The 69,957-nt window shown below is 49.2% G+C and overlaps 4 protein-coding genes and 1 long non-coding RNA gene across 32 annotated transcripts; 2 read left to right on the top strand and 3 right to left on the bottom strand.

Moving 5' to 3' along the window:
• Positions 1-11,759: 11,759 nt before the first annotated feature.
• Positions 11,760-31,805, bottom strand: LOC122390053 (U5 small nuclear ribonucleoprotein 40 kDa protein-like). 18 transcript variants are annotated; one of them, XM_043382661.1, is made up of 8 exons: positions 31,795-31,805; positions 15,734-15,873; positions 15,373-15,508; positions 14,800-14,973; positions 14,257-14,465; positions 13,553-13,756; positions 13,148-13,313; positions 11,760-12,181 (listed from the first exon to the last, which is right to left on the bottom strand). In XM_043382661.1, the coding sequence occupies exons 2-8, from the start codon at positions 15,842-15,844 to the stop codon at positions 12,132-12,134; spliced, it is 1,050 nt and encodes a 349-aa protein (XP_043238596.1). In that variant the 5' UTR covers positions 15,845-15,873; positions 31,795-31,805; the 3' UTR covers positions 11,760-12,131. The 18 variants fall into 18 exon arrangements, with proteins under 18 accessions (XP_043238596.1, XP_043238579.1, XP_043238577.1 ...); XM_043382644.1 differs by lacking the exon at positions 31,795-31,805 and adding an exon at positions 25,745-25,765; XM_043382642.1 differs by lacking the exon at positions 31,795-31,805 and adding an exon at positions 25,745-25,762 and having other exon boundaries at positions 15,734-15,876.
• LOC122390054 (THAP domain-containing protein 1-like) lies at positions 18,910-25,724 on the bottom strand. Its single transcript, XM_043382662.1, has 3 exons — positions 25,388-25,724; positions 20,254-20,468; positions 18,910-20,133 (listed from the first exon to the last, which is right to left on the bottom strand). Exons 1-3 carry the CDS (start codon positions 25,560-25,562, stop codon positions 19,552-19,554), a joined length of 972 nt encoding a protein of 323 aa, XP_043238597.1. The 5' UTR covers positions 25,563-25,724; the 3' UTR covers positions 18,910-19,551.
• On the top strand, positions 31,425-40,812 carry LOC122390055 (N(G),N(G)-dimethylarginine dimethylaminohydrolase 1-like). 3 transcript variants are annotated; one of them, XM_043382665.1, is made up of 6 exons: positions 31,425-31,807; positions 34,311-34,602; positions 34,890-34,992; positions 38,883-39,079; positions 39,405-39,533; positions 39,940-40,812. In XM_043382665.1, the coding sequence occupies exons 2-6, from the start codon at positions 34,330-34,332 to the stop codon at positions 40,060-40,062; spliced, it is 825 nt and encodes a 274-aa protein (XP_043238600.1). In that variant the 5' UTR covers positions 31,425-31,807; positions 34,311-34,329; the 3' UTR covers positions 40,063-40,812. The 3 variants fall into 3 exon arrangements, with proteins under 3 accessions (XP_043238600.1, XP_043238599.1, XP_043238598.1); XM_043382664.1 differs by lacking the exon at positions 31,425-31,807 and adding an exon at positions 31,829-32,080; XM_043382663.1 differs by lacking the exon at positions 31,425-31,807 and having other exon boundaries at positions 33,803-34,602.
• Positions 40,813-41,839: 1,027 nt separating this feature from the next.
• Positions 41,840-48,523, bottom strand: LOC122390072 (surfeit locus protein 6 homolog). 9 transcript variants are annotated; one of them, XM_043382700.1, is made up of 5 exons: positions 48,508-48,523; positions 44,773-44,939; positions 43,918-44,059; positions 43,207-43,287; positions 41,840-42,750 (listed from the first exon to the last, which is right to left on the bottom strand). In XM_043382700.1, the coding sequence occupies exons 2-5, from the start codon at positions 44,788-44,790 to the stop codon at positions 42,122-42,124; spliced, it is 870 nt and encodes a 289-aa protein (XP_043238635.1). In that variant the 5' UTR covers positions 44,791-44,939; positions 48,508-48,523; the 3' UTR covers positions 41,840-42,121. The 9 variants fall into 9 exon arrangements, with proteins under 9 accessions (XP_043238635.1, XP_043238628.1, XP_043238630.1 ...); XM_043382693.1 differs by lacking the exon at positions 48,508-48,523 and adding an exon at positions 47,623-47,820; XM_043382695.1 differs by lacking the exon at positions 48,508-48,523 and adding an exon at positions 47,738-47,791.
• Positions 48,524-49,966: 1,443 nt separating this feature from the next.
• On the top strand, positions 49,967-50,869 carry LOC122390070. The gene is made up of 2 exons (XR_006258062.1): positions 49,967-50,253; positions 50,498-50,869. It is a non-coding gene; the product is annotated as an uncharacterized LOC122390070 (long non-coding RNA).
• The last annotated feature ends 19,088 nt before the right edge of the window (positions 50,870-69,957 follow it).

The following is a 69,957-nucleotide window of genomic DNA, read 5'->3' as shown; positions in this document are numbered from 1 at the left end:
CATTTGCATGAATCGGCGCGGACGCGTGCCCTGGAGACCGCCGGCCGACGCCACGGCGTGGTGCACCCGGATTTTTCGACCGTTTTCACCAGTTATGAGACACCGAATTAAAACCCAAGGGGAAATCACGGGTCGTATTTTGCAGATTGAAAATGAATGTTTTATTAACGCTAGATGGCTCATGATTGCAAGTTGTGGAAAATACAGCAGGCATAACGTTTCAGTTGTTGTTTGTTTGCAAGGGATCGATTGTTCCCAGAGCCGTTTTGATAAACATTAAAATATAAATTATAAAATAGGCATGTCTTGTGACTGTACTGCAGACAATGGTAGTCGTTTATTGTGATGTTAACTCATTTGGTGAGCGATTAGCAGATGTCAGCAGCAGACACGAATACTTAGCTGCACTAATATTTAACCCGGCAGGCGGTAGGCCTCCCGGCCACCTTCCGCGCGGTGCAGGGGGGGGGGGTATTTTTTGCCCCACCCCCCACCCCGTATCTCCGAAATTACTGGACAGATCCAAAAAATTCAAACGGCGTTCGATAGCTCTGTCAAATTTGTCAATGGAAACCAAATTTCATTGACCTCGGGGTCACCGATGACGTCACAGGTCAGGTCAAAGATAAAATGTTTCACCGTTCACGGATCTTCTAGGGAAAGCGCTTTAACACCGAGTAAAACGCATTTTGTCGAAAATCAGCGATAGGGCGTCAGTTGTCTAGTACATATGTTGCTATTAGAGGTCACTTGGTCAATGGTCATACCAGGTCAGGTCACAGGTCAGGTCACCAAAGGTCACCAAGGGTCACCACATGAACCCAACTTTACTAAGGTTGTGCGATGCATGTTTCATGGCCAGTTTTTCATTTCCAACTCAATGGTGTTGGTTATAAGACCATCAGGTACGGTTTAGGTCACTTTCTGGTGGAGGTAAGGTCAAGGTCAGGTCAAAAAGGTCAAATTTCAAAGTTGATATTTTTGCATAAAATGGGTATTGATTCGATGCAGCTCGTCACGGGGAGTCTAATGGTGGTATGAGGTTATCGGTGGAGCCAACAAATAACTAAATGCACTTACTTTTATTCATTTGTTGGCTCCACCGATAACCTCATAACACAAATATGTCCCTAAATAATCAGCATCTAATGTTGGTCTCTTTGTTTTGCGCTACGAGGTCTAGAATTGCTAAAAATTGAGTTGGAAATTTTGACGTCATCAATTTTGAACAGTTTTTTTTCCGCTATAACTTGGCCAAAAAAAGAGGTATCGATCTCAAATTTGGTATGTAGATAGAAGGCGGTAGGGACTATCACATATCTTCCGGTTTTTTCGAAATTCAAAAAACTTTTTGGATTTTACGGTTATTATATTCAAAAAATCTATTTTTGATTTTTGGGGGTCAAAACCCAAAAATTTCAAAAATCCGAGATTGCAGTTTTGTAGCCCTTTTGATTCTACACCATTTATGTTAAAAACATTTTTATGTATCTCTAAAGCTGTAGGCCTGACAGCTCTTCTCGCGAAACCTTTTTTTGGGTCGAAAATGGCAGAAATGACGTCACTCTGACGTCATTAGCGTCCAACCTACAGGGTGTGGCAAAAGTTTTGATACCTTACCATTCATTCCCTCCCTCCCGTAAAATTAAAACAACAGTTTCATTTCAGCGGTCAATGTATTCTCCACAAAGCTGGACCAGGTTCTTCAGAGTCTGTGGGCTGATGTTCGCCCACGTCCTCTTCAGCGCCTTCTCGAGCTGTCCAAGGTTGCTGGGAGGTTTTTTCTTGTCCAGCTCCTGCTGCATTATCCCCCAGAGCTCTTCAATTGGATTCAGGTCAGGGCTGTTCCCTGGCCACGTGTCCTTAGCCCAGAAGTTGGAAAGGTGCTCCCGGCACCACTTCTGCGCTCTGGCAGACCGATGAGCTGGAGCGCCATCCTGCATGAAAATGCTGTCCGACCTGCGCTCGACCATGCGGCGCGTGAGGACGGAGCCCGTCGTGGCCGTCCTGTTGATGGCAGGGAGGCAGACTTCCTCGAGGATGTGCTCCACGTAGTACTCGGCATTGACCGACGTCTTCTGCGGGATCACGTGCAGCTGGCTCAGTCCTTCGTAGGACCTCATGCCCCACACCATCAGTTTCGGCGGGAATTTGACGCTGAACGCCTTCGGGACTTCAGCCAGGTTCTCAGCCCACACTCGCTCGTTCTGGCGGTTTGGGTGGTGGAAGAGTTGAAAGTGAGACTCGTCGCTGAAGAGTACCCGTTTCCACTCTTCCACAGTCCAGTTCTTGCGTTCCTTGCAAAACTGAAGCCTCTGTGATCGCTGTTTTTCCGTTAATTTTGGCCTTACGCGGATCTTGTAGGCCTTCAGTCCAAGGGTGTTCCTCCAGTACCGGCGGACAGTCCTCTCGGACACCGGAATCCGGATATTTCTTCCGAGTGAGCTGTTTGGACAGCTTCCTCACCGAGTGGCCAGATTTTCCAGCCGCTTTCTTCATCACGATCTTGGCGACGGTCGAGATGCTGGAAGGGCGCCCTGACCGCAGTCTATCTGCGACGCTCCCTGCCTCCTTAAACTTCTTCCACCAGCGTTTGATGGTGAGAACTGGGACCCCAAAGTGTGAGACAACGTCCCTCTGCGTCTTGCCGGCTTGGAGCATGCCAATGGCGCGGCTGCGAGCCTCCAAACTGTATTGTTTGACCTTCATGGTTCGGCCGTAGCTACTGCAGCGGCCACCGGGTGGATAATGACCCCGGCCGGCGACCCTCTGGGTCGAGGTCAGCTGTTCAGCTAATCCCCGCCTCGGGGAAGGATGCGGGTACGCAAGGGCGCGCTCAGAAATGTCATATTCGGGGGCATGTTGGAAATGCATTGAGTTATTACAAAAAGACGGAAGGTATCAATACTTTTACCGCACCCTATATCATAGCCTTTGGAAAAATTTGTGGTCACAATGTGCAATAGCTATTCACGGGAGGGTACTGAAAGTTTGGTGACGATCGGCGCAGCGGTTCTCGAGATATATCGAAAAAACTAAGGGGGGGGCAAAAAATGCCCCCCCCCCCCCACCGCCTGGAAGGTTAAACGAGGTAACGCCGACAGTAGAAACGAGTATCTATTGTGATTCGTTCATTATATCAATTGTTCTTAGCTAGGAAGTATATGTAATATGTAGGTATATTTAAAAGCCCTGACATAAAGGATAAATTTCTTAACGAATCATTATCATTATTATCATTACACTTATACGGATCAGTAGGTATATACCAAGGACCAGAAAGCTGCAACTATGTTGACCTTTTAAGTCCTGTAGTACAAATATCTGCGATCTGAGCAGCGATGTTAGCAGTTCTCTACATAACATCAGTGGTGCGCGTCTAAGGCGTCTTTAACGTCTGCGGCGCGCCCGCTCACATAGCGCCATTTGAATTGGAGCGACGGTAACGGCCGACTGGGGAGATCCGGCGGCCGGAGCCGCCGCCGCAGATGACGAATCGCTCCACCGCCGGCGCCGCGCCGGAATTCTACAAATGGAATAAAATGATAAAAGAAAACACTAAGCGGCGCATTCATCTGGCGTGGATGAGATGCCGGCACCGGCGGGACCAATAAAATCATCCCCGGGGGCCGCGTGCTTGGATCGCGCATATGAAACATTATAGCTCGATGGAGCCGGCAGCCATCGTCCGTGATCCACTGCGCCACGCTGAGAGGCCAATTATTTGGAAATATGACGCCTGTATTGATGGGCTAGGTAGGGGAGCGAGGCCGCACAAGCCCGGCGCTAATACTCCACTAACGACAATAGCGCACCAGCAAAAACACCACCATTAATCCGACCGAGACGGGGAGAAGACTGTAAAAGGCCACTGGAGATGTGTGTAACGTTGCCAGCAGTTTCATACGAGAGCGAAAACGACATTTGATTGTTGATGGCAGTTAACTGCGTGCAATATACGCAGAGCTTTTTAGCTTGTGGTGGGCCGACAGAGGAGCGACAGAGCGGCGAATGGGAGAGAGAGAGAGAAAGAGAGAGAGAGAGAGAGAGAGAGAGAGAGAGAGAGAGAGAGAGAGAGAGAGAGAGAGGAGGGAGCACTTAACCCTAGAACGCCTAGGGGGGGGGGTTGTATCACACCCCCCCCCTGAGGTTTTTTCGAAGTGCACGCTAAACGGCTTGTCGTAGCGGGCTGAAATTTTTAATACCCTCTGGGGCAGCCTTTGCGCATCTTTTGCCGAAAAAAAATTGATCGGGTCATGTCAGGTCACGGAGTTATGACGTCATAAGAGGTACAGCCTCCGGCCGGATTTTCACAAACTGAGTGCCAACGCCCGAGGTTTCCTGCCGGTGGTACGGACATCGGTTGATGGATCGTGATGAAACTTCCCATGCATGTTGGGGCAAGTATTGGCTATCATATGGTATAAGAAATTTGACCGGGTCAGGTCAGGTCACGGAGCTATGACGTCACAAGAGGAACAGCGTCCGGTACTATTTTTGAAAAGCGCCCGAACCACTATTTTGCTAATTCTTGTCACCTCAATGGGAATATGCAGCAATATTAGCTTCTATAGGGAGCAAATGGACCTCCCAAATCCAAAAATACAATCAGATTTCAAAAATTTAAATTTTGATTTTTCGAATTTCTGCCGCCGACTGTGACCTTGCCGACTTCCGGCGCTCCCAACGCGCCATTTTTAGAGCTAGGGAAACGAAATACATACCAAACGATAGAGAATTGATCAAGGAACACGATAGTGAAGGTTTCAAGTCGATATCTCCCACCGTTTTGCCGCAATCGCCGCCGAAAGTTGAAAAAGTCTATTTTTACGAAAATTTGACCTTTGACCGGTCAAAAGTAGGTCAAATGTTGACCTAGGACCAAAAAATATACCACCAATCGCGAGATCTCGTTGAGAGCAATCCGTTGGTTTTTTCCGCTAAGCTCTACGACCTTCCGTTTCGAAACGCCAGGGGGGGTCGTAACAACCCCCCCCCCCCCTGGTCGTTCGTGTTATGAGAAATGGCCTGGTCGTGCGAGGGTTAAACACTGGGCATTGGACATTAGATAAAAATGTTACTGAAGGAATATTTTAATAAGAAATTATGTTTTTAAAAATGTTTGGACTTGATCGCCGCTTATAATTAGCACGTTGCAAACAATGACTCGGGCTTTTATGGACCAATATAGACGCATAACGACTATCCTGTTAATTGCGTTCGTTTAGCTCATTACGAAAACATTTGACCCGTCTTTTAGGACACAGCACAATTTCACATAAAAATGTTTCGCTCAAATTTTACTATTCCTTTCACAAGCCAGCAATTGTATCACTCGGGCCGAAATCGTGGCGTTTTCAGTGCTGCGGGATTTCGCCGGCGGCTGAAGCGGCCGGATTACGGCGGCGGCCATTTTCACTGCGGCGCTCGTGTGATTTGACCCGGATACAAAGAGGGCCATCAGTCAGCGGTCTCAGGTGGCCGGCCCCGGTGCACTCTGACACCGAGCCGCGCCGGGCCACCCGCCGCCGCCAGAGATTTTAGATCTGTTGCTGCCTTTCGAGATAAGTGTTACGATGTCACCAAACGGCGGCGCACCTGGGACCGGTGTAAAAGCGCAGCTCTAATCACGGAGAGTACCGTGTGCCGAGCGGATGGGGCGACACGGCACCGCACCGCCACCCGCTATTTCTGGGCGCCGACTGGTGTCAGGGATCAGACACCTGACGCAAGCTGTGGCTGGATGCTACTGCCCGTGACCTTTGTCAGCCTCGATCATACGAGTACAATCCATATGCTTGGATCTAAAAATATTGTCAAATAACTGATCAGCTCCGAGAGGCGAGTATAGGTGAAACCATGATTTCTTGCGCAGCTACATTGTGGGAGTTTGTGGGTAGGCACGCACTGAAAAGAAATACAAGAGAACGCAAAAGGTTTCTCTTTTGATCACTTTATACTATTGACCTCGGACCTCCTAATAACTGTTCGCTGAACTTGACGACAGACCGCTCACCCTCTCCCCTCCCCGAGGCGGGACGAGCCGACCCCTGCCGGCGCGGCGGTGCCGCCGATGCCCCGGCGACTGCCGCGGAGCAGTAACGCTAACTAATGACAGGGTGCAGCGGTGATCGCCGCTGTCCCGCTGTGATCATCGTCTGATCTGCCGTGATCGCAGTGCGGCCGGCTCGGCGGCAGCGATTATCCGCCGGGCCGCAATCGGCCGTCGACACGCACCGCTGCGCCGGCCGGGCTGGCGGAGCTGTGCGGCGGCGGACTGGCGGAGCTGCCGGGCTGGCGGATCTGTGTGGTCGGACTGGCGGAGCTGTGTGGGGAGGGCTGGCGGAGCTGTGTGGCCGAACTGGCGGAGCTATGTGACCGGGCTGGCGGAGCCGTGTGGTCGGGCTGGCGGAGCTGTGCAGCCGGGCTGGCGGAGCTGTGTGGTCGGGCTGGCGGAGTTGTGGGGCCGGGCTGACGGGGCCGCTAGCCGGGGCCTGTCGGGTGAATGCTGGCGGGGCTGTGACGTTTTGAACACTCGTCGCCTGTCGGGTCGGGTAGATAATGCCGGGGCTTGTTGGGTGGCGGCCTGTCGAGTGCAGGCTGTTGGGACAATCAGGACTGTCCGGTAAATGTTTGTCGGGACTGTCCGGTTGATGACGTCGAGCCTGTCCGGTGGACACTGTCGGGACAGTCAGGTGGAAGCTGTGTGGGCGGCCGGGTTGTGTAGTCCGTTGTCGTGTAGTCCGTGAAGGTGCGAGTAAGTTACAAATGTCTGCCGGACCCGTTACGCCGTGCCGGTTCTACCTACCCACCTACTCGTACCGTCCGTCCATCCGTGCGTCTGTCCGCGGCTGGTGCGTGCCGCCGTCCCGTTTGGCCGTCCACCCGGCGGGCCCGGCTCCCCCGGGGCCAAATCTGGGGAAGCGCTGGGCGCCAGCTCCGGTGGCGGTGGACGTCGCAGGTCATTAGAGTTCCGGTAATGGGCCGCAGCACCGCCAGAACGGGCCAAGTTTATCCGTTAGCGACCGGTCTCTGTGCCGCGCGCACTGGACACAGGTGAAACGGCGGGCCAGAGCGGACAACTGCCGAAACAACGGCCAGACGGCGGCCGCCCGTCGCCGGTAAACGGCTCAGAGACCGAGCTGGCGGGGCTCTCAGAACGGAGTTGAAGCCGAATGGTTCTACTTGAGGGACGAGACGGCGGGTGCAGTGGGTGGAGCTGGGAGGAGAGGAGGGTGACTTCCTGTCACCTACAGACAGTAGCGATGCAGACTACGAAAGACGGTAAAAACTACGCGCCTATCAGTGCTCTGATTGCTTCTATATGTATTGTTTCGTATAAGCACATAATTCAGGCCATTCATATAACTATAACTTAAGACTACCTAAGTGAATACTATCACTACCTACCGTAGTAGCGATTTTTTTCGCGAGATATTGCCTCCAACCAGCTGTGAACCGCTGCGGCCACCGCCTGGCGCGGCTCCGTCAGCTCGGTGGCGCCGTCGCCTCCCGGCGTCTCAGCGCGCCCCGGATCGATCCCGAGGACCGCCGCTCTCTGAGACGACGCGGCCGCCGCCGCCGCGTCGCCGCCGTCGAGGAGCCATTCGCCGAGTGGGTCGCCAGCCGCGGCGGAGATCGGCCTTATTAAAGTGCCGCTGGACGACGGCAGAGCGACACCAACCGCTCGTGCCGCCTCGAAACAATCATGGCCGCGGCGGCGGACACGGCGGTAAATGGCGCCAAGACGCCACTTTGGGAGCAAGCAGCGCTCGCCGCCGCCGCCTCCGTCGCACCACCGCCGCCGCCGCCCGGAAAAATTGAATTGCAAATCATTGTCGTACGGGACAGACAATTTTCCAGTCTCTGTTTGAAAAATGCCCCCCGGAGAGTCGTGAGATGAAAATTCAATTATCGGTTAGGAAATGGCGCGCGCTCAGTTGGCGGGAAACGTCGAGTACACGGCGGTAGTCTGAGACAAATGGGGGACGGCAGTGGCCGGCTGGGGACCCGGCGCCGGTCGGCAGCGCCGGCCCTGGATTGGGTGTCGGCCGGCCCGCGCACCACTCGGCTCAGTGTGGTCCGACCAAAGGGACCGCGACCGGGGAGGGTCAGAGGTGAACGCTCCTATCCGTTTGATGACGAGGGTGAGCGAAATAAGGGGTGATAATATGGCAGAAAGTATGGATAAATGGCGATATTGGCAGTGCATTTGGTAAAAAGGCTATGAATTTGCTGAACGTACAGAATCATTAGGCAGAAGCAATGTATGGCTTGTCGCATCGGGAATCAGGGCACTTCCGTCCCAACTGGGATATGCTCAGTTAGTCACTGCGGTGCATCAGTCAGTAGTAGACTCAGCCAAACATTTCTCTCTATCCTGTTATCTCATGAACCTGAAATGGTCTGAACTCTTACTAGACCTATTCAGGACCTATTCACACGCATAAAACAAACACAAAAATTCCAGTTGCAAGGTGTAGTGTAGGTATGTACCTAGCTAATTTAGACAATTGAAACACGAAGCATTGCTGTAATTATCTTTGCAGAAGAACAGCTGGTGTTTCGATCTCATATTGAAAAAAAAACTAATTAAAAAACATCAAAAGTAAATTAACCCTCGCCCGCACATGGGGGGGGGGGGTTGCCACCCCCCCCCCCCAGGTAGTCTTTCTGCTCTGCACTCAACATTTTTAGAGCTAGAAGGCTGATTTTTCGTATAGCTGCTCCTCTATCCTTTCTTGATGTCCACTGAAAATTTCAAGTTTCTGTGGTTTTTGGTTTCGGAGATATGACCTTGTTTTTCAGGTCATGTCATGACCCAAATGGCCAATTCTCAACATCTTGCGTTGCCTATGGGTCTTGTGAGCTTTTGACACCTTGATTTCGGCCTTTTTTACCAGTCTTACCTCCCACCTATCATGGAACATGTTGTTTGACGATGTACAGATGTCAAGGTCAAGGTCAAGGTCAACCTAGGTCATCTAATATCATTGCGTTTTAGGCAAGCGGAATTTACTTTTTGTGAATTTTTTTTGACTGCATTTTTGGTAAAAGCTTCTCAGATCATGATTTCATGTAATATGGACACATAAACAATCGGTGCACACATCAGTATACACACAGACACACACAGACATACAAACACATATAATTGACCTTGACCTAACTTGACCTGAAATGACCTCAGCAGCAAAAACCTGGTCGGGTAGTGTGACAAAGAGGTTGTAGCTGGCTTGGCACCAGAAAACGGCATCGTCATCGGTATATGATAAGCAGCGCACTTGATATCCAACGGTGACCCAAAACAGCAATATTTTTTAGTTTGACCTGACCTGGAAGGTCAATGACTGACCTGAGAAGGTAAAACTGGGTATCATTGGATTCGACTCTTCCCAAAGAATCTTTTTGGTCTTTACCGCTAAGCTCTATCTCCAACAGGAACGAAATGGCGCGGGGGGGTTGCCACCCCCCCCCCCCATGTGCGTTCTAGGATGGGAAAATGGCATGTGCGGGCGAGGGTTAAGAAAAAGTAAACAAACTAACACCCAGCAAGAGAGAGCGCCGCAGTGAGAGAAGAGCGCAGCGGCGGCAGGTGTCGCCCGCCCGACTGCCGCTCTGCGTAGTTCCGGCCTCCGCCCCTAGATGTCACTAGTGTACGGCGCCTAATGGTAGGCTGTACCGCATAGCACCAGTCGAGCGGCGTGGGCGCGCCGCAAAACGTTGAATGCTTGTTCTACCCACAAAAGGTTCGTCCGCTTATCGGCAAAGCAAAGTCACTGTGCTAGTGTTCTTCTACTTAAGTCAAAACTGAATATGGTAGGTATTATACAGGTACTTCACAGCCTTCTGTTTTCTATACGGAAAAGGTAGGACTAGGTACTACGCAGTACGCAGTTACATGAGTCTCATGAACGCAATTCAGCTATAAATATGCCGCACAGCAAATAAAGAGTTCTTTATCTTATTCTTATTAATTGACCAATGAAAATTTTCGCAGACTTATGTATGAGCTCCTGACTGAACAAAGACCAGAGACCAGCGACCGCCGATAACCAGGCCCGTATCACCACCTCAGCCGGTCCCGTCGATTGCCCATCTCGTCTCGGCTGATCCCGCTTCGTAGCGATTCCGACCACCCTCTGGCCTTTGCAGCGATACCAGGTGATGGCGATGTAACGTAGTTAGACACGGCGCACCTACCTCTCTGGAGAGATACAGACTCAGCGGGACCTCAACGAGCCACAATAGCAGTCTGAAAACACTTCACAGAAAGTCAACTGCCGAACCGGCCAAACTGGAATGATCGGGGAGAGGCAGCCAATTTGTCAAACCGGTAACGTTAGACGATACTTGACCAGAAGTTAATACATTTGTCTCCAAGTTTACAGCAGTGAAGTACCGGGAGAACATACCGATATGTGGTGAGAGGGGCAGTGAACGGCAGCGGCTGGATGATCCGTCTGATAACGGCGTCAAAAGGCGGCCACTTCACGAGCGCATCGGAACAAAACGGAGATGGGCAGCTTTGTCACACGGGCATTATAATGGGGAGATTAGAGTAGTTTTGGGTAGTAAACGGAATTGAACAGTTTGACGGTGCCATTGGTAGAGGCCAATGGGTGGCAATTCCTATTTCCTTATCAGATAAGGCCAGAAATGCGCCGCGACCTATTATCCAGTCCCATATTCCCGAAGGAATTTTTGTTACGAGCTTCGAGATCACTTTCAAAGATGTCTACTTAAGAAAGTCAAGAAAACAAGGAATATGAAGCAGGAAAACAATATAAAAAACGGAAAAAATGTTTGCAATTTACAAAAAAAAAATGTTGTGAATTGCGAAATGCTCCACTTAAAATACAGGCGGCCATCAATTTACTGTTACATGGGTTACAATAACAAATTAAACAGTCGAATGCCCAAGCATATTTTCATTTATCATCTCCTCAGACACCGAGTCATTTCAGGCCACACAGTCTCCTCCGTCCTGCCCCTCCCGGTCCATCCCCTCCCCGTGCCCGAGTGTCTCGGCGGCCCGTGTCGGCGGCGCGGGCCGGCGCCGGCCCCAGTCCCCTGCCGACATGCGCCCGATAATCTGTCAGCCGCCCCCAGGGACATCTGTCGGCAGCACATCCAACTAGCGCCGGCCGCGCGCCGCCCGGATGTGATTATCAATCCGACCCGGCGCGCCGGCCGCTAACGGCGCCCATGTTTAGTTGATGCCAGTATTTCTCCCGGGAGGCGATTTCAATTACATGGCGGCATCAAGTTTTCAGCGTCCGACGATTGATTCGTCCAATTTGCCGCCGGGGAGCGTCGCCGCGCGGCGCCGCCGAGAGGCTGGGCGCGGCGGCGACCGGCGCCCCCCGCACATTGTCATTCTAATATATTCCGGAAACAAATTGAGTAGAAAGAAAAGCACTCGTGGGGGCCGCGCACGATTGAACCGGCCCGAATAAAGTTAACTTTGAGACGTAAACGGGGGTCGTAAAGTGCGCCGGTGGCGGCGCGGCGGCGGCGTCGGGCAGCGCGCGGCCGGGAGATTTGCTGCCTCTGCGACACGCCGGCGGTGTTGGACGACATCGGACGACCACGGCGGGCGGCGCGCCGCATCTCAACGAGTCGCCGGCGGCGGCCGCGGCGCGCGCGCCATTGATTGGCCGCCGGCCGGCGCGTCAGGTGCCGCCCGGCCACTGAGAGGTCGATCGGCGCGGCGGCCCGGCCGGCCACGGCCCGCGCTCATCAGGACACGCCGCTGATTACCCGCAGCGAGGTGTATTGAAACGGAGCCGACCACGGGGGGACGGGGGGTCAGCAGGGCGGGACGTGAAGCCACCGACACAGAATCACAGGGCGACTCACACGGACACTCAATAAACATTACACAAAACACTTCCTCGAGTCACACCTCTGTTCTCACAGACACGAGTGACCTTCAGCACCGCATGATTCAGGCTCACACTCAGCGTCCCACAGCCCTCCGGCCCCAGCGAGTCGACGGCGCACTGTCCTCCCGCCCTCTCCCCGGCCCACCCAGCTGGTGATGTGCTCAGGAGCGGCGCCGCCGCCCGCCCGCCGCCGGCCGTCCCAGCAGATGATGATGATGAGGATGAGATCAGGGCGGCGTGCGGCTACTCGATCTCCCCCAGGTAGATCTGCTTGTCGCTTGCCGCCGACGCCACTGAAAGAAAGAGGCAGGGGCGCGCTGTGAAAATCTGGCAACTATACGAGTATGTCCATGCTCACAGTTTAGTGCGTAGATTGTCTTAGGTCAGTGGATATTAATGTTTGATAGTTTGAACAAATCACGAGGCACTGTCAATGCCTTATTAATGATATCACATTTAATTCAAACCACACATAGTCATGGAAAACTGCATGGTAAGAGCAAGAGTTAAAGAGCAGTCTAGGAACATGAGTGCTAAATGCTACTACTGCCGCTGTCGCTGGAAATAGGTAGGGAAAAACTGACCAGAGTAATTATAAGACCCCCGTCACACTGCATGCATTTAATAACACTATAACTGCAACCGATTTGCGGTTGGAGGCTTTCGTAGGGGAGCCGCGGCAACAAGGTGGCTAATTCATGTCAACGACAGGGATACTGTCACAGACAAAACGGTCCCATACAGAAACGTTATATTCGAGGCACACGGGACATTTCACAAACTGCTATCAGCATAAATCGGCCTCAAACGCCGCATATTTCATGGGGAAGCCGCAACACTGCTCATTTGTGGCACCTGGTCGATACAATGACACAATGCCTGGTATAGTCCCAAAACGTACGGTCGGTTCGAAGTTTACGGTTGTCATACATATTTAACCAAGTGTTAGGAGAGGCGGTTAACGTGTAAATAATTCTCTTTTGACCTCGAAAACTCTGCAGCGGTTGTGAATCAAGACTTGAAGGCTATCGAAATTGAAAAGAATGAAATTTTTGAATGGCTTGCCAATAAAAGCCAAGTGCCGGTATAGGTGAAGATAATTTCAACATTTTGCTTCGTCCCAAATCATCGAGCGCTGCCACTATCCCGTAATCCGCGCTCTCTTCGCCCTGGTCATGGATAAAGGTACCTACGGACACTGGCCCGGACACTACCCGGGCACCGGCTCGGCTACTACCCGACCCGACCCGGATACTCACGGATGGGCTCGTTGGGGTGGAACCGCGAGTCGTTGACACTACCCGCGTGTCCGGGTAGTTTGTACAATATCCGCCGGCTGGTCGTGTCCCAGATATAGACGTGGCGGTCCGAGCTGCCGGCCGTCACCTTCCTGCCATCTGGCGACCAGTCGCAGCGCAACAGGTTCTGGAAACGACCGGCAGATGTCAGACAAGTGCCCTCACTGGCGAAAGTGACAGTCGTCATCAACGTGAGAGCCACCAAACACTGCTTTCCCCGATTGCTGCATCAATAACACTACACAGTACACATGACAAGTGCAGCAATTTACCAATTCCAGTAATTGCTATTCACGCTTCAATTTCAACAACTCCATGTTTTTACCACACGGACATTCCCTGGTATCCCTCCAAACTGCCTCCCACCTTCTCGAAGTTGTGCTGGTGTCCGGTGAGGATCTTGAGGCAGCGCTCGCTGGGCGCGAACGGGCGCACGTCCCAGATCCTGAGCGAGTTGTCCATGGCGTTGGTGAGCAGGTACGAGCCGTCCGGGGAGAGCGCCATACCGGTCACCGTGTCCGAGTGGCCCTTCATCCGGTACAGCACGGCGTTCTTGCGCAGGTCCCACACCTGAAGACATGGGGGTTCAGAAGTGAGGGGGTGGTCGCTGGTCCCACACCTGAGCGGGAGCAAATGCACAGCAGATGCCCGCAGACACCGGCAGCCGCCGGTAATAACTACGCGAGAGAGCTGTTGGCTGGGTCCAGCCCCTGGCTGGGAGTGAGGGTGGCAGTGATATGAGATGGTCGTTTGTTACCGATACTACTGCCGTGGGACAGCAGGTTCAACACTTCAGTCCCTCACGTACATAATTCCTACCAACAAACTGCCCCAATTCAGTACCGCTTCCTTTAACACGCCGCATGCTCGCACCTCTCACTGTCCCGAACTGGCCCTGTTCTATTCTGCGGACCTGGCCTGGCCCCGCCCTCTCCCGCTGACCTGGACTGAACCAATCTGACCTGGGCTGAACCGATCTGACCCGGACTGAACCGATCTGACCCGGACTGAACCAATCTGACCCGGACTGACCTCGGCCCCGTCCACTCACCCCGCTGACCCGCACTGACCTTGACCTCGTTGTCGAGTCCGCTGGAGAGCACCTGTTCGGCAGTATCGTTGAAGGCCACCGCCGTCACCTGGTAGGTGGTCTGCAGGGTCGAGGTGGGCGTCTTCCTCCGGCCGTCCCAGATCCGTACCGTCGAGTCGTCGCCGCCCGAACAGAGCAGCGTGGGACCGCGCCGCGCCGACGACACGCAGTTGACGAACGTCGAGTGACCTGCGAGACGAGGGAAGGGGCGTTATAGATGAGAAAATTTACATCTAACTAGAAGCTTACGTGCATATGAAAGAGCAGAGTATGTGAAAATCCTGAGCCACTGGTAAAAGTAAAGGTCGGGGTCGTAGGTTACAGATAAAATCACGTCAAATGGCCAACACATGGGATCGCCGAAGAAGTAAAGGTCGGGGTCGTAGGTTACGGATAAAATCACGTCAGATGGCCAACACATGGGATCGCCGAAGATGGCATTCAGGTGTCGTTGCAGTAGTACTCAGTACCCACGCCCGCCGCTACTGGAGCCCCCCCCCCCCTCCCCCGGCGGCCGGCGCACCTCTGAGTTTTCGGACGCGCAGTCCGCTGGTCACGTCCCAGATGGCCAGCGTTTTGTCCGTGCTGGCCGTGTAGAGCCGGTCACCGTCGGTGGAGAAGCACAGCTCCATTACGGCGCCAGTGTGGCCCGTCATCATGGCAAAGTTCTCACACTCGCCGTACGTATTCCACAGCACTGCCCGGGCACAGGCGCTTACAGGTCAGTCACACACGGGACAAAGTGCAAAGAGTGACTCACACAGCTGCACTGCCAGCAAACACATCAGACGGGTTACACACCACTGCCTGTGCACAGGTCAGACTCGAGAAAAGACTCAGACAAAAGAACTATCGTACCGACGATTTTCTTCATAAAGGTCTGCAGTCTGCACCTATTCTAAAGCACAAGAGTAGCCACGTTTCTTAATTATGTCAATGTTTATATTCGGCATTTTCCCCAGACCAGCGCTAAACAGAACACACTGCAAAGTCCCGATCTCCGCCGCCCAATCCAGAAAGTACGGGTGAACGGCAAAAATGAGGGCCGAGTGTTCATATAGTACATCTTTTCAGCAGTGCAAATCTGTGTACTCACGGATTTGTCGGTCGAACCCGGTGGAGGCGAGGAACTGTCCCTCGGGGTGGAAGCGCACACTGAAAATGTCCCCACTGTGACCGGTCAGCAGCATGATGGGCGACAGCAGACTGGACGTCCGCTCCGGCCCCTGTGCCTGCAGACACAGTGGTGCGAGTGAGACGGGGTACCTATGTATACTGATACTGATAGGGATGTGTATACTGTATGCAGCATAGTTTTGAATGCCAGGTAAGAAACTATGGCATAATGAGACAAAGTTAAGTTTGTGTGGAACATCTAAACTATGTTTTGTCATGGTAGTCAGCTAATTCTTGCCATCTCATCTAAATTATCATATGCAATCAGTCTTTATACTTACATAGCCAGCAACTTGTCCAGCATTGCCAGAGACAGCCAGAATGCCAGTCTTTTGTTTCTTGGCTGGCACTAGTTCCATTTCATTGGCTCTCCTCTTCTCTGCCATAGCCATTTTGGACAGTCAAGTAGCTGGGCAGCAAACTACTGAAAAATAAATTCACATTTGTGAGCCTCTGCCACATGACATGGGCTCAAAGTATGCTCAAACCTGCTGGCTGCCAGACTGCAAATCATGGCAACACAGATGTCAAGCTGGCTGCAATCGCTATTGTGACAAATCTGCATCAGCATGGTCCACTGGGCACTGCATACACAACTTTAATGGTTAGGGGCTTATTAGATGAGCCAGCCCAGTCCGCACCTTGTTCCCAATCGTCCAAGGTCTGTCAGTGATAGATATTTATACAGTATACTCATGTTTATGTGCATCTGAGGGGTGTACACGGGCACCGCACACTGCTGCGTGCGGTGTGTGCGGTGCGTCCAGCAGGCGTGGGGGTAGGGGATGGGTAGGCGGTTCTGACGTCACGGCTGCGTGCGGTGGACGGTCCGCTGTGGCCAGTCCCGACCGGCCACAGCGATCGCTGTGTGCGGTGACGGAAGGCTGACATAGGGGCGCAGTGGGCGGAGCTTCGAGGCTGTGTGCGGTCCGACCGCACACAGGGCCCGTGAGCAGCCCTCTGATTTCCACGTTTTCAGGCAAAAGGGTTGGGTTGGGAAGATACTTGGTTTGAATGCAGAGTGCAATCCACCACCTGTATGTCAACAGAAACATGGATTTTACGGTGATCTATATAGGTACCTACTCTGGATTTTACCGGTCTGGCATCATCCCGCATCAACACTTAACTTCAACCAAATCAAAATGCCGTAGTCGTGGTCAAGGACGTGGTCCAGGCGACGTGATGAGAAAAGAAATTGAAACGCTACTATATAATAGCGCCTTGCTATACCATAGTAATCTCGGCTATACCCTCTATAGTCTATACCTACACTGACACAGGCAATAACACAAAGCAAAGATTACACGGATTACACACACAAGCCAATATAGAGGCCTCCACGGTGACGTCACAAACTATTTTTCGTAACTGGCAACGCTGACTGGTAGGCAAAACAAACCGGAGGGCTGTTCACGGGCCCTGTGTGCGGTCGGACCGCACACAGCCTCCAAGCTCCGCCCACTGCGTCCCTACGTCAGCCTTCCGTCACCGCACACAGCGATCGCTGTGGCCGGTCAGGACTGGCCACAGCGGACCGTCCACCGCACGCAGCCGTGACGTCAGAGCCTTCTACCCATCCCCTACCCCCACGCCTGCTGGACGCTCCGCACACACCGCACGCAGCAGTGTGCGGTGCCCGTGAACACCCCTCGGGCGATCGCGGCCATTTGCACTGGCGTCTCGTGGTTTATCGGATTGTGAGAGCTGTTTTCGATAGTTTTTTCTCTAGTTTGTGTTTTTGTTCGTGATGTACGACTCCTCACGATACAAAGCAAAGCTCTGCCTGGGAGAGAAGGTATTTCCTGATCCGTACAAGATCGATGAGGCCTACTGGATCTCGGACAGTTTCGAGAAGCTCCCACTCGTGCTGTTTCCAGATATATTTGCGTATCTGGTCTCCACTTCTGGCACTTTCACGTCCGACAACTTGAAAGCTTTCAAGTCACTAGATGCTTGGAATGTGTTTTTGTCTAGTCATGTTGGCCCACTCAAGCTCTGCTCAGTGGATACCAGTGGTGTTTTCGTGAAGGCAGAGGTACAGGCCAGTCAGACGGCTTCAAAGTCGTATAATGCATGGGTGCTCTGCCACCCCAATGGCAGTGTTATGTCTGCCCACTGCCAATGCATGGCAGGACTTGGAGAAGTGTGCAGCCATGTGGCAGGTGTGCTCTACAAGATCCAAGCAGCCGTACTCCACGGACTGACAGAGAATGCACCAACAAGCAAGGCCTGTCAATGGAATCATCAGACAGCTACGAAGAAGGTGGAGCCCAGCAAGGTCCTTGACATTGCAGCAGACATGGGCATTCCTGCCAAGCGAAGCAGCGTCGAGTTCATCATGTCTGATGCTGCATTTCAGACAGAGCTGCAGGATCTGCCTGCTGGGTGTGCGCTGCAAAGCTCTCTGCCAGTCAGTGGTGATGTTGTGGATGGCAGGACTGAGCTGCCATATCCCATCTACAAGATGTTCTCCATCTTGAAGAAGATAGCTCCTAGTGATGCTGAGCCATCGAGGAAGTACTGTGAGATGCTGGTTAACAAACTGAAGAAGATGTACCCGAGTGATGTGATAGGGAACGTCGAGCGAGCTACTGTGGATCAGGGAGGATCGAAGGAGTGGCTTAACCAGAGGCATGGAAGGGTGACTGCTTCAGTGTTTGGTGAGGTGGTGAGCCATGTCGAGGGGGGACGACAGAGTGCATCATTGGTGCGTAAGATCGTGGAGCCAGCGTCCTGTAAGCTTACAGTGCCTGCTGTAGTCTGGGGACATACACACGAGGCAGATGCTTGTGTTGCTGTAGAAGGGGTTCTGAGCTCTATGCATAGTGAGCTGACAATTCGTAAGTGTGGGCTGTTCGTCAGCCCTGACCACCCCTACCTGGCTGCCTCCCCAGATGGTATCATTGAGTGTGCATGCTGTGGGACATGGGTTCTGGAGGTGAAGTGCCCCTTTAGCCTGAAGGACAAGTCTCCGCAGGAGGCTGGGTTTCTAGATGAGAATGGGCACCTCAAAGCAGAGCACCCGTACATGATGCAGGTGCAGGGACAGATGATGGTCTGTGGGCTAAAGTCATGTGCATTTTGTGTGTATGTGCCGGGGCAGAAGCCCCATGTTCTGGTGATAAAGTACATGGAGAGCATGGGTGACTACCTGGTGAAGGTTCTTGAAACCTTTTATGTGAAAGAGATTGTGCCAGCACTCCTGAAGTGATGTCATAGCTAGCGACTGTGCCGGGTGCCCATTAGTGCACATGTAGGTTGTTCTGTCACTGACACCAGATGGTCGTGTTGATTTTGCTATGCTGGCTGCATTGATCATCATTGTCTGGCTGACAAATATATCTTTTGTGCTAGCTTATCTTTATAACAAGGGTTTGGGTTATGGCGTGATGCTGGTGCTACAGGTGATGCTGATTACGAACTATAACATCTGTTTGTGACCTCACACAAATCATTTGCAAGTCTGTTTTATTCATCAACAATGTCACTGTCATGAAAACAAACTCAATTGAGTTTGTTTTCAATACATGATCGGAGCATGTTACCAGCACTTAGTACCATCTAATCATGCATTCCATGGAGTTTTGGGGCATCTCACGGAACCACACTTGGATGCAGGTTTATGATACCTGCACACACACAAACAACATCATCTACCTGCGTGTACATGGTGACTGGCAATGTAGACTTCAGAATGCGAAACTTCGTTCTCATTCTACCAATGACTCTTTCAACATGGATTCTAGCTCGAGACAAAAGCCTAGACTTCTCTACTTCTGCCCTAGGAAGCTGGGCTTGACCACGAACAAATGCTGGTGTCAAAACTTTGAGATTGTACAGAGCCATTTCTGTAGAAACGGTAAACCCCCGGTCCGCCAACACCACATCGAATGGATCAAGGATGTCAATGAGCTCAGATGACAGTGTGATCTTTTTGTCTGATGATCGACCTCCCCAGACTGGAGACAAGAATGTAATTGCCCCAGCTGGTGACACACCAATTAGAACCTTGCATGTGTTATGGTGTTTGTAGGAACTGAACATTTTCTTTCTGGATGTGAGATGCCTTGGCCTGTCTGTAAAAATTTCAAAGCAGTCAACTACCACTGACCTTTCGAAGTTCGGGATAACGGAAGCAGAGAGGGAGGTTGGCCTGTATGCTTTCCCTTGATGGCCAGATGATGAGCCTCCTGCACATTGCAGCCATTGGACTGAGGGTTCCTTGAACGATCTTTGATACCAAGGACCTGCTTACACCAAAACGCCATGCAAGATCCTGATTGGTTGTCCCAAGCCTGAGCTTCATCAACACCATAAGAACCATGTTGTGCACAGACAACCTGGATATTTTGCTAAGGTCGCACCCCAGACAAAGAACCCTTACAAACCACATGAACATTGCTAGGGATGGGAACCCGGTATAAAATTTAAATTCCTCTTCATTCTCTTTCAAAGTCTCAAATGAGTTATGCTTTTTGCTGTTCAACAGCTGCTCACACTCCTCCTTCAACGATGTGACTTCAGCCTCCAGCTTATGAATTCTATCAAGTAGAGCTGAGACGACTGTCTTGTGGTTTTCTCCCCATGTACCATCAGTATTGCAGCCAACCTCACGGGTGCCAGTTGCTGCTGACATCTCCAGCAGTGCCTCTGCAGCTCTGGCCTCTTCAATGCTGACCTGCAAGATAACAAAAAGTAGGCATTGTTATCAACAACATAGAGATAGTTACCTACTTCTTGGTGCCAGGAAAACTGGTTGAACTGGTAGGTACCTAAGTAGCCAATGTTTGTAGCTCACCTGAGACACTGGTTCTTCGGCTGTACACATTTCATCTTGATCTCCAGATGAAGCCGACAGGTGGAGAGACGCATGCTGTTTCTGAGCTGATCTTTGTTGGGCCCTTTCTGCTCTCTTCACTCCGCCGATCCCAACGTTGCTGGCATGCTGAGATGACGGGAAGTTGAAGACACTTGGTACCCAGTCAGGACTCCCTTTCTCACTGACTGGTGCCCCTGTAATTGAATAAATATATCAAAATTTGTCTAGGTGGTGGATCAACTTTCACTCAGTGTTACAAAGTATCATATTATTTACATATTCGCAATAATGTCAGACCTCCGTTAATCAGGCCAACATACATGTACTCACGTGCTTTACTTTTACATTCAAAATTTAGGAAAATCAGTGTGTGGAACTGAGAAAAGAGTGGGAATAAAATGCGACAAAGAAACATGGATTATTAAGTCATAACATAATGGCGACGAGGATGAGATGAATTTAACGTTATAAAGTAACGTAAACTTAGAGCGCCGATTAACGTAACGTTAACGCTACTAAAAGTAGGTAACGTAACGGAAATTAAAATGGCATTAAGTGTAGATGCCCCTCAGAAATATAGGGAGGGAGAGGACTTTGACATGTGGATAGATTCCTTTGAAATCTATTTATGTGCGCTTGGGATCGAGGAACCAAAACGGAAAAGAGCTTTGATGCTACATCTACTTGGAACCGACATACAGCAGCGGCTGAAAGACATCGACACGGTCTACGAAAATAATTTAGAGGGAACCGATGAGTACGAGCGTACCAAGCAGCAGCTGCGATCGCTGTTAAAGCCACAGGTCCGAACGATTTACGAGAGAAATATCTTTCATAGCATGAACATGACTGATAACGACGAGAACGTCCGAGATTTTGTTGTGCGTCTGAGAAAGCAAGCAGATAAATGCAATTTCTCGAGGGAACAGAGAGACGAAATGATCCGGGATATACTCATAGCAAGATGTCCCCATCAGACTTTGCAAGTTCGTCTGCTCGAAGCCCATAAACTGACTACAGAAGACGCGGTAAAAATATGGGAGTCCTATCTCCAAGTACGGACCCAATGCCAAAAACTTCAAGAGAAGAACGGCAAAGAGAAGGACCCCAGTCCAGAAACTGAGCAGTCTGAGCCACAAAACGAAAACGTCAACAGAGTTCGACAGAAATATCGAGCTCCATCCAAGCCATTCAACGGACAGGGACAGCGAACTACCGCCGGAAGCGGAATTCCTGCCTGCACTCGGTGCGGACGAAGAGGGCATAATTCAAACGCCTGTACCGCAACGAAGGGTCAGACCTGTCACAAGTGCGGCGGCAAAAATCATTTTGCCAGGGCTTGCTGGTCTACTCAGACACGGCAGCCACAGACAACTCTGGAACCTAGAAGACGGGTAAACCACCTACAAGAAGAAAGCGCTGAACAGGGTGAAGATGAGCTGGTTTTCTCCACCAGACCGAAGAAGCCCATCCAAGAAAAGCTGAAACAGGGACTGACTGAAATATTGATCGAAAATACCAAAATCCAAGTTCTGGTCGACACAGGCGCGTCCGTCGATATTATCACCCGAAAAGATTTCAAGAAGCTGAAAGGTGTAAAGGCGACAAAAACAAGCAGACGGCTTCTGCCCTACGGCACCAAAGAAGCACTGAAGCTCGATGGAGAATTCCTGGCACGAAGCCAAGTCGGAGGAAAGGAAGCACTCAGCTGCTGGATCATTGCGGCGCACGGTGATGTGTCCTTGTTAAGCGGAACCACCGCGGAGCTCCTGGGACTTGTGATGCGCACCGATACGGTGAACCAACTGGAAACAGACGGCGGTTCCCGGCTGACACTCAAGAAAGTGCTAGCAGACAACCAGGAAGTGTTCAAAGACGAGCTTGGACAGATGGCCGATCTGACAGCGAAGCTGAAGCTCAAAGATGACGCCGAGCCAGTCTTTAGGAAAGTAAGACCGGTTCCGTACGCCCTTCAAGACGCCGTCGATGAAGAGCTTAAAAAGTGGGAGAAGATGGGCATTGCTGAGCGGATTGAATATTCCGACTGGGCTACGCCGCTAGTCGTTGTTCCAAAACCAGGCGGCGGAGTGAGGCTGTGTGGAGACTATAAACACACTGTCAATAAGCAGCTCGACGTACCACAGCACCCGATGCCCAACCTGGAAGATATGCTACCAAAACTGGCTGGAATGAAGTATTTCAGCAAGCTCGACCTCAGCACCGCATATCTGCAAATGAAGATGGATGAAGAGAGCCAAAAGTTTACGGTGTTGAACACACCGCGAGGACTGTTAAAAATGAAACGGCTCCCCTATGGAATATCCTCGGCTCCTGCTACATTTCAGAGGGCCATGGAGAAAATTTTGGAAAACTCACCAGGAACAATGTGTTTCCTGGATGATGTTCTGGTGGCTGGAGCTACGAAGGAAGAGGCACTCAAGAGGCTGGACCAGACTCTGCAAAGACTGAGAAGCTGGAAGCTGGTCTTGAAGCAGGCCAAATGCAAGTTCCTGCTGTCGTCGGTCCAGTACTTAGGAGTGGAGATCAGCGCTGCGGGAGTCCAAACGGTGAAAGAAAAGATCGACCCGGTGTTACATGCACCGCCACCGCGAGACACAAGCGAATTGAGAAGTTTTCTCGGAGCAGTCACATTCTATGCAAGATTTATACCGGACATGTCGTCAGTGGCTGCGCCGCTATACAAGCTTCTACAGAAGAGAGAAAAGTGGCGATGGACAGCTACAGAAGAGCAGGGATTTAGCGAGCTCAAGAAGAGACTTGCTTCAGCACCAGTACTGGCACATTATGACGGATGCCGGCCCGTAAGGCTCATTACGGACGCTAGCCCGCACGGCGTAGGAGCCGTGTTGATGCAGGTTGGAACAGACGGGACGGAGCGACCGGTCCGTTTCGCCTCCAGAAGCCTCACCAAAGCCGAGAAAGCCTACTCCCAGTTCGATCGAGAAGGACTAGCAGTCATCTTTGGAGTAACCCGCTTCAAGCAGTACCTGTGGGGCAGAAGATTTACTTTAGTCACCGACAACAAGGCACTAAGCTCGATATTCGGGCCCAAATCAGAGGTACCAGCCCTAGCCACAGCGCGAATGCATCGATGGGCGCTGCTGTTAGCGGCATACAGCTACGAAGTTGAGCACCGGAAGGCAGAGGAAATACCCATGGCAGATTTTCTGTCCCGTCTTCCTTACGACAAGCCAACCGGAACCCGAAACGGCCCAGATGAAGCCACTGTATGTTTTCTCGAGCAGATAGAAAACATGCCGCCACTCAGCGCCAGAGACCTGCAGCGTGAAACCAACAGAGATCCAGTCCTGTCAGAAGTTGCAGAGCATTTACACAGGGGATGGCCAAACACTGAGTCGTCCTACAGCAGGGAAGCGCAGCCCTATGCAAACAAAAGAGCGCAGTTGTCCCTCAACAATGGCTGTATCCTGTGGGGCAGCCGAGCCGTGATACCAAGCCGCCTCCGAAAAGCAGTGCTGGCTGAGCTGCATGAGAGTCACCCAGGGGCCACAAAGATGAAAATGCTGGCTCGCAGTTATGTCTGGTGGCCGAATATTGACCGTGACATTGAAGAAATGGTTAAGTCCTGTTCAGGATGTCAGTCCGTACAGAACGAGCACCCAGCAGTGTTTCTCCATCCATGGGAACGCACATCGAGACCTTGGGATCGAGTTCATCTGGATTTTGCAGGGCCATTCAGAGGAAGTTACTTCTTGGTGGTTGTAGACAGCCATTCCAAGTGGCCAGAAGTTATAATGATGAAGGACATCACAACTCAGAGTACGATCACCGAACTGGCAAAGATATTCGCCAGATGGGGAAATCCAGTTCAGTTGGTGACAGATAATGGCACCCAGCTAACCTCAAAAGACTTTGAAGATTTCCTGACAAAACAAGGAGTCAAACACATCAGAGTATCGCCATACCGACCGCAAAGCAATGGATTGGCTGAGCGTCTGGTGCAAACGGTAAAGAACAGCCTGAAGGCTCACCTGAGCGGAGGGGACCAGCGTCCACTTGACCTTCAGCTGGCCTCTTTTCTCCTGCAGTACCGCAATACTCCTCACACCACAACAGGGGTGGCACCAGCAGAGGCCATGACCGGAAGAAAGATGAGGACGAGGCTGGACTTGCTGAAGCCCCGCACTGAAGAAAAGGTCATGAATGCCCAAGCTAGCCAGATGCTACGTCACAGCCAAAGACTACCCGAGTATGAAGCTGGAGATGAAGTTCTGGTCAGGAACTACGCAGGAGGACAAAAATGGAAAAAGGGAAAGGTGATAGGCCGAACCGGTCCAGTGTCTTACCAAGTCACAGTGGAAGGGCTGGTCTGGTCAAGGCATGCGGGACAGCTCCTACTCCTGCCCTCCAAGGACTCGAAGAAGGAGCAAGATTGCGGTGACAAGTCAAAACATCGGAGCATGAGCAAACATCTTGACTTATGTCCACCGCCTCCGCAAGCATCCTCAAGTCTGCCTAATCCTAGAGCAGATGAAATTGCATTGGAGGAACAACAAGGATCCTCAGATCCTCCAGGAATCCCCGAAACACAAGACACTAGAGGCCAGAGCAGCCCTCACCCATCCGCAAAACAGCTGAAGCAGCCAGAAGGTGTACCGCCACAACCGCCACCTGCTACCCAAGCTTCTCCAAAGGCGGTGACCAGGGCAGGGAGGACCTGTCGTCAACCATGGTGGCTCAAGGACTTTGTTATGTCTTAGTACTACTGAGCAGGAAGTGCAGTTCATTTTTTTAAGGGTGCGAGAGTGTTACAAAGTATCATATTATTTACATATTCGCAATAATGTCAGACCTCCGTTAATCAGGCCAACATACATGTACTCACGTGCTTTACTTTTACATTCAAAATTTAGGAAAATCAGTGTGTGGAACTGAGAAAAGAGTGGGAATAAAATGCGACAAAGAAACATGGATTATTAAGTCATAACACTCACAAACCATAGACAATATGTTTGATAGCCTGAGATGCCATGCAAAAATATTGTGGCATTTTGACTCCACAATTATGTATGACGTAGAAATGACATTCATATTAAACATGTACACAGTTTTTTTTTAACTAGGTACTCACCAGTGATAAAATGCTTAGAGCATATCCTTGCCCCAGCGCCGGGCACAAAGTTTTTCCTCCTGGTAGCACGTACCCAAGCATTCAACCGGTCATTATCTTTGGGGAACCGATAAAAAGACACCTTATCTTTTCCAGAGCGAGAAGTGCAACCATAAGCAGCACAAGAAGTCGGCATTTTTCACGATAAAACGTGATTAACCTCCACCATCCTCTCGAATTCCCGCCGCACCCTATAGTGGCGCAACGCCTACCACGGAATGTTTTGCCTACCAGCAGCTGACTGCGCCCGGCGGCATTTTCCGTGACGTCATCCACCGGCCTCCGTGGAGGCCTCTATATAAACCACACAAGCCATACAAGCAGCAAGAAACTCTTCACGTAACGGCTGCGTCAGTTACGCAAACATTATTTGCTGCCAAATTGAAAATCCCCTTCACAAAGGATTTGCTCGACATTTGTGAAAATAAAATTGTTCGAAACTTTACTTATAGGAATGTAGCTAAATATTGCTTCTTAATTTCTTAACATTAACTTTAAATAATTTTCAAGAAAAAATCAACAAAATCCGTGCTATTTCTAGCCAAGATACCAAGTCATGACAAAAATCCTTTTATTATTAACGTTTGTATAATTGCATGCAGATTGATATCAATCTCGTACATGCAGATTCCGGACCCTTTCAAATCGCCTCAAAATCGGCATGTAGACCAAACAGGACACGCTGATCACGAATCCGAAGTCCGTTCCGCGGCACATATGTAACTTTTCCCGTAATTGACGAATTACGGATCTGCATGCAGATTCCGGACCCTTTCAAATCGCCTCAAAATCGGCATGTAGACCAAACAGGGCACGCTGATCACGAATCCGAAGTCCGTTCCGCGGCACATATGAAACTTTTCCCGTAATTGACGAATTACGGATCTGCATGCAGATTCCGGACCCTTTCAAATCGCCTCAAAATCGGCATGTAGACCAAACAGGACACGCTGATCACGAACCTGAAGTCCGTTCCGCGGCACATATGAAACCTTTCCCGTAATTGACAAATTACGGATCTGCATGCAGATTCCGGACCCTTTCAAAACGCCTCAAAATCGGCATGTAGACCAAACAGGACACGCTGATCACGAATCCGAAGTCCGTTCCGTGGCACATATGAAACTTTTCCCGTAATTGACGAATTACGGATCTGCATGCAGATTCCGGACCCTTTCAAATCGCCTCAAAATCGGCATGTAAACCAAACAGGACACGCTGATCACGAATCTGAAGTCCGTTCCGCGGCACATATAAAACCTTTCCCGTAATTGACAAATTACGGATCTGCATGCAGATTCCGGACCCTTTCAAAACGCCTCAAAATCGGCATGTAGACCAAACAGGACACGCTGATCACGAATCCGAAGTCCGTTCCGCGGCACATATGAAACTTTTCCCGTAATTGACGAATTACGGATCTGCATGCAGATTCCGGACCCTTTCAAATCGCCTCAAAATCGGCATGTAGACCAAACAGGACACGCTGATCACGAATCCGAAGTCCGTTCCGCGGCACATATGAAACTTTTCCCGTAATTGACGAATTACGGATCTGCATGCAGATTCCGGACCCTTTCAAATCGCCTCAAAATCGGCATGTAGACCAAACAGGACACGCTGATCACGAACCTGAAGTCCGTTCCGCGGCACATATGAAACCTTTCCCGTAATTGACAAATTACGGATCTGCATGCAGATTCCGGACCCTTTCAAAACGCCTCAAAATCGGCATGTAGACCAAACAGGACACGCTGATCACGAATCCGAAGTCTGTTCCGTGGCACATATGAAACTTTTCCCGTAATTGACGAATTACGGATCTGCATGCAGATTCCGGACCCTTTCAAATCGCCTCAAAATCGGCATGTAGACCAAACAGGACACGCTGATCACGAATCTGAAGTCCGTTCCGCGGCACATATAAAACCTTTCCCGTAATTGACAAATTACGGATCTGCATGCAGATTCCGGACCCTTTCAAAACGCCTCAAAATCGGCATGTAGACCAAACAGGACACGCTGATCACGAATCCGAAGTCCGTTCCGCGGCACATATGAAACTTTTCCCGTAATTGACGAATTACGGATCTGCATGCCGATTCCGGGCCCTTTCAAATCGCCTCAAAATCGGCATGTAGACCAAACAGGACACGCTGATCACGAATCCGAAGTCCGTTCCGCGGCACATATGAAACTTTTCCCGTAATTGGCGAATTACGGATCTGCATGCAGATTCCGGACCCTTTCAAATCGCCTCAAAATCGGCATGTAGACCAAACAGGACACGCTAATCACGAACCTGAAGTCCGTTCCGCGGCACATATGAAACCTTTACCGTAATTGACAAATTACGGATCTGCATGCAGATTCCGGACCCTTTCGAAACGCCTCAAAATCGGCATGTAGACCAAACAGGACACGCTGATCACGAATCCGAAGTCCGTTCCGTGGCACATATGAAACTTTTCCCGTAATTGACGAATTACGGATCTGCATGCAGATTCCGGACCCTTTCAAATCGCCTCAAAATCGGCATGTAGACCAAACAGGACACGCTGATCACGAATCTGAAGTCCGTTCCGCGGCACATATAAAACCTTTCCCGTAATTGACAAATTACGGATCTGCATGCAGATTCCGGACCCTTTCAAAACGCCTCAAAATCGGCATGTAGACCAAACAGGACACGCTGATCACGAATCCGAAGTCCGTTCCGCGGCACATATGAAACTTTTCCCGTAATTGACGAATTACGGATCTGCATGCAGATTCCGGACCCTTTCAAATCGCCTCAAAATCGGCATGTAGACCAAACAGGACACGCTGATCACGAATCCGAAGTCCGTTCCGCGGCACATATGAAACCTTTCCCGTAATTGGCGAATTACGGATCTGCATGCAGATTCCGGACCCTTTCAAATCGCCTCAAAATCGGCATGTAGACCAAACAGGACACGCTGATCACGAATCTGAAGTCCGTTCCGCGGCACATATAAAACCTTTCCCGTATTTGACAAATTACGGATCTGCATGCAGATTCCGGACCCTTTCAAAACGCCTCAAAATCGGCATGTAGACCAAACAGGACACGCTGATCACGAATCCGAAGTCCGTTCCGCGGCACATATGAAACTTTTCCCGTAATTGACGAATTACGGATCTGCATGCAGATTCCGGACCCTTTCAAATCGCCTCAAAATCGGCATGTAGACCAAACAGGACACGCTGATCACGAATCCGAAGTCCGTTCCGCGGCACATATGAAACTTTTCCCGTAATTGGCGAATTACGGATCTGCATGCAGATTCCGGACCCTTTCAAATCGCCTCAAAATCGGCATGTAGACCAAACAGGACACGCTGATCACGAATCTGAAGTCCGTTCCGCGGCACATATAAAACCTTTCCCGTATTTGACAAATTACGGATCTGCATGCAGATTCCGGACCCTTTCAAAACGCCTCAAAATCGGCATGTAGACCAAACAGGACACGCTGATCACGAATCCGAAGTCCGTTCCGCGGCACATATGAAACTTTTCCCGTAATTGACGAATTACGGATCTGCATGCAGATTCCGGACCCTTTCAAATCGCCTCAAAATCGGCATGTAGACCAAACAGGACACGCTGATCACGAATCCGAAGTCCGTTCCGCGGCACATATGAAACTTTTCCCGTAATTGACGAATTACGGATCTGCATGCAGATTCCGGACCCTTTCAAATCGCCTCAAAATCAGCATGTAGACCAAACCGGACACGCTGATCACGAATCTGAAGTCCGTTCCGCGGCACATATGAAACTTTTCCCGTAATTGACAAATTACGGATCTGCATGCAGATTCCGGACCCTTTCAAATCGCCTCGAAATCAGCATGTAGACCAAACAGGACAAGTTGATCACGAATCTGAAGTCCGTTCCGCGGCACATCTGAAACTTTTCCCGTATTTGACAAATTACGGATCTGCATGCAGATTCCGGACTCTTTCAAAACGCCTCAAAATCGGCATGTAGACCAAACAGGACACGCTGATCACGAATCCGAAGTCCGTTCCGCGGCACATATGAAACTTTTCCCGTAATTGACGAATTACGGATCTGCATGCAGATTCCGGACCCTTTCAAATCGCCTCAAAATCAGCATGTAGACCAAACAGGACACGCTGATCACGAATCTGAAGTCCGTTCCGCGGCACATATGAAACTTTTCCCGTAATTGACGAATTACGGATCTGCATGCAGATTCCGGACCCTTTCAAATCGCCTCAAAATCGGCATGTAGACCAAACAGGACACGCTGATCACGAATCCGAAGTCCGTTCCGCGGCACATATGAAACTTTTCCCGTAATTGACGAATTACGGATCTGCATGCAGATTCCGGACCCTTTCAAATTGCCTCAAAATTGGCATGTAGACCAAACAGGACACGCTGATCACGAATCTGAAGTCCGTTCCGCGGCACATATGAAACTTTTCCCGTAATTGACAAATTACGGATCTGCATGCAGATTCCGGACCCTTTCAAATCGCCTCAAAATCGGCATGTAGACCAAACAGGACACGCTGATCACGAATCTGAAATCCGTTCCGCGGCACATATGAAAGTTTTCCCGTAATTGACAAATTACGGATCTGCATGCAGATTCCGGACCCTGTCAAAGCGCCTCAAAATCGGCATGTAGACCAAACAGGACACGCTGATCACAAATCCGAAGTCCGTTCCGCGCACATATGAAACTTTTCCCGTAATTGACGAATTACGGATCTGCATGCAGATTCCGGACCCTTTCAAAACGCCTCAAAATCGGCATGTAGACCAAACAGGGCACGCTGATCACGACTCCGAAGTCCGTCCGTTTCCGATTTTGAGGCGATTTGAAAGGGTCCGGTATCTGCATGCAGATCCGTAATTCGTCAATTACGGGAAAAGTTTCATATGTGCCGCGGAACGGACTTCAGATTCGTGATCAGCGTGTCCTGTTTGGTCTACATGCCGATTTTGAGGCGTTTTGAAAGGGTCCGGAATCTGCATGCAGATCCGTAATTTGTCAATTACGGGAAAAGTTTCAGATGTGCCGCGGAACGGACTTCAGATTCGTGATCAGCGTGTCCTGTTTGGTCTACATGCCGATTTTGAGGCGATTTGAAAGGGTCCGGAATCTGCATGCAGATCCGTAATTTGTCAATTACAGGAAAAGTTTCAGATGTGCCGCGGAACGGACTTCGGATTCGTGATCACCGTGTCCTGTTTGGTCTACATGCCGATTTTGAGGCGATTTGAAAGGGTCCGGAATCTGCATGCAGATCCGTAATTCGTCAATTACGGGAAAAGTTTCATATGTGCCTCGGAACGGACTTCGGATTTGTCATCAGCGTGTCCTGTTTGGTCTACATGCCGATTTTGAGGCGATTTGAAAGGGTCCGGAATCTGCATGCCGATCCGTAATTCGTCAATTACGGGAAAAGTTTCATATGTGCCGCGGAACGGACTTCGGACTCGTGATCAGCGTGTCCTGTTTGGTCTACATGCCGATTTTGAGGCGTTTTGAAAGGGTCCGGAATCTGCATGCAGATCCGTAATTTGTCAATTACGGGAAAAGTTTCAGATGTGCCGCGGAACGGACTTCAGATTCGTGATCAGCGTGTCCTGTTTGGTCTACATGCCGATTTTGAGGCGATTTGAAAGGGTCCGGAATCGGCATGCAGATCCGTAATTCGTCAATTACGGAAAAGTTTCATATGTGCCGCGGAACGGACTTCAGATTCGTGATCAGCGTGTCCTGTTTGGTCTACATGCCGATTTTGAGGCGTTTTGAAAGAGTCCGGAATCTGCATGCAGATCCGTAATTTGTCAATTACGGGAAAAGTTTCAGATGTGCCGCGGAACGGACTTCAGATTCGTGATCAGCGTGTCCTGTTTGGTCTACATGCCGATTTTGAGGCGATTTGAAAGGGTCCGGAATCTGCATGCAGATCCGTAATTCGTCAATTACGGGAAAAGTTTCATATGTGCCGCGGAACGGACTTCAGATTCGTGATCAGCGTGTCCTGTTTGGTCTACATGCCAATTTTGAGGCGATTTGAAAGGGTCCGGAATCTGCATGTACGAGATTGATATCAATCTGCATGCAATTATACGAACGTTTATTATTATTATTATTATTATGCGTCAGTTTAGAAACAGTTGCGCATTGTGCGTCGATCCCCGTTGTGCTCGTTTGTGGATCGGTGGGCGGTGGTTGGCGGACGAATGTGATATTAATATATATTGAACTGGTTTCATATATACCTTTATATTTACGGTCGTTTCTACCTCCTACACCTTCGACGCGTTCAGCCTCTTTAAAGTTCAAACCGCTCAACAAGTATCCTCAAGGTAAGGTACCTACCTACATTGATTGATTATCATTTATCCCTAGTCCAGTTCGCCAACTCAAACTTCAACTTGTGACTGATTTGAGTGAAAATAATGAAAAATAATTGCCGGGTTTAGGCTTGCTATCGATGCTCGCATCGAATTTCAAGCATAGTTGACATGTGCCAAGTGCCAAGTAGGATGAAAAATTAGGTGTGCAGTTCAAGCTCTTGAGCCTGCTGCACGGTGCACCCTTCCATCGTCATCATGGCATGTCAATTATTGTGAAACTTGGTAGGTAGGTAGGTAGGTAGGTACCACATAACTTGAAATTACTTGACGTAATGACATGATGTGGAAAGTGAAAATGATACCTAGGTGTAGGTATTGATGGAAATTTATGGACTTAGGTACGCTACAAGAAGATTGAATTGGTCAACCAATTCAAATTCAATCTACTTGTGGAGTAAGTCTATAGATTTTCATCAATAGTTACCACTTACCATTGAAGTTACTTGCTATCATGTTGATTTTATACATAAGAACCTCATTCATTTTATTTGTATGACATGTTTGAATGCAATTTTCTCATCATCATCATCATCATCATCATCACATTTATTTGCATCACACACACAATGTGAGGTGACAAGGTGAGGTGACAGTTATAACAAGTAGCAGTACATATACATTGGGCCAGGTAGGTACATACATTAATGCCTGCAGAACAATGCTAGGCCACGCAAGGACATTCACAAGAGCCAATCATTGGACATTCTAAAACCATCGATAGTACCTATAATAAGTGAAGAAAAATGTTGGTAGTGCTCAACAACACATTGGTAGTGCTCAGCTGAACATTGGTACTTGGTAGTGCTCGGGCACTCCCAGGCCTATACAAAACGACGCCCCTGCATGTCATGTCACATATCAGTCGGGAGAGGTTTGGTCAATCGTTGTCATTTTTAGCACGTGCTTTTTTTGTCACACGTGCCAAAAATGGTGATGATTCTGCTATTTTTTACTACGATGAAGCCGATTTCACTCCTCAGCGAGGAAGTCACAATTTTGGAAAGATAAACACTGATTCTCAAAAAGAAGTGCTGCCACCTGGTCCAAGAAGAAGCCAGCTTTTATATGCCCGTTGTATGTATGGTAGTTTGTTTTGTGGCCTTGTAGTGAATATGAATGAGAGAGACCCTTCTCAGGCTTTATTCAACACAAACTTGCAAGCATACCTGCAACACAGGACGAACCATCAGCAACACAAACAGACATGGCCCAACACTAACGCCAAACACGACGTAAAACACTTGCAACAAGCAATCATAACAGGCCTGATGCTGGAACTTAAAATTGAAGCATCCGAAAATGATCGATATTGATCGAAAACATTATGTTGGTGAAGAAAAAAAAAGGTTAAGTTGAGAGAGGAGGTCATTTTATCCAGATGCGGTAGTTTACTTCTTGAAATTATTTTTGCTGATTGACGGCCGCGCATCATCCGTCATTACATGGCGGTCGTCATAAACAAAAATAATTTCAAGAAATAAACCACCGCATCTGGATGAAATCGCCTCCTCTTTCAACTTAGCATATTCTTTTTTATCAAAATTATGTTATCGATCGATATTGATCATTTTCGGGTGCTACAAATTGAAGTTCCAATTGAAGCCACAAAAAAGGTAGTTATACTTCATTGTTGGACTACCATACAAACAACGGCCATATTAAAGCTGGTTTATTCTTCTTGCACCAGGTGGCAGCACTTCTTTTCCAAAATTAGTGCTTGTATTTCAAAAATCGTGATTTCCTCTCTGAAGAGTTAAATCGGCTCCATCGTTGCCAAAAATAGCTGATAGTGTTGTCATTTTTGGCACATGGCTGTCAAAAATGACATGTGCTAAAAATGACAACGATTGACCAAACCTCCCCCGACTGATATGTGCACGACCAGCGGCCCACGCCAGTAGCGGCGGAACACCTTCAATTGAGTGTCTTTACTTTTCTGACAATTCCAATTGGGCAGCAGCCACATCTGGGTCACATTCATCACTGAACCATTGATTGTAGTCTCCCCATGGCACCCACCTCAGTTGATTGTTTAGATTCCCAAAGTGACATCACGGTTTACGGCGTTCTGGCTGACGCCCTGTTGGACTTTACCCCCGTATCTGTTATCTGGCTCTGGAATACCATGACTGGTCGCTCACGTGGCCCATTCAGTCCCCGGCACGAGTTCGTGACAGACGCACACTGTTTTCGTAGCCCGGTCTCTGCCGTTATCGATCGCCTATATTTCACCTATCTCGACTCGTCATCGCCTCCATTCTATAAGTATTTTTTTCAGTTCATCATTTCTTCCCTTTCTACTAAAAAAAATCTCGTTCTCGATCCACCCCAGTCACCCAACTATGCTGCTCCGCCATTTGTCCCGTCGTGCTCGCGTGTTCCCGGCGCCTGCTCGCGCCGCGGCGTGCCTCCGTCCGGGTGCCACCTCACCGCGTCCGCTGTGCTCCTCCAGCGCGCGCCACCAGTCCGGCATGGCCACGTTCGGCCGCTACACGCACGCCATCGTGTGCCGCGTGCCCAACGCGTTCAAGGAGGCGGTGGGCCTGTCGGCGCCGGTGAACCTGGACGAGGCGCGCCGCCAGCACGAGGCGTACGTGCGCTCGCTGCGCCAGCTGGACGTCGACGTCATCGAGCTGCCCGCAGACGAGAAGCACCCCGACTGCGTGTTCGTGGAGGATTGTGCGGTCGTCTGCAACGGCATAGCGCTGCTCTGCCGGCCCGGCCACGCCAGCCGCCGCGGCGAGGTAGGCGCGACGCCGCCGAGTGGGATGGGAAAGGGTGGGCCCGTCAGGGAGGGTGGGCCCGCCAGGGACGTGTGATGGGGTCTTTTATGAACGAGGTTTGTGCTGAATGCATAGTATTTTGGTGTGTCATCTAGTTTTCTGTTTCGCAACATAGTTAATTACTTTGCCTCAAACGATCGATCGAACGAACTTCGTATCCGTCCATGTAGTGCTATTAGTTTATGCAGACTGAAACTCTGCGCCCTGCCGGTGACCCACTAAGTGGAGTTTGCTCTAACCGCCGCCAGGTGGATGCGATCCGGGCCGTTATTAAGAAGGAGCTCGAGCTGCCCATAGTGGAGGTGCTCGACCCGAAGGCCACGCTGGACGGAGGGGACGTGCTGTTCACAGGTGAGTGGACCGGGCTGGCTGTGCCGGGCCAGAGTACGGCTGCTCAACCCGGAGCGTGGAACTGTGATCAGACCACACACGGTCGGGGTCACAGACCTGCGCGTTTGGGGAGAACCCCTTTCGCTCTAAACTTATGAAAAAGGAGTGAAATGAGGCTGCTTTTAGTATTGTTCGGTGTCGAATAAATCAATATCTTTTTTTTCTGTTCCATTGCTTTGCGCGTACCGTCTCTATTTTATTTGTATATTAATTTGTTTGAGGTATTCTCCAGAAAAAAGTGGAGGAACGTAAAAAGGCCCCCCAGGGCGCGCGTTGCGCTCATGGGAAAGCAAACCACGGAACCTCATCACAGCCAAACCTCCAACCATTCGGTATTTAGGGCGGTATTGAACAGTGAAGATATCAAAATCACGTTGTTATCAGTCCAGCTTCCAGGGAGGAAATTCCAGAACATATTCAGAATGAGCCGGACCGATCGCGTTCCACGGAAGCCAGCCGGCCATCTCGCCCTAGTCATTTCCGCTATCTGATGTACTCGTCTGTGACCGGGTCTATTCTGGCGCGGGACCGTGATTCCGGCCGGCGCCCGCGGCTCTCGGCGCGGCCGCCCGCCCGTGTGTATATTAGCTCACCGGCTGTGTACAGAGGACTAACGACACGGCGACGACAGCGCGCGCGGCACACACTGGGCGGTGATGTGTTTATCTGCAGACGTGGGCGGCCATCACGGCTGTCCGCCCGCCCGCCCGCTAATGGCTGCGTCAGAGACGCGGTCGCTCATCGCTCTTCATGACGCTGTACTTTCACTGAATATGGCGCCAGGCGGTGGATTGTACTCACCCACCGAGCACGGTCCCTTAATTATCAGTAAACAAATTCTTAGATTAAGTACAAACTTCAATCCTGAACCACTGCAGCTGTTTGGAAGCGTAAAATCAAATTTAAATTAGTTTAAGTTTATAAGTGTCAAAAACAATACGGCAATCGTACCGCTTCACCGGGAAGTTGATAGACATTGTCAACTAGCATTCTGCTGCGCTTTGAATGGGATGATATCCACTGGTATATGGAGTTTGATGAATCCTTCCTCAATCCTCTCGGTCCTCGGATGTTTCCGTGGACTTTGTAATCCCGTTCCGACCACGGACCACGCCGGTCGGTCGGTGTCGTTTACGCCCTATCGAACACTGGACACGCGAGACAGACGGACCCGGCGCCCGGCGGCGCCGCCCTCCCGTCCCGCCTGTGTGGAGCCGTCGCGTGCGACATGCACCGGCCGTCCTCAGGGCGACGGCGAGCCCACCCGGCGCGGCGTGGCGGCGGGGGCGGCTCCGTCCTCCACATACCGTGCCCTCGGACCGTGTTGCAGCGGCCAACTTTGATGGCCGGGAGGGGAACACCAGCTGCGGGTGCCATGCGATGGCTGGAAGGCTAAAAATTAAATAATCAAACAAAAGATGTAGGGATTCCGTAGTGTGAGCCATATCAGAATAAACCACATTATTCGTGGCTGAAACAGACGGTGATCTCTACAAATACTACCATGTCCTCCCGTCGCTGTCCGCCCGGCCGGCTGGCCCTCTGTCCGTCCCCGCTGTGCGGTCGGTCGCGCGCTGTCCTCTCCGCCCGGACAATCGGAGCGGAACAGAGTCTGTTTGTTAGTCGCGCTGCGTGACCCAGTACGGGGAGCGGTCGGAATGCCGCCGCATCACCCCCGCCCCCAGGCTGGCGGCTAATTCAATCACCGGCGCCAGGGGCGGTTTCAGTGGCCTGGGTGGGTGGGGTAGATGACCCGTCATAGGCAGTGTCAGGGGCTGGATAAGTGGGCTGTGTGACCCGTCATAGGCGGCGTCAGGGGCCTGCAGGTGGAGTGTGGATTCTGGTTTGTCCAGGGCGATGTTGGGGTGGTGAGATCGGGGTCATGAAGGCATGGGAAGAAATGGTTTCAGCGAAACGAAGTCCGAAGTTGGTGTATACGTAAATTGGTGTACGAATTAAAGAAAAAGTAGTGTTAATACTGTCAATGCAGTGCATTCCCGAGATAAAATGATTCATTACTTCTCTCCCGATGCGCTGAGATTTTCGTTATAAAATGTCCAAGGTCTACTTGTAATGGTCCAGATGACGACGTAAAAGCCATTTACCGCCGTGGGTGGCTGGGCTCACTCTCCTGAGCTGTACCGTCCCGACCGCAGCGTTTTTACCCCTTGTGATTACCTCGTTGACGTTTTTGTGGATCCCGTCTCTATGAGCTGAGGTCGTCGGTCTCCATTCGGGCCCGCCCCCATTGCCAGGCCAGTGCGGGTGTGCTGCTGCTAACCGTGCACTGCCGATGTTAGAGTTCGAGCCCCTCCGCCGAGTCTCCCATGGTGACGACGGTACGCGGGCGCGGCGGTCGGACCGGGGCGGCGCCTCAGTGGCGGCCGTTCCGAGCCGCCGGCGCCGCCGGCTCGGAACGGCCGACCGAGGGGCGGCGTACGATGGGCGTGCCGCCCCCGCCCCTCCCTCCCCGCCCCACCGGGGGTTTGTGGCCGTGTCACCATGGCGGCGGTGGTGGCCATGTGGTGGCAGTCTCTGGATTCGCACTCTGGCTGTTATAACTGGTACACGTTATGTTAGTCCAGATGGTGTGTGGGCTGGGCGAAACCTTGCGACGCCATGCGTGCGACACATGGCCTCGCTCGCTGGCTGTTCGTTGCGTCCCCCTCCTCCTCACCGCTCTGTTGCCCAAATTAAAGCCAAAAGTAAAGACTTCGGTCCCTTCTTGAATCACCAGCGGCCATCACCTGAGGGATGTATTGAAAATAAAGTTGTTTGCCATTGTCACTGGCCACTCCCTGCGTTCATCTCTCCCTTCCCATAGTCGATACCTACTGATCGGACAGACATAATCCCAGCAGTAACAGCAGACGGCAGGACCATTCGAACACGGCATATTATTATGAAACATTCGTGAATCAGAGCATTGTACCCGAGAGCGACCATTGTCGTGAGCCGGTGACGGTGCCCGATTCAAATTCCACCCCCTGGCGCTCCTGTAGCCCGAGAGCCGGCCAGGTCACAGGAGGGCTGTCCGGGCCCGGAGTATTGATAAAGCACGCCGTGTCACCGTGAGGTTCCGTGTCAGATGTGATATGTCTGCAGGGTGCTGCTCAGACAGCGAGCTCATCGTGCCGCGGTGGAAGAAGGGACCGTGCGCTAAGCTCATCATTCGCCGTCCGAACATAACGTTTTGGTTTGGGAAGGATATGAATTCTGAACTAACACCATTTGATAGGTATCACAGCTTAATTAGATTGAGTGTAGGGATTGGTCGCTATACACGGTCCTCTGTGCACAGTATGTGGGGAGAGCCCGGTCGTTTTTTAGCCGACCGCTGCGCTGTTCTCACGGGTCTATTATCGCGAGTATACAGCGCCGGCAGTGTGGTATGTTTGGAGATGCTGTTTGTTGATGTTTGTGGATCATCTACATACATACTGTGCATACTGGCGAGTGTGGGGTAACGACCTGAGAAAGCTCGCGCTATTGTATTTATCGTAAAGGGCCGTGGGAATGCCGACTGAGTAAATATGTACGCCGTCTGTTGGAATAAACGCCAGTGTCATCAGTAAGCTAGCACTGCAGCGTACTCCGTCAGTGCATTTACACCATGGGTGCTACGAGACACTGGCGATCAGTCCACGACACTGACGACCCTGACGTCACCCATGTACCTTTACGTCTGGCTGCTCTCCGCCAATGCAAGTACGCCTCGCCACTTCTGTGTATAACGGACCCAGCTTACAATGCATTCATCTGTGCGCCCAGTCCGTGCGAATCTAAGGCTCCCTCACCAGTCCGAGTCACCCCTGTCTCGTCTGACACGGCTGCTCTCCCTGTCCCCGCAGGCCGGGAGTTCTTTGTCGGCCTGTCGGGGCGCACCAACGAGGCGGGCGCGGCGGCCGTGGCGGCCGCGTTTCCCGAGTTTTCGTGCACGCCGATCCGCGTGCCGGCGGGCACTCTGCACCTCAAGACGCTGGTCACCATGGCCGGACCAGATATCCTGGCCGTGTCGGAACTGGACGACGCCCAGACCGTGCTCAAGGTACCGGCCGGGCGCCCGGGGCGCTCATCACGGACGGGGATCACCGCCCGGATGTCATGTGTGTTTAACGGTGGATTTTTCGTTCTGTAGGTATGTGTTATGATCTATATTTGTTTTAGATTCATAGGGATTCAGATTAGCCATCGCGTATCGTTTGTATTCTCAAATTAAGCCTATGCTCACTGAGACGTACAAAGATTCATGATGAAGGTGCGCAGCAGTCAGTTTACTGCAGTTGGCCACTACTACTGAACTCGACAGCAGAGTATCAGTTGCGCCCCTAGTGTTGGATCCGTGAACTACCAGTTGCCGATGTGTCCGGCAGAGGATCGAGCGCGAGGCGACGTTCCGCTACCAGACGCTGACCGTGCGGGAGCCGGCCGCCGCCAACTGCGTGCTCGTCAACGGCACTCTCATCCATCGGGCACGCTCCGAGTGCCCCGAGAGCTGCGACGTGAGTGGCCGCCACCGGCAGACACGGGTTCGAATCTCATCAGGGGAGACCAGGTTTAGGGGGATTTGCTTGAGCGGAGCGTCTATTTCGGATAGGAGGGATAGGAAGAGGCCTCTTAGGGCTGGCCAAGATGAGCTTTCAGTGATTGTTGAACAAGGGTATGTTAAGTTATGGAGAAGGCATTGGGATGAGACGGATGGGCACTGGCGTTGGTGTGCTGCCGTGGCTCAGCCCGCCCCAATTTCGAGAGGCATGCCACCGGGCCGCTCCTACGGTCTATGCTGGGGTTAGAACAGGTTACCCTCGCGTTAGTGACTTCTATTCAATTCTGACTACCCGTGACCGGCCAACTAATAGTGTGAGTGAAAGCGGTCTTGTGATGTTTAATGCTCGTCATATCCTGCAGGTATTTGAGGACCGGCTCAGCACCAACCTGCACCCGGTGTGTATCAGTGAGCTGGCCAAGGCCGACGCGGGCCTCACCTGCTGCTCGATACTCGTCCGCAAGTCCAAGCGGCCGCAGCTGTGAGCCGCCGCCGGGGCTGCCACCTGCCGGCCGGCGCGCAAGCTGCAGTCCCCGTGCGCCCCGCGCGGCGGCGACCGCGGCCGGAGGGACAGTTTCTCAGCCTGTCGGCGGCAGCTCTGTGAGCAGGGCGGCGCCGATCGTACATCAGGACAGGTGTCCGCCGCTTCGGTACACTCTGAAGTCTGCCTGTATTTAGCATTTAGCTTGCTCGCGAGTGGCCTGCTTTATTTTCATCGGAGAGGACGGCGAAGTTTCGATCTAGTCAAGGTCGTGTGATAATTCTGCAGCAGTATCGGTGTCGGACCAACTCAGTTTGCTCTGCCAGTGTGGTGAACCGTTCCGTTTCAGTGATCTTTCCCGTGCTGCTATCGGGACCCGAACTGAAGGTCGTTGTCCCTGTCTGTGCGTGGGCAGCTTCCGCCCGTGGCGGCTCGCGATGACCACCGCCCGCTAAGCTCTCTATCGCGCGTATGCACGCTGGCGTGAACCGCGCCATACTGCCCCGGCACTGCCGTGTGATCGTGTTCAGGCGCGTTTGTGAGCAGCTGTCCGTGCTGAAAGCCCGAGCGGTCGGCGCGTCGAATCTCATTCCAGCGCAAACTGTGCGCTTGTGTCTGTGTGCGCTTCGATCGCATGTTCTGTTTTTGTATTGCCACAATTTAATATGTTCGATACGCAGCTTGACCAAGTCTTATGAATATAGCTTCACATACAATGTATTTGGTTAAATACAGGCTTCGTTGTATTTTATAATTTATCTTTTTCGAACTGCCATGTCGTGGCCTATACTCTAGGTAGTAGGTGTTCTATTTTGGCGGTCTCTAACCTGGGTTGCGGTTTGTTTCAGTTGTAAGCCAGCATCGTGCTTAAAGGGACTATCCCACCTTGAACATGGGGTTTGAGTTGAGATAGCCAAGTTTGCGGCGAGGTTCAGAAACCACTATCTATCTAGGTTGCAACCCCCGCGGCCTCTTGGTGTTGAAGAAATTCGTTCCCTTCATTTGATATCTATCTTCAACATGGAGCGACCGTTAGTGTGACGTCACCTCGTTTAGTCATTCTGATTTAAATGGGTTTGTTCGTTCAAAAATCGCTTAAAACTTGGTCTGAACTTTGTTGTGGTGCCTACAGAATAAAAAGAATCAGCTTTATGACAGTAATGTGGCCTGGGGAAGGAGGTAATTTTGAGCTGTGACGTCACATATTTGAAAGTTTGTGTTTGGAATATGGGAAGCCTAAGATGTTTAATGAAAAATAAATGCCAGAACCGTGTTCCTGGTCATCCAATCTATAAAGTCGGGCACAATTTAACTGGTTTTAACAACATTTTAGAAGGTGGGATAGTCCCTTTAAGTAATAAGGGCATTCGGCAATGTTTCCCCCAGAATTCGGTAATTGGTCGGCCAACTCAGCTCAACGCCAAAGAAATGATTTGTGGACTGTGTGAGTTTTCCGATAAACTCAGGATATTGAGCTGGGATCTGCCAGCGATTGCTATTCATGCGGAACTCCTGCGAGCAGACACGAGGAGTCCAATAACGTGCTCTAAGGCGCGTGTAGTGGCCAAACGTTTGGACTGCAGCTGTCTGAGTTCGGTATCAGCCCGATCGCGCTCACTAGCTGGTTTCCCATGACCTGCAAAGTGAACAGGATAGTGGGCAGAGGATGTTCAACTGCCGTCCGCTAAAAAAGGGAGCGATCTGTATGCGTGAAACCGTCTGACGTAGTACATAAACCTGTGCAGACCGCAGAGAGCAGACCCATGCGCCAAATACCGACAGTCGCATGTCCCCTGCTTTATTCCCTTTGAACACGCACCTCCTGAAAAGGAAGCAAATAAACAACCACTCACACCTGCAGTCGCCAGTGCATTCAGATGAATCAATGCAATGTGAGGAGCGCACTTGAGTGAGGTGAATCCTTTTCAGCTACGTCGAATCGCTCATGTACGATGGATCGCGCTCCTGTACAACATTCACATGTTGAGACGAAGTTTCACAAAAAGGAATAATACAAAATACGAGACAGTCACCGCGCGCGCAAATCACAGTTCACGTTCCCATTAGAAACCAGGAAGAATCCTTCCCTTCTTCTTAAGTTTGTTTACTATCTTCTTTTTCTTCTGATCTCTCCTTTCCTGGATGTTACCCAGCCTCTTGTTTTGCCGCTCTTCCTTCTTCTTTTTCTCATTCTGAACCCTTTCATCCCATTTCTTCTTGCTCTGTTTCTTCTTCTGCTGTTGTCTACGCATGGTCTTCTTAATGAGCTTCGGATCGTCCCGAATTTTCTCTCCTGTGGCTTTTTTCATCGCCGTTTCCCAAGCTTCTTTTTCCGCTTCTCCCGAGCCCTTCTGTTTCTTCTGCTGTTTCTCACGGGCTTTGTGCAACTCTGCCTTCAGACTTGCCTTTTTAGCCTTGGGCTTCTCTGGCGATTCAGCTGAAGCGAAATCGAATTTACTAAAGACAAGTTTGCCTTCGGCGGTGAAAACTGGCTTCGATTTTACGCTTTCGGCAGGAAGTACACCTTGTGACCGACGTTCAATCATTTTTTGTTTCTTGGCTGTCTTCACGGCGTTGATTTTGGAGTTTATCGCTCCACCTTTGCCCTGCTGTTTCTGTTTTTGCTTCTTTTTCTCCATCTTGTTTAACCGCTTGCGGATATTTTTCTGGGCCCTCAAACTTCCACTTCTCGCTGGAAACACAGCGGATCATTATAAGCCATCCCCAGTTATTCCACAATGACGTATTTGATAGTGGGTTAAAGTAGGATCACTATCCTTGTTTGTTTATTGGGGCTTAAGGGCGCGCCGACTACAAGGTCATTTTGCGCCCAAGGGATCACTATCCATAAAAAATACCGACAGCTAATTATAATGAATACAAATACCTAACAATTGATTTGGGCACCGGGACTGTCAAGTCGTCGGCGCCCATATTGTTCTATAGCAATCGAATATCAGATAACAAACGAATATATTAATCGACTGTCCACGTTTTCACGCGTCATTCATTTAGTCGACTAAGTTTTGGATATCAAGAACCCTTAATGCCAAAGTTCCTCAATCCCTACGACTTAAAAAAAAAAAAACTGAAAAAGTGTAACAATCGTGCCAAAAAAGAGTTTGGTAGGAGCAAGGACAGCACTTACCGCGCAATGTTTGTAGCTTGGCGTGCAGCTTCTCTCGTAACACCGCCTGTCGCTCCTCTCGAGTGTTCGGCAGATCGTTTTCTGAGACAAACGATTGGGGGTTAGTTGCGCCAGTGTGCCAGTTGGGGGAACCAGGGCTGTACAAATCCACCACCACCCTAGCAGCGACCTGAACTCTCGCCGTCTGTTGCCGCCCTTAGAGCCAAGCTGACGGAATTGGGGAAGCTCGGGCACACCCAGTTCAGCAAAAATTGATACCTATGCAAACAAGCATGAAATCCTTACCATCTCAGATCTGAATATCTGATCTGAGTTGACCACCCGATCATCGGTCAGAAACCTCGCTACCAACGAAAGAAAATATACCTTTGATAAAAATCTCACAAAATTAACAGGAGATGGGTAATCAAGCAAGAAAAAGTTTCCAGCTGTGCACTTGAGATGTGTATCTACTATGAGCATAAATAAATTTGAAAATTAATTTATCTCACAGTTCTGGAAGATGAGTTGATCTTAATGCTAGTTTGTTATGCAGGTCACACAAGGAAAGCATACTCAAATGAAGGCAATAGATCATATAAAGATTCGCAGACTCCATTTAATGATCATATTGAACAGCTTGAGTATCCAGCACCAAATCATGCATCATATATGAGACAAAATGCTATTGACTTGGCAATTTGAAGCATCAAATGGGACACTGCTCCTCACCAGCTTCAGACTCCTCAGAGTCGTCGCCGCCATAGCCCTGCTTCAGTTCAGCAGGCAAGTAGGAGAGCACGCGACATATGAAATCGTGATCATCTTGCACCAACTCCATCTCTTCACTCCTGCTAATGCTTTCCTCAGTGGCCTGAAAACAAGCACATACCTGTTATCTAATATTCAATGTGGCAATATCCTTGCAGAAAAACATAACAGTGACACCATGTTATATTAGTGCCACCAGTGTCAAATGTTCAATATGTAAGCAGGTATCTGGTAGGGATTATGCAAATAGCTATTTACCAAAGATGATTTTCATAAGCTAAATATTATATAGTCATATACCACTACTTCACCAGTTACCACTTCCCTTTTTCTTTCCTAAGAAGTTCAATAGGTACCTATCACACAGGACAAATGCATTTAGCATGGTCATGGTAGGAAGGCAATATCAACAATTTTTTCTAAACCCTACAACTGTTCTCTCATGAATTTCCAACAAGTTGGATAGAAGCTTTCAAAAATGGTAGGTTAGGTACAGTCCCTCAACATTTCTCAAGTTTGTCTGTCTTGTCAGATCAAGCAATGCCAGAACAAGCCTAACGACACACATATTTGATAGGATCTGATTGGGCATGTTTTAAGAGGGATATTTTGTGCTTCCTGGAAATTTATGAGAGAACAGAGGTGGGGTTTAGAAAAAAAATGCTCTGATTTGTAGGTAGGTAACATATAGTGTTCGCTAATTCAGGCAACTACATGCTCATGTTGATAAAGATACTGTATTCAAGAAATGTCAGTTGGTTGTGAATCATAATTAACAGAACTATTTGACATGTAGATATGTCGGTGCATAGGTACCTTTGCTTTTTTCTTCATGACCACTGACACAATGCAGGTCAAGCTTGAAGTACAGATGTGGTGCACTGCCTGCTTTGACTTCACTTGAAAGTCAAACCGAAACTAGGTATGTACCTATGTTCTTATTTCTTGGCTTAGCACGCTTCTTCTTGACATATATTGAGAACCTGTAAGACAATATTCAAGTACAGCCCTCTGCAAACTGCGTGGTAGGTATTCTTTCTTCGACAAAACCGAGAATAGCGCGGATACTATGCTATCGGTAGCTCGGAAATCATATACAGCAAGATGCGCGAGACTCCGCACCTTAGATTGGCATTACCATCGCATTCATTTTCCACCCAGTTTGGCAACAAAACCCAAAAGTTTATATTTGCCCCCAAAACAAACTTTTGCATTTTGTTGCCACACAAGGCATATACTTTGTTTAGTGATATACCCAATCGAAGGAGTAGAGCATGGCGCCTCTATTTTCAGTGAGTTCCGACCGACTGACAACGTAGTCTTTGAGTTATTACTGGTTTTGTCGAAAAAAGAATACCTACCACGCAGTCTGCTGAGGACTGTACATGTAAGCTCATTAACAAAATCGCATACACAAGAAAATGTGACTTAAAGGGACCCTCCCACCTTCAAAAAAGTTAATGAACTGGCATGAAAGTGATGTCGCTCGGTTCAGAAAGAGTGAAAACGAATATCTACCAAATTTCATCGAAAAATATTCACCGGTTTTCAAGATATTAGACTTTTACTTTTGTTTACTGTTTGGGATCTCCGCTGTTCCTGGCGACTTTATTTGAAAGTGCGGCATTTGTTGCGCGCAAAGCAGCATATACCACCGCGTGCTACCAAACGTTTTAGTAAAAGATTAAAAAATTGTTAGATCTCCGCTGACGTCACAAATTCTAAGGGGGCATTCCAATGCACTAGCCCCTTAGAATCCGAAAACTGCAAGTTTGAAATTCCATATCTCAGTAGGTGGAACTATGGTCATGAGTACCCAAATATAGGAACGTTCCCATTTTTGGGAACGGAGTTCCCAAATATGGGAACGGGCGTTCCCATTTATGGGAACGGAAGGTAATTTTTCGGCCGTTCGCCCACTAAAACTCACGTCAAGTGCATCACGTCTCAAAAAAGCGCACGCTAATTAACCCCGCGTTCGATGTCTCTCGGACGGCGAAGATTCTACGCCGTCCGGCCAATCACGTTTCATAACCGCAGCCGAGCCCCCGCTGACCTTGGACGTTATTGGCCGGACGGCAAAGAATCTTTGCCGTCCGGGAGACATCGAACGCCGCCTTAAGTACCTTCTAAGTCTCTATAAAATTATCTTCAATCTGACCGTTGCACAAGGAAATTGACCGTCGAATGATATTTTTAATGATTTTTTGAAATGACGGAATGGTGAAAACATGGGTTAAACTACATTTAACTTGCAATTTTAAGGAGAATGAAGCGTTTTTTACATTTTGAGGTCAAGTATAATAATTTTCGCCTGGTTATGAAGTTTCATACTAGCGACACCAGATGCTGACATATGCAAGCGAACACGCGGACAGTCCGGGGGTAATATTGGTGACATTTGGTGTCGGGGCGCACGACCGCATGGAACGTCAGTGATTTTACCGAACTACTGTTGTAAACTCAGTTTCAGTGGTTTAAAATTATTCAGCTGTATTTTATCGTCCCAGAAAGACATCTTTTATTTGGATGCTAGCTGTTTAGAGTTGTTTTATAAGGAGCGTCATGAGCGTGGTTTTTGTCTTCCGTGTTTCTAAGCGTGATCGTTTTGGGGGAATTTCTCTTATATAGGTCGCTCTGTGTGGCTTATTTATAATTTTTATGCTGATTTCGATCATTCCTCGTGCCCATCCTACCAGGCCTTTTGCCACTTACACTCATCAAGAAAGGAAAAAACTAGATTTTCATTGGGACTAGGTGTTTTGAGGGTGTAGCATATTCAGCGTTCCCATTTTTGGATACTTCCTTGTGCTCGTCAACTATCGGTGATAAACAGACAGGTGCTTGACATGTCTCCACCCTCGGCGCGGACGGTGGATATAGGTATGGAGGACCTTGTTGAACATCGCTGAGCGTTGTGAATTACGTAATCCTGCAGAGGGGGGCGTGCCCGCTGCGAGATCGACGGGAATAAAAGCGCAGAAGACCGGGCGAAACATGCGACGGTCTTGCCGGAAAGGTCATCTGATGATTGTTGCGTTAACAATAATTTGCGGCGTTGGACGTGATGCTTGTTAATGAAAAGAGCCCCTGAAAGGCGTCGGTGAAATCGTTCCCAATTTTGGGTACGCCGTTCCCATAATAAGGAACGCTTGCAGCGCCAGTGTACGAGAGCGTTCCCAAATTTGGGCTCGCGGCCCGGATGATGGACTGCTTTAGAAATAGGGGAACGATTTGAAACTACGATGGGCCTTACAATATCAAACTCTTTCCCAACAATATTGAGACAAATATCAGGCGGTTCACGATCGTTTTATATTTTTTGGACGTCATTTAACGGTTCTTTTTCTTGTTTTAAATAATGCCTACATGGCGTTCCCATATTTGGGTTTATCGTTCCCAAACATGGGAACGAAAATGCGTTCCCGAAAATGGGCACGCTTGACCATAGTTCCGCCTACTGATCTCCGAATTAAAGCATTTTTCGATGTTGTGAGTGCCCAAACCGGTATTTTCAGGCCATGGCCACCAATTTGGCTATCTCAACTCAAAACTAATGTTAAGGTGGGAGGGTCCCTTTAAATATATTTCATATCAATATGTTGAAGTGTGAAAAACAGGAATCGGCAGACTTTACATGAATACAAGTACCTACTAGAGGCTTACCCGTACACCAGAGTAAGAGATTACTAAGCACTATTATTCTTGAATGAATATTGAGTCTACATTTTACACTACCGACGGCATAAAAATAAAAACACCAATTCATTCAAGCACTAACCACCGCAAAACCCCCCCAGGCCGCAAAACCAACGAACGAAGCGGTGCGGAGTGTGTGTCACATGCGCTAGCGCCAGTAATTGTAAATACAGCGCAGTAAATGTGCTTATATGGAAGATGAATGCCACTAGTAATTTTAAATTGGTTAGCCCCAGTTGGTAAAACGCCTTTTGGGGCGGCCAACGCACGATAGGCGGGCGGCCGCATTTAGCGCGACAAAAATCATTTTGGTGACCTCCGACAACAACATACAACAACGATGCGTTTAAACTAAGAAATACCTGGGGCATTCAAAAATACTCAAATAAGCTTGCTGGCATAATGCCATCAACGCTAAAATGAGCCGTGAGCGAAACATTCGACAATGTTTACCATCCATCACATGGTGGTCAATATGCTATGCTCAATGCGCTGTGTTCGTTGCTTTATCAAACAGAAACTGCCCGGCGGTAAGCCTATTTTCTGAAGTTTTACGATGAACAAGGACATAGTCAACGCAGAGACAGGTATTTCACTTCCCACAACTCCCCTGCACAATATCTACATGCCTTTTTGTGAGACGCTACGAACAAGGCTTCAGAAAATCAAATTTTTATTTTCAAAGAACCCTAAAGTTATAATTTCCGCCGATTTCCGCGACGTAGTTCTTTGGCTTAGTTAAAGGGACCCTCCCACCTTCAAAAAAGTTTATGAATTGGCATGAAAGTGATGTCGCTCGGTTCAGAAAGAGCGAAAACGAATATCTACCAAATTTCACCGAAAAATATTCACCGGTTTTCAAGATATTAGACTTTTACTTTTGTTTACTTTTTTGGGATCTCCGCTGTTTCTAGCGACTTCATTTTAGAAGTGCGGCGTTTGCGGCAGATGTTGCGCGCAAATAGCATATACCACCGCGTGCTACAAAACGTTTTAGTCAAACATTTAAAAATCATTAGATATCTGCGCTGACGTCACACATTCAGAGGGGTATTCCTAAGCATTAGCCCCTCTGAATCAAAATGCTGCAATTTTGAAATTCAATATTTCTGATCTAAGGCATTTCTCGATGTTGTGAGTGCCGAAACCGGTAATTGTGAGCCAGGGACCCCATTTTGGCTATCTCAACTCAAATCTAATGTTAAGGTGGGAGGGTCCCTTTAAAATGAGTGTTTATCTACAAGTTGCGATAAAATGTAGCTGCTAATACCCGCGATCTTCATAATTATAACCATTTTTGTCGGACACGTTTATGCCCGTGCACACCGAGGCACGAGGGCGGCCGGGCGCCTGGGCGATATGAGGCATGTCGCTGACCCCACACGTGGGCTTATTCCGGGTCGCTGATTGGCTCGTTGGTTGACATGTCACGTGACACAGCTGACAGTGTTGTTATCGGTTGCAATAAAATCGATTTTCTTCAGCTAGATTGGTACGGACTGACTTAACTTGTCCCTCAACCCTCGCCCGTATAGGGGCGGGGTCGAACGGACCCCCCCCCCCCACGCCTCGTTTTTTCGCGAATAACTCGCGTAAAAAGCGGCTGATCGCGACGAAACTTTCAGTACCCTCGCATTGATCAATTTTACACCTACCATCAAAATTTCATGACCCTGACCCAAATGACCTTTGACCTGTGACCTCTTTTTCGAGACCATGTTTGGCCGGAATCGCGCAGAGGTCGACAAAATCTCTGACCATCTGACCCTAGTCAGAGAAAAATATACGAGCGAAAAGCACCAAAAGAAGAAAATCACGGAAGACATTCTTAGATGAGCAAAGTCAACATTGTTTTGTTCAGATACAATCATGCACCTCTGTCATAGACTAGCAAGTAGCAACAGCACGAATAACAATTTAGTGATCACAGTTTTCTTCCATTTCTCCACTTTCTCCCTAGTCAGAGCTGGTCTGATCCGGTCAGAAGCAGCTCTGTGCCTATTAGGTTTGTTTTCCTACCAGTTCATAACCAAATATCGCTCTTATTGGCAGTCGGAGAAAGTGGTGTTTTTGTCGAGCCCTTTGTTTTCTTCGGCTGCCAAATCTTGAGACTTGAGAGATAATAGTTGAGAATTATCAATGATAATCGCTATTTCTGGCGACGTTTTTTGTATATCTGAAGGATTTTCTTCAAATACGAAGAAAAGTCTCAAGAACGGGAAATTATATGATTTGGAAGCAATTGAAAGCGCAATGTTTGGGCGCATATTTACGTCTGGACAACGAGTTGCGGGGAAAAGTGCTGATTTTGTCGCAGTTTTAGGAGTCGGTGATTAGGCTGGTTTTTTGGGTTACTTTTTCGCTCCGATTCCTGTATTTCATAGTGTTTGGCTTTTGAATATTTTAGTTCTTTCAGAGAAATATTACTTGCCTTACAGATTTTGTAAAAATGTTTCAATTTTTATAAGCCGAACGTTAGAGTCCTAAAACAATACATCAGTACTACTATTATTGTAAACAAACAAACGGAGCACCACTTGGCTCTGTTCCAAGGCCTTTTTCGAGTTCATCTGGAGGTTTTCGTACTCGTGTACTCGTGTACGTTTTGTTGGATGTCTTAAATCTCTTGTGATTGACTTATAGCATATTAAAGAAGCATGTTGACTGAAAACAATCCCAAGTATCCAGGAGGAGGCTAAGAGAGGTCCTGATCGTCCTGAGCAAGATCAAGTTGAAGTTATGAAATGTTGGTTGATAAACGCAGGTTGATCTGGCTCACTTATCAGCAATAAAAGTAAAATTAAAAGAGCTTATTGGCTAAAAACAAGCCATATTATTGCAGGAGATCAATACTGAAGAGTACGCCGAGCAGTATCAAGCCAGAAAATGTTTGCTGATGATGATTGCATATTGTCTATTGATGTATTGGGATGAATAATTAATTATAACTTATAACAGCAAGATTATAACTATGAAGCGCTGACTATGAAGTGAAAAAATCTAGAATGAGCGAACTCAGGCAGCTTTACTTTGCTATGCAGATGGTAATGTGCATTACTCAAGTGTCTGGCAAATGAAACTTTGCATTTCTTGAAAAAGGATTTCAGTAAAATTGTGAATGTGACAAGCCATGCAACGATATGATCATATAATACGTGTTAATAGTCATTCGTGACAATGATCTTTGGTCCAATATACAATAGCAAAGCTCTCAGCGCTTCTTTCTGTGGATGGCCAGAAGTGTGACTCAGGATTTAGAAGTATTAGTCTTCTTCACAGGGATGTTATAAAATGTACTGGAGGGTTATCTTCCAGCAAGGAACTTTATTTTGAGTTGGTATGAGATGTAGGCACAAGAACTTAGGTGCTTAGTGCCTATAGTTAGTAGTTGTGTAGGTTTAGTTTGGTCAGGTTAGATTAGGTTATGCTAGTTTTTAGTTAATTTGCCAGGTGTCCATAAAAAATGTGACCAGGGCGGTGTTTCACGGGATGCTGCTACCACGCTGCTATCCAATTGCACGAACTGACGTCACACTTGTGGTAGTGTTGGAGCAATGGGCCTGTTGATGTTTCCATGGAAACCCAATTTGACACGTGTATAAGCAGCGTGCTGCTATCACTGGTGAAACAGGGCCCTGACTAACCTAACCTAACCTCAATCATCACACATATTTGCAATCTACTCATAGCAGAAGCACCCAGTTATATGATAGATACTCACCATGACTCAATCTTACCTGCTAACAACTTAAAAACAGCTCGCGTCAAGCCGTTGCCAAGTTAGCTCACCTTTGCCAAGCCGCATCCATGGAAACAGCCAAATGAGGAACTGGCTCATTGGGTGGCTGGTGTCAGTCTGTGCATTGAAAGTGTTTCTTCTCTGAAGCTGCTCTGCACTGCTGTATTGCCATGTTAGATGCTCAGAAAATGTGGGAAATGATAATTGAGATACTTTAGTGCTTTGTTCATGCTCCAGACATCAACAAGTACAAATTCTGCAGGGTACACCTATGAGCTAGGTGAGTATTTTATGTGAATGTGATGTTTGACTGTAGTAAATACACAAACAAACACAGCTCACCTGTTCAACTCACCTGTTGGGGGTTCCCTGCCTTCCAGAGTACAGCATAGAGGATGTGCATAGGATACGTGAGGAAGGAACCCGCGAACGTAGGGCTCGCCCGGCGGAGACACCACAAGGGGGTGCTGCCAAGCCGGGAACAAGAGCCTGCATAGTGACAAACACGAATTTTGCTATAGTTTCATGATACATACAATAAAAGATCGTATACAATAATGCAAACACAAATTAGGGGAAACAGGTCAACGCAATAGCCATCACATATGATAAGAGAACAAGGCATCACCCATCGAGTCAGCCAACATGGCCTTGAACCTGCTCAGGTCGGATTCACCTACGACCTGGTCAGGGAGTGCGTTCCAAGCGGTGATACAACGCTTGCTGAAGGACCTGGTCCTGACATCAGTTTGTGCTCGAGTGTGGCGGATTTTGAACATGTGGCCTCTGGTACTAGACGAGGGATCAAGTTCGAACATGGTAGTGGCATCTATACAACACTTTGCGTGGAAAATCTTCCAATATTCCAATACAGGGTCACAGTTATATTCAATCTCCACATAAACACAACAAAAACGCCCAAAGCCTCACTCCGCGAGCACACCACAAATAACGCAAGCCTTTGCAGGCACCAAAATGCTTTGATTTACAGGATAGGTATACTTTTTATATCCTTTATCCTCTGGGATCTTGCTGCCAAGTTGAAGTAAGATGACTGAACTTCAGTATTTATCAACCTTTTCTTCTTATAGCCACTGCTATACGAGAATGACTAAATGCTTGGTTTGATTGATTAACTGCCTTGAAAATTTAATGATCGATCTTCAATTCTCAATGAAGGCACAAATAAAATAGTTTCCTCTCCTCTTGGAATACACAAAACAAAATATTTAATAACTTCTTAGTGGATGGACGAGAGCCTGATGCATGTTCGCTTCATATTTTGTAACAAAAGCGCAAAAACTGCAATATAACAGCACTATATGTTTCTGGACAAAATGCAGCGGCAGTAAAACCATCCCTGATGGCATTCATTCTTAGCCAAATGTAATGACAAAAATATTTTGTAGTAACTATTAAATTCCGGCTAAAAACAGTGCACGGTTTGAAAAAGAATCATTCCAATGACGGTCCATTCTTGCGGTCCAGAAATCGCCACTATTTCCGGCCTCTCCAACGCAACTCGTTGTCCAGACGTAAATATGCTGTTTGGGCAGCCGGTGCGGCACGTTGTGCGTGTGCTGCCCGTGCGGGACGAGCGTGTCGCCATCTATTGAACTCTTCCAGCGTTTGCGTAATGCGTGCGTGGTGCGGCGGCGGCGGCGGCGGCGAGCCCTGGTGCGGCGTCAAGGCCCGTGCGGCGTTGGCGCGGTGCGTGGCGCGGTGTGTGGGGTTGGAGTGGGGCCATCGATGTCATATGCCCATAGGTGGCGGAACGGGGGGGGGGGGAGCCGGGTTCCGTGGATCAGGCTAATGTGGATTACATTTGTATACTTGTTCCGACTCATGAGACTACTGTCATTTGTGTATGACTGTCGTATACCCCTACCAGTGTTTTGGGTTGCGTTCTAGCGTGGTGGATAGGTATCCAAAATCATCATTTCTCACAATCGTCGAAGAAAAGGCTGGAGAAAATTGGCCGGTAGTCGGAGAAACTCCATGAAATTTGTCGACCTCTAATGGTTGCTAAATTCGAATTCAGCTCCAAAAACTAGCCTAGAAACATGTTAAACTCGAAAAAGTGAGCCGAGGTCACCCGAGGTCACCAAAGGTTAATGACCTGACCTGACCTTCAGGTGACCTTGACAACCACCCTTATGTATGGAAGCAACATCAAATCACATGTTTGAACGTTTGAAACCACGAAAAGCTTGCAAACGCGCGGCTAATGCGAGCCGACATACGCCGAATCGCGATTCCGGCCAAACATGGTCTCGAAAAAGAGGTCACAGGTCAAAGGTCATTTGGGTCAGGGTCATGAAATTTTGATTTAGATATCTGCGCTGACGTCACACATTCAGAGGGGTATTCCTAAGCATTAGCCCCTCTGAATCAAAATGCTGCAATTTTGAAATTCAATATTTCTGATCTAAGGCATTTCTCGATGTTGTGAGTGCCGAAACCGGTAATTGTGAGCCAGGGACCCCATTTTGGCTATCTCAACTCAAATCTAATGTTAAGGTGGGAGGGTCCCTTTAAAATGAGTGTTTATCTACAAGTTGCGATAAAATGTAGCTGCTAATACCCGCGATCTTCATAATTATAACCATTTTTGTCGGACACGTTTATGCCCGTGCACACCGAGGCACGAGGGCGGCCGGGCGCCTGGGCGATATGAGGCATGTCGCTGACCCCACACGTGGGCTTATTCCGGGTCGCTGATTGGCTCGTTGGTTGACATGTCACGTGACACAGCTGACAGTGTTGTTATCGGTTGCAATAAAATCGATTTTCTTCAGCTAGATTGGTACGGACTGACTTAACTTGTCCCTCAACCCTCGCCCGTATAGGGGCGGGGTCGAACGGACCCCCCCCCACGCCTCGTTTTTTCGCGAATAACTCGCGTAAAAAGCGGCTGATCGCGACGAAACTTTCAGTACCCTCGCATTGATCAATTTTACACCTACCATCAAAATTTCATGACCCTGACCCAAATGACCTTTGACCTGTGACCTCTTTTTCGAGACCATGTTTGGCCGGAATCGCGATTCGGCGTATGTCGGCTCGCATTAGCCGCGCGTTTGCAAGCTTTTCGTGGTTTCAAACGTTCAAACATGTGATTTGATGTTGCTTCCATACATAAGGGTGGTTGTCAAGGTCACCTGAAGGTCAGGTCAGGTCATAGGCGCGGGAGCCGGGGGGGCAGTGGGGGCAGCTTGCCCCCCCAACTCTGGGGCCGTGGGGGCGGTGCCCCCACAGCTTTGAGACGGAATACCACACTTTTTTTGCAAATGTTTTCTTTTTTTGTTGAAAAAGCCGAGGGGTGAAAAATAAGTGGCCTAAAACCGGTGAGAAAACTAGATTTGGGGGTACCCTAGGTTAATCTCTATTATGATGTGCCCCCCCAGTCGGAAAGTAGTTCCCGCGCCCCTGGGTCAGGTCATTAACCTTTGGTGACCTCGGGTGACCTCGGCTCACTTTTTCGAGTTTAACATGTTTCTAGGCTAGTTTTTGGAGCTGAATTCGAATTTAGCAACCATTTGAACATTTACGAAGTAGTTTTGGCGCCTTCGTAACATGTTATGAGGCTGTCAGAGGTGGTTGACACGCATTACGAATACCCGTCACAACCCCTACCGGTTGACCTGACCTGACCTGACCCGACCTGGTCTAAATGCTTAAAGACATCATCTCTGATCAAAACTAACACGATATTCGTGATCAGCACCCCGGAAAACCACATAGCAGCCACACTTTACGACTTTCCAACAGGTCCCGATTTTCCCGGTTTTCGGGTCATTGACCTGACCTGGAAGGTCACCCGATGACCTAGGACCTTAAAATTGGGTATCATCGGCTTCCTCTCGTCAAGGGCAACACGCTCGTTTTTTCCGCGAAGCTCTAGCTCGATCAGGGGCCAAATGCGAGGGGGGTCGTACCCCCCCCCCCCCTTGTGCCGTCGAAGGACGCAAAATGGCCTGTGCCGGCGAGGGTTAAAATTGGGTATCATCGACTTCCTCTCGTCACGGACAGCACGCTCGTTATTTTCCGCGAGGCTCTAGCTCGATCAGGGGCGAAACGGCAAGGGCAACGTCCAACGACCTGTGCGGTTCCGGACGGTCTCCCCCCCCCCCCCCCCTATACGTTCGCGGCTGTCAAAACCAATACGGGCGAGGGTTAAAGCAATAACATTTGAAATAGTTCGCATTTCATTCCTGCACGGCTGATAATGTATACGATGTGTTTTGGCGACCTCATAGTATTTTCATTGAATATTGCACCACGGGGCTGCTATGGTAAGCATAAAATAAATGTACTTAATGTGTCCCAGAAATATCTTAAACAACATCCATAGACATTTCACCTTAGCATTATTCGCTCTCAAGCACCCAGAGGCTCCGACAGGCGAAACTGTATTTTTGTCGCGCTAAATGCGGCCGCCCGCCCATTGTGCAACGGAGCGAGCGAGAGGGTGGGATGGAGTGTGGACCTTTCACTATACGTGCGAAATGGCGAGGGGTTACCCCCAACTAATTCGTGGACTGTGCACTGTACCTTACTAGCTGGTCCTGACTCCTTAGCGATGTGCTAAATTTGAGCGCAATCAGCAGAGCCGTTCTTGATATCTGGAAGCGATATGATATCTGATATCTGACAGCTGGGGGGGGGTCGGATCCGACCCCCCCCCCTCTCCTGTTATCTCGAGAACCAATGGTCGCATCGAGTCCCGCGAGGCGGCGTTCGAAAGGTCTCTATGAGACCCTTTGAGAGCACTCGTTGAAATTTTAAAATTGAGGTCAACTTTCTGGTCAAGGTCAGATCAAAGGTCAAATTCTGGGGTTTCTGCATGATAAGGCTTACGGACAGCGAAATCGATAGCTTCACCTACCTACTGAAGGCATAAAAAATCGTTTTTACCTACCTACTGCGCATCAACAAGTCAGGGCTAAGATAAAAGTCAATTTTCCAATTTTCTGTATTTGACATAAAAACATAGGCGGTGGAACAGGGGGGGCACCAGGGCACCGTGCCCCCCCCCCATTGAATTTGCCATTTTAACATTAGCCCTATAGGCGTTGCCAAGATTACTTTACTACTCGGCGTTGCATTGCATGGGAAGAATGGGACCAAAAGTTGGCGGTGCCTCCCCCCCCCCTGAGCACGCGCAGTGGAAGCGGGCGGATTTCGCCTGCACCCCTCCTGTTTTTCGCCAATAACTCGCGCCGCAAACATGATATGACGATGATGAGATGACGTCACAGGTCAGGTCAAAGATAATGTTTCACCGTTCACGGGTATTCTAGGGAATGCGCTATACCCAATGCTATGTAAACCGCTATACCTAACATTGAGTAAAACACATTTTGTCGAAAATCAGCGGTAGGGCGTAAGTTGCCTAATACCTAGGAAAGACCCGGGGCCGGGAGTTATGGGCCGGTTTTGTGAAAAGGCAATTTTCTTCCAGTGGGAAGTGGCTAGACCCGGTTTTTTCACTCTGTGTACGTCAAACTGCCTTTCGCCTGCAAAGTGTGCCTGATATTAGGCATCTAGGATTAACCCGCGCCCCACTGGGGTCTGTGTATGACACGCCCTACTGGGGGGCTACTCATATCCCCCTCCTAACTCCGAAACTACTGGGCCGATCGTCAAAATTCAAACGGCATCTGATAGCCCCGGAAAAACTATCGAGCGAAACCTAATTTCATTGACCTCGAGGTCACCGATGACGTCACAGGTCAGGTCAAAGTAAAAATTATCGATATTTGGCTTGTTCACATTTTGGGCTCTGGCTGCCGTCTTAAGGCCTGGCTACACTATGCGTTTTCTGCGTGCGTTTTTTGCGTGTTTGCGGCTTTCAGGTCAAAAAAGGTCAAATTTCAAAGTTGAAATTTTTCAACAAAAAAGCATGTCTATCGGATGCAGTTTGAGATCAGGAACACGATGGTGCTTTCTATATTGGTTTAAGATGTCAAATTCGTACAAAAAAAATTGATTTGAAAAAAAATAAAATTGTGAAAATTTTGCTATAATGCGTATAACTTAGCCATTTTTGAAGATTTCTGGCTAAAACTTGCTAGAGTACGTCATAAGCATATGTTCTATCATATATGCCGTTTTTCGAAAAGTCAAAAGGTTTATAAAAAAAAATATAAAAGCACAAATTTTGAATTTAATAAATATAATTTTCGAAATTTTCAAAATTTTGAAAATTCGAGATAGCAGTTTGATAGCGCAGCTCATTCTGAGTCCTCTCATGCAAAAAAAAAGGATCTAGCTAAAAAAAACTGAGCTCTTGGGAGCGATTCCCGTGGTTCAATGTTTTGCGTCGAAATCGGCCGAACATGACGGCACTCTGACGTCATTTCCGGCCGACCTATGATAGATACGAAGTTCAAATTTTGACACAAGGTGTCAAATTGATGCAGCCGAAGGTACTGAAAGTTTGGCGGCGATACCTACGTCAAGCGGTTTAGAAGTTATTGCAGAAAAATGGGAGGGGGGCTATGAATAGCCCCCCCCCCCGTGGGGCGCGGGTTAACTATTTTATCTCGAGATAACTTTCAATAAATCATGCACTTTTACGATCCATCAAAATACACTGGGAGGTATGGGCCATGGCCCGGGAGGTATGGGCCGGTGCAATGTTTCATATTCTTTTCTCGATAATGAGAACAATACTCGTAGCTGGTATCTACCTTGATCTCTTTTAGAGCCCAGGAACCGCATAAGCGGCCAACAGCTTACTTCATGGCCGGGGGTAAAAAGGGCACATATGTATTTTGGTAAACTCAATCATGCTCCATGAAATAAGATGAATAATATTTTTCTGTTCGAATGAACTTTGTATAGTTAAATTTTCGACCATGCGCGACAAAAATGAAACTTATTGAAGGGGACATTTAATGAAACATCATTTTATTTATTTAGGATCAACGGGGGTGGGTGGCCCGAACCTTCCGGTTATGGACGCCAGAATGTGCGTAGCGTCTCAGCTCATAATCTTGCAAGAAAGCTTCAAATTGTCTATCCAGTCTTAATTTGCATGCTTTAAACTTAATATTACCGATGGTCTGGCATCATAAAACGAGCCTGGTTCAAATTCATCACGAATTTTCTGTATGTACCGTATTTTACTCCGTATACGCCGCTCATTGCCAAAGAAGACTGAGGAAATTTTTTGAAAATGACGTGGGTTGTGTAACGGAATGGCTGCTACCAGTTTACGCGGTCAAATGTGTAAAAATACGCAACACTTCTTCAAAACTGCGATGACCCCTATATCCAGGGGGCCCATACCTCCCGGGTCTCCCCTACATATGTTGCTATTGGAGATCACCGATAATACCAGACCAGGTCACAGGTCAGGTCACCAAGGGTCAGCACTGAGCACATGAACCCAACTTACTATGATTGTGCAATGCATGTTTTATGGCCAATTTTTCATTTCCCACTCAATGGTGTTGGTTAGAAGACCATCAGGTACGGTTTAGGCCACTTTTTGGTGAAAGTCAGGCCAATGTCAGGTCAAAAAGGTCAAGTTTCAAATTGATAGTTTTGCATCAAATGGGTATGGATTCGATGCAACTCGTCACGGCGAGTCTAATGGTGGTCTTTGTTTTGCACTACATGGTCTAGAATTGCTAAAAATTGAGGTTGAACATTTGACGTCATCACTTTTGAACAGATTTTTTCGCTATAACTTGGCCAAAAAAGAGGTATCGATCTCAAATTTGGTATGTTGATAGGAGGCAGTAGGGATTATCACGAAGGTATATTCCGTTTTTTCGAAATAAAAAAAAATCTGGGATTTTTGGCTATTATATTTGAAAAAAAAAATAATTTTTTGATTTTTGGGGGTGAAAATCCTAAAATTTCAAAAATCTTAGATAGCAGTTGTATAGCTCAGTTAACCCGCGCCCTGATGGGGGCCATTTTGCCCCCCCCCTTGTGGTTTTTCTTAAATAACGAGAACACGGCGGCGCACGGCGCCGCCAAATTTAAAGTACCTTACCGGGCATCAATTTGACACCTTCACACAAAATTTCAAGTCACAGGTCACCTCGGGTCAGGAGTTATTGAGGTCAAACTGAGGTCATGTTCGAGTAAAAATGAGCAAAAAACATGACATCTTGAAACGCTCACCAATTCTACGGTTAACAAGCAATTTTAAAGTTCTTTAGGTATGTGGTTGTGTAGAAAAAAGAGGCCGCTACAAAACTGCTATCTCGGATTTTCGAAATTGTGAGATTTTGACCCCAAAAAATAATTTTTTTTTTTTAGAAAAACTCAAAAAATTTCCAAACTTTTTTTGAATTTCGAAAAAAAAACGGAATATGTGTGATAGTCCCTGCGCTCTTCGATATACCTATATATACCAAATTTTAGATCGATACTTTTTTTGGCCAAGATATAGTGAAAAAACTTAAAAATTGATTATGTAAAAATTTTTAACTCAATTTTTAGCAATTCTAGACCACGTAGCGCAGAACAGAGACCACCATTGAACTCCCCGTGACGAGCTGCATCGAATCGATACCCATTTTATGCAAAAATATCAATTTTGAAATTTGACCTAATTTGACCTGACCATGACCTGACCTTGACCTGACCTTCACCAAGACATAATCTCAACTGACCCAAGGGCTGCCTGTCCCACATAATCGCATTTGGCATATAAAATGGACCATAAAACATGCATCACATGATATTCTTAATTTGTGACCCTAAAGTGACCTGACCTCTGTACCTGACCTGGTATCAGTGACCTCAAACAGCAAAATATGTGTTTGGCGAACATTTCCCCATCGATGATTTTCAATTAAATGCATTTTACTCAGGGTCTATTTTAACATGTTAACTGGGGTGGCAAAACCCACCCCAGTGGTGCGGTTTTCCACCCCAGTCGTCTTGCTTTGCCACCCCAGTGCAAAACAGCCCAAAAGTCTGCCCACAGATATTGGCTGCCGACAATCACGGAGGCGACACATTCTTGGGGCGAACTCAGCTTGACAGGGGGAAAAGGGCTCACTGAGGCGCCACCACCACCAATGGGATGCCCTCTCACTACTGGGGGCGCCCTGCCGCAACTGTGGCGCCCTACTTTTTTTTATAAATTTAGCTTGAATGTTTGAATGGATGGATTGACAGAGCCGGAGCCCACGCTAAGCAGAGCTTGTTGCGTAGACCCCGACCCCTACCGTCTGATCGCGCAATTCCGGGTAACGGAATAATTTAGATGCCTAAGTTTAACGTGCCCTTCAAAGCCGGACACAACCTGTCCCACTCAACTGACTTCAACTGGCTGCGGCTGCTCCCACCAACCGCAGACCATCCCCGTCAGGAGTCTCAAATATCGAGCACCGGAGCGACTCGAACCCGGGCTCTCACTACCGGGAGTCCGGTGCTCTACCAACTGAGCTATGGGACTCTCTAATTCGATTGGGACACACTACCGGCAATGGGGCGCCCTACCAGCACTTGGGCGCCTACCACGACTGAAGAGCCCTATCAACATTCGGGCGCCCAGACACGATTGGGGCGCCACACCACTACTGGGGCGCCAACTGCACCTTTGGGAGCCCTATCAGTATCGGCCGCAAAATTAAATTTGTCATGTGGCTATGAGACAGGCCGTGTGATCAACAATGGATTTTCAAACGCACGTGCACGCATTGCTTCTGACGAGGGTATTTCCAAGAGAAAAATCTGGCGGGCGGCGGTTTAACCCGCGCCCCACTGGGGGTCCTGGATTTCCACGCCCTGCTGGGGGGGGGGGCGGGGATTTGAACACCCCCCTTCTAAGTCGGCTCCTGGGCCAAGTAGCGACACGCGGTAAGCGGCATCCGAAAGGACGTCAAAAACCATGACGAAAATACCCACTTGTTATTTTTTTAGGTCAGGTCAAAGGTCAGGTCACCAAAGGTCATCAAAGGTCAAATTTTGTTATTTCAACATTTTTCGAAACTGCCGACGGACAACTCGGGAACCAATAGAGCTACAGCGCCGCGGAAAAGCGCAATCGATAGCTCTTTTACAGGGCTTTCTGAATAATGTTCTCAGGTTTGACCTCAGGTCAACGGTTTAGCCTCCAGAGTGCAAAAACTTCGTTTTCTTCAATAACTTTTGACTCAAGAGAGACACAACAGTATTTTTGCCAGCATGGTGTTCCTCTCGTCTAGACGCGTCGAATGAACTATAATTTGACCTTGAAAGGTCAACTTGAAAATTTGACTACAGGTCAAGGTAATGACCTGACCGGAAAAGGTCGTGCTGCATATCAGTCGATCCGCAACGTCGAGCCGAACACATCTAAGGCGTTTTCATCGCTCTAGCTTGCCTCTATCAGAAGTTATTAGCGAAAAACTGTTAGATACCATTCGTGACCTGATATGACCTCGGGGGCATAACGAGGGGTCACGGGTGCCATTTTCTGGTTCAGCGTGTCATGTTAACTCGTAATTTAGTGTTTGAAAATGTTTAGAATGGCGTTCGTCTAAAAGAGGCGCTTTTCAATTTTCTCCCATTGACTTATACCTAATGGAGAGGTCGAAAAATTGACCTGACCTTAGGTCATCGATATCGAAATTTCAAGATAAAGTGACCTCGAGTGACGCCGGCTGCTTGGTATGGGAAGGTGTTTATCATGGACGGATCGGGGGGGGGATTTGAGGGCCATCGGCATAAGCAGTAAAAGTTCTCTGACGAAAGGGGGTTGCACCATGAACAGCCGACTTTTGGCTTAATTCTTTCCATGCATCGCCCGAAAGGGCTATGTTAGAAAAAAAAACTATGCCAACAAAGGCCTCCAGACACTTTCCCGAAACGTTAGTCCTTACGTACTACCGTCACAAAGAAAAGATTCTGAGACTCGATTGCGACGCCCCCCCCCCCATCGAAATGCTGCGCACAGCAGTATTTCGGTGGGGGGGGGGGGGCGCCAACACAAGAGACAGGGGCGCCACCACTGCCTGGCCACCCCAGTCCAATTGTCTTAAAATAGGCCCTGATTTTACTCGATTTTACAACGCATTTCTTGAAATGCCTGTAAACGGTGAAAATTCTACCTTTGACCTGACCTGTGACGTCATCGGTTGGACCGAGGTCAATGAAATTGGGTCACAAGGTAGTTCCCCGCTGGGGCTATCCAACGCCGTTTGCCGCTTGTCGCTATGTTGCGTGGTTCTCGAGATCTTAGGGGGGGGGGCAAAATGTCCCCCATCAGACCGCGTTGCTCGGCAGACCCCATCAGGGCGCGGGTTAAAGGTCATTATGAAAATTTGACCTTAGTTCAAGGTCATGACCGGACTGGAAAGGGTCATGCTGCATATCAGTCGATCCGTATCGTCGAGATGAACACATCTGAGGTGTTTTCGTCGCTCTAGCATGTTTCTATCAAGAGTTATTGAACAAAAAACTGTTGGGACCTTTGATGGCCTGATGAGACCTCAGGGACATAAGGACAGGTCACGGGTGCCTGCTATTTTTTATTCAGCTTGTCAAGTTTAGGCTGTAACTCGATGTTAGCGAGTGTTTGGAATGACGTTCGTCCAAAACAGACTCTTTTCAATTCCTCCCATTGACTTATAATGGAGAGGTCGCAAAATTAACATAACTTTAGGTCACCGATATAAAAATTCCGAGATGAACATTTTGTACATATTATTGCTCTTATCAATCGCTGGAAGTTTCAAGGTGATCGTTTGGTCGGTGTAGCTATGACGAGGATTAAAACTTGTTCTGAGGTGAGGTCACTTGACGTGACCTGGTGACCTGACCTTGAGAGCTCTGGGTCTGGAATTTTTACAACATGTGCGGAAAAGATGCATGAATAGTTAGGTATGCCAAAGACAACGGCTCTCCTTGCCGCCATTTTTGAAATATCTGCGAAAAATCGCAAGGGGGTGTTCATTCCCCCCGGCCGTCGCGGGTTAAGGTCTCAGGTCAGCCGATGACCTCTGAAGTCGTGCCAAGTCCCCAAAGTTTCGCAAGTGCCCCCCCCCCCCAAAAAAAAAACTTCGCCAAAGATGAGCGTAGAGCTGCACACGTCTTTGGCATCATCGTGTTCTTCATGCTCAGGAGCGACGTCGAATGATATACCTACTTTTTGCTTGGATAAGGTCCACTAAAGGTGTTGACCTTAGGTTAAGGTCAGGCTAGACTCACTGGCCACTCAGGTCACGAACCTGATCGAAGGAGGTGATATCGCATAGCGTTCGATTCTACCTCGCCAGTCTCTTGGTGGCTTTGCCGATTTGCTAGCTCAATTTGATCAAAAGTTATTGACTAAAGACCCCTATAGCCTTACTGACATAATTAACGCTGAGACAATACATATACCTATGTAAATTATAGAGACAATATATCATAGAGACAATATATGTTGAGACATAATAGCCGTTTTCACGACGGGCTATCCGGCGAGTGCACCTAATTTGACCAGATCTGCACCTAATCTCTTTTACAGCAAATCTCTTTATTTTATGAATTTATTTCAGTGTTTTAATCGAAATGCATTTACTTTGTCCAGCATTACATCGTCGATGCCTCAACACAACGTCACAGATACCTATACGTTATACGTCCCACGCGACACGTTTCATGGTAAATGCTATCCAAACCTCTTCTGCGATGCTATATTTCCAACCATTCATAGTTAGTTAACACCAGCTGGCATTTTTGGAGTGCTAAATCGTGCATTGGACCCATAGTAAAGGTCAGGTGTGCCAAATTTCATCTATGTAGGGCGTAGGCATTCATTTCTTGCGGGTTACAAGGCATCGTGAAAAACGTTTACCTACTTAGAGGGCGGCAACCCCCCCCCCCCTTCGGCCGGCGAGGGTGAACATATCCTTTGGAAATGTGAAGTAGTAAAAGTTACTCGTCAACCCTCACCAAGCCAGGGCTTTTTCGCAACCCGGACGGCCAGGGGTCGAGGGGCTGCCGGTCCCTACCCAGCCCTCCCCCTTCCCCCCCCCCCCCCCCCCGGCTTGGTGGCCTAATTTAATTAACAGTAATTTGTGTCGTGAGATTCAGATAAGATCACAATATCCTGGGTATAAACACCGGTTTGCGAACGCTTCACGTCATTCTGGATTATGGAAGCGCATTGGCACCCTTAACTGCCTCTGAAAACATATTTCACGGAGCAGCACCGAATCTTTATTTCAATTATTTTCACTACGTTCTTCCTATTTCAAAAGCATAAACATGAGACGAGCAATGAGCATGTAAAACAAACCTCAACCAAAGGCATCAATTCCTCGTCTTCCGAGTGAAGGCAAGTAGGTATATTTACCTAAATAGGTGCATTGTGTCCGGCAGAAGGACTACAGCGAACGGAACACTCAATGCCTGTAAAGTAGGTACATACGTACCTGAGGCCGAGCATGCCCAGGCCATACATATAGATGGCGGCCTACAGCTCTTGACAGACAGATACCACAAGATTTGATGTCTCTCCATATTGACAGCGGATTAAAACGTGCCTTCGCCGGGTCTATTTTGCGGAAAGTGAAACGCACTCAGGAAATTCGTCTGCGCTCCCGCTGGCATCTCCACCATCCTCACAGGTCTTCTGGTCGTCGCGGAGGTGCATCCCGTCCGGACAGTCGCACTTGGCCTCAACCGGTTCGGAGGTGTAGCCCGGTATGTATCTCCTGCAGAAATGGGAGCACCCGGCGGCGCCGTCCTCGCAGACGGGCGCGATGGTGGGCCGGAGCCAGGGCTGGACGAGGCGCAGCGAGCGGCCGGCCGTCGTGTCGGCCACGGCGCGCACGTCGCCACCGGTCTTCTTGTCGGCACTCCACAGCCGGCCGGTGGTGCGCTCCGTCCAGAACAGACGCGAGTCGGTCGTGTCCAGGCCGCCGGCGTCCGCCAGGCTCGGGTGGCTCACGTGAGGGGTAGGATCTCCTTTTCCGAGCAACAAAAATCCGAACGTGAAAGTGTAAATGAACTTGATCGACTGGGAGGAACGCTCGATCCACCAGACGCGCTCGTCAAAAGGATTCGGGGCTAACGATTCATCCATTATGATTCCGCCTAAGTCGTTGGCATCTGGTGAATCAGGTATTATCGATTCAGCTATACATTTTGATTTCGAATTAGTCCCGAACGTAACCAAGTAGCTCCTTTGTCTTGCAAAGCGTTTGTTAATGAGAATAAAACCATATGCTCCGTAAAGCATTGTTTCATTTGGCTCAGTCCAGTTGCCGACAAGTACCGTTTTGGTGTAGGAGTGATCCAGTGGCGACATCTGCACAACCATGCTGCTGCCAGAGCCGTCTTCAGACTGAGCTTTTTTGATCCAATAGAGCTGACGCTGACTGGTGTACACGGCGACCTCCTCGACAGTCTCAGTGTCTGTGGCGGGCTCCAGGAGCTGGACGTCCGTCACCGAGCCGCCGGGCGACCAGCGGCCGCCGAACAGACTGCCGGCGTCCAGCCAGAACAGCAGCAGCTGGTGGCCGTCCGGCGGCCGGTACACGTCCACTCGGCTGCCGTCGGTGAGGTTGGTCAGGATGGTGGACACCCGCTCGGTCCGCAGGTCCGCGGCCTGCAGCCGGTCGGCGCCGACCAGCAGCGCCAACGACGGCTGCTCCTCCCTGCACGCCAGCTCCACCAGCTGGAGGCCCTCCGGACACAGACAGGTGGCAGCGGGCGTGCCGTCGGTGACTGTCGGGATGCAGAAGTCCTTGCAGCTGCCGGGCGCCCCGCTGCAGCCGTTTTCTGTCTCCGGTATCGGTGTGGCGGGGACGAGTTTGACCGCGAGCACATCCTCCGGCTCGACCAGCGCGGGAATTGGCGTCCTTTGTTTCACGTCGCCGGAGAAGAGGTCAGTCATCTCACCGGTTGTGGCATCGAGGATACTGATGATGGTTCTGTTTTTCCTCACCAGTGCCACTCTGTTATCCAGGGCGTCGATGTCCGTAATGTGCTCAGCGTCGTTGACCCGTTTGACCTGAGCTGTGCTCTTTCCATCGTAGGTAGCCCTGTTCACGTCTGTGTAGCGGCCGTATATTGCTGGACGATTGAGCCAGTAGACGTGACGCCCGATCGGATCCAGCGCCATGCCACGTGAAGATCTGATGTGAATGTCGATGCTCTTTGCCGCGGTACCGTCCAGGTGGGACACTTTCAGGCGATAGGTATACCTCTCTTCCGTCGTAATGTAAGACATCAAGTGGTTGTACGTGTCATATGCTACTTGGAATCTGGCAAAGTTACCGGGCACTTCTTCGATGAGCTGGAGACATTTGCTGAAAACAGAATCACAAACGTAGCTGCCAAATACGTTGTAGCGGAAGATTCCATCCTTTTGAACCGGATGGATTGATTCCTCTATCGTCAAATACCAGTTCTGTGTCACCTCGTCATACGTGAATGCCATCACTCTGCTGGGATCGATGTTGAGCGGTAGTGGAAAATCCCAACTCAGGTTGAGCTGCGACGGCTCAGCACAGCGGACGGCATGCCGTGTGGCGTTTCCCAGCTTTGGGTCTCTCGACGCTTTAATCCAGCAGACCGTGTTGTTGCTCGGGTTGATCGCTATGGCTCCGCGCAGGTCAGTATCCGCTCGCCAGGCTAGCACGAAGCCGTCAGAGTCTAGGTGCATTACACCAGTCTTCGAGACAGCGAACACGGAGTAGTTACCTGCTGCTGCGGCGGGCGTGACCCAGAGTGCCAGAAGAAGCGGCACCAGCCCTGCCGGGGGTGCCATGATTGGCTCTACGCTCGGAGCTAGGCACCAGCACAGCTCTGCTGGAACCACCCGACCCAGACGGCGCCTGCTCGGCAACTGACTGCGGTGCGCAGACGGCCCACAGAGTCACTCGGCAGCGCCCGCGGTAGACGCCCGGATACAGCGACCAAACACTGCCGGAGTCCGCCCAGCCTCAAGGACAAGGCTTGGCTCCGGGATGAAACGACGGTTTTGCCCCGAGAGCTAAATGACTGGCGGGGAGCACTTGCTGCGGCTGAAAATGTAGTGTCCCATTGCATTGCATTTTCTTGGCATTTTCTTCTCCCCTTTCTGGTCAACCAGGCCTGAAAAGTACGGTCAGTCGACATGTGGTTACGGAGCGAGCGAAGCGAGCGTAGTCTTTCCTTAGATTAACCCTCGCCGGACCTATTGGTTTTCTACATACGCGCCGGCCGAGGGGGGGGCGGGTACGACCCCCCCCTTGCCGTTTCGCCCCTGGTGGAGCTAGCGCGTCGCGGAAAAAACGAGCGTGTGCGCCGTTACGAGACGCAGAGATTGGTACCCGATTTTAAGGTCCTAGGTCAACCGGTGACCTCTGAGGTCAGGTCAAGTGCCCCAGGGTACGGTTCAGTTTTTGGTGAATAACTTCGCAAAAAACGGCCGCAGAGCCGCGATTTTGGCAGCATCGTGTTCGCCTCGCTCAGGCGCGTCGAATGATATACTTTTTGTCCGGGTCAGGTCAACTTGGGGTGTTGACCTCAGGTCAAGGTCAGGTCAGCACCCCCAGGTCACGAAGTTGGTCGAAAGGGGTCATGTCGCATATCATTCGATTCGGCAGGTCTTCCTGAGTCCATTGGTGGCTTTCTCGACTCGCTAGCTCAATTTGATCAACAGTTATTGACGAAAAACTAATATGACCTTGATGACGTCATAAATGACGTCACGCAAGGTCAACATTGCAAAAGTGACGCATCTAACCTTGCAAGGAGTGCATCAAATCACGATTCTGTGTGCTTGAGATAGTTGGAGATCGTTCCCGGCGCCAGAATAGCAGTTTTCATTTTTCCCCATTGACTTATAATGGTGAGGTCACGAAAATGACCTGACCTCACATGACCTTTAGGAAAAATCCGAGATATACAAGTTGTGAGACTCATGATGGATACTAGATCCTGCAAGTTTCATTTCCCTGTGACATCTCCTCTGGCAGTGAGGGCGTTGCGAAGTTGCGACATCTGAAGACCGTGCAGAGGTTCACTTATGACGTCATAGGTCAGTGACCTGACCTGACCCAAAAATGCGGTTGGTGTCAAAAGATGCGGCTTGGATCAAAGGTCAGGTATGCCAAGTTTCAGCTCTCTATCGCCAGCGTGTTCGGAGCTATCGCGAAAAAAACCCTATGGGGGGGCGGCACCCGCCCCCCCCCCTCGGCCGGCGAGGGTTAACGGAAATTTCTGAGTATGAGCGGCCGGCCGGCCGGCCGGCCGTGGTCACGCTTTTGCGAGGCTTATATCTCAGCAACCACTTGACCGATTTACACGCGGTAATTTTTGTAGGGTAGCTTCATTCCTTCTACCAAGTATTGAACTATTCCCGATGCATGTGGGTGACCCCTTATGCACGTGCCACGTGCAAAACGAAGAGGTGTCACTTTTGTAATTGTTGCAATATCTCGGTAACTACAAGGCCGATTGCGCTGAAAGTTGGCATGTAGGTAGGCACCCACTAGGCACTGCATATACATGTGCCAGATTTGGGGTGTTGCTGCACGTGCGCACGTGCAGGGGTCGTTTCCAGATCTCGAGAACGGCTGGACCGATTGCGCTCAAATTTGGTACACGGTTAGGGACCGGTTAGTAGGGTGCCGTGCACAAGTCAGTTGGGACCCATTTTGCACGTGCGCACGTGCAGGGTGCCGCTTCCAGATCTCGAGAACGGCTGGGCCGATTGTGCCCAAATTTGGCACATCGCTAGAGACCAGTTAGTAGGGTGCCGTGCACAAGTCAGTTGGAGGTACCCCCTCGCAATTTCGCACGTGCAAGGCCCACCCTCTCGCTCGCTCCGTTAGTCGCCCCAAAAGGCGTTATACTGGTGTAACAAAATAAATACCTATGGCTCTTACCTGCTTAGTTGTTCAAGGGTTCTCAACTTCTCAAAGATAGAGGTGGTGACAACTTTGGTTAATGTCATAACGATGACGTAAACAATAGCCGTTTTCACGACGGCCATCTGGTACACATTTGGTGCACATCTGGTACAGATTAGGTGCAGATCTGGTCAAATCAGGTTCAGTGTGTCTCTTAGCAGCTATCAGCTAGGGTTGCACTAATTGCTTATATGCCTGCTTTGTCATACTATCAGAGAGCATCATCGATTAAAACACTGAAATAAATTCATAAAATGAAGATATTTGCTGTAAAAGAAATTAGGTGCAGATTTGGTCAAATCAGGTGCATTCGCCGGATAGCCCGTCGTGAAAACGGCTAATATCATCACCAGTAAAACGCCTTTTGGGAGCGAGCGAGAGAGTGGGCCTTTTAAGTACGTGCGAAATTGCGAGTGGTACCACCAACTAACTTGTGCACTACACGCTACTGATCGGTCCCTAGCAATGTGCCAAATTTGAGCGCAATCGGCCAAGTCGTTCTCGAGATCTGAAAGCGGCACCCTGCACGTGCGCACGTGCAGCAGCACCCCAACTGTGACACATGGGATATGCATTGCCTAGTGGACACCTACCTACATGCCAACTTTCAGCGCAATCGGCCCAGTAGTTACCGAGATATTGCCATTGTTAGTTGTTACAAAACTGACACCTCTTCGTTTTGCACGTGGCACGTGCATAAGGGTTCACCCATATGCATCG

This window comes from Amphibalanus amphitrite, unplaced genomic scaffold (genome assembly GCF_019059575.1).
Source record: "Amphibalanus amphitrite isolate SeventyFive unplaced genomic scaffold, NRLGWU_Aamphi_draft 000381F_arrow, whole genome shotgun sequence".
In the NCBI taxonomy this organism is placed as follows: Eukaryota; Metazoa; Arthropoda; class Thecostraca; order Balanomorpha; family Balanidae; genus Amphibalanus; species Amphibalanus amphitrite.
Note: the sequence above shows the minus strand (reverse complement) of the source record. Positions and strands in the feature narration are given on the sequence as shown.

Coding starts and splice junctions, on each gene's coding strand:
- LOC122390072 (XM_043382700.1), bottom strand. Junction 43,288..43,917: donor CTCTGAGGAGTCTGAAGCTG/GTGAGGAGCAGT, acceptor CGTTTGTCTCAG/AAAACGATCTGCCGAACACT. Junction 42,751..43,206: donor CAAGCTACAAACATTGCGCG/GTAAGTGCTGTC, acceptor CTGTGTTTCCAG/CGAGAAGTGGAAGTTTGAGG.
- LOC122390055 (XM_043382663.1), top strand. CDS start 34,201: ATGCTGCTCCGCCATTTGTCCCGTCGTGCTCGCGTGTTCCCGGCGCCT. Junction 34,603..34,889: donor ACGCCAGCCGCCGCGGCGAG/GTAGGCGCGACG, acceptor AACCGCCGCCAG/GTGGATGCGATCCGGGCCGT. Junction 34,993..38,882: donor AGGGGACGTGCTGTTCACAG/GTGAGTGGACCG, acceptor CTGTCCCCGCAG/GCCGGGAGTTCTTTGTCGGC.
- LOC122390054 (XM_043382662.1), bottom strand. CDS start 25,562: ATGCCGACTTCTTGTGCTGCTTATGGTTGCACTTCTCGCTCTGGAAAA. Junction 20,469..25,387: donor CTCTAAGCATTTTATCACTG/GTGAGTACCTAG, acceptor ATTCAATTACAG/GGGCACCAGTCAGTGAGAAA. Junction 20,134..20,253: donor CCGAAGAACCAGTGTCTCAG/GTGAGCTACAAA, acceptor GTTATCTTGCAG/GTCAGCATTGAAGAGGCCAG.
- LOC122390053 (XM_043382661.1), bottom strand. CDS start 15,844: ATGGCTATGGCAGAGAAGAGGAGAGCCAATGAAATGGAACTAGTGCCA. Junction 15,509..15,733: donor CTGGACAAGTTGCTGGCTAT/GTAAGTATAAAG, acceptor CTGTGTCTGCAG/GCACAGGGGCCGGAGCGGAC. Junction 14,466..14,799: donor GCGCGTCCGAAAACTCAGAG/GTGCGCCGGCCG, acceptor CTCGTCTCGCAG/GTCACTCGACGTTCGTCAAC.